The following is a 72,089-nucleotide window of genomic DNA, read 5'->3' as shown; positions in this document are numbered from 1 at the left end:
CTATATATTTGATCTTTATTGTTTAGTGACATGCTAGGGTTTGTTATTAATCTTGTTAGTATCATGCCTAGAATCTTGCTATTTTGCTTTCACATGATTATTATTATTATTATTATTAAGATTATTATGATCATGATTATTATTTTAATTTTTTTTATAATAATTATTGTTCATGATTATTATTATGTTGCTTGATATTTATTGTTATTGCTTGATCACACCTTTTATGCATGTTTAAAGGGAATTTGTACTTGCAATCACGCTTAATAAGATAATTAATAATCTTGTTTAGGGTTAATATGATTATAATTCAAGTGATCTCCAATAATAGAATTATTTGTGCATTTATATTCAACCAACATAAGTATACAGGTTTAGGTTAATCCTAATGATTGCATGTTAGTCAGAAAGCGCACATGAATACGATCAGAATAAAGTAGAGGCCTATTATTAGGGAAGGTTCAATCTCTTTTAGGGATTTATACCTTCATCCCCAAACTACCAGTCATGGTTCCAGACCTATTGGAGTTGACGATCTCCCGGATCATTAAGTGGTGTAACCTTCACCTCGTGAACGGTTTACAAGTTCCTAAAACTTGTTGGCGACTCTTTTGCTCTATCTTCTTTCCCTTTGGACGCCACCGTACTTTAGTGTATGATCATAGTGGGGTTCAAGCTAGGGATAACGCTTGAAATATTCCCTATAGTTTTTGGCCACTCCGCTGGGGAGGATTTCTATTTTTATTCCTGAAATTTATTTCGGCAATGATTTAGAATGAGTGGATGAGATTGGAAAAGTTCTAAGTATTTCATGTGCGTAATTTTGATTAACATTATTGTCATATGCATAAAAAAGATCTCATTGGAAATACCATCTGTAATGAGTTAAAACATAGGATTTTTACACGTAGGAAATTTGAGGAATATCTTTCACAACTAGGGACGAAATAATGCTGCGCGAAACTGAAGATTTTTATCGAGCACAGAAAGCTGTTGAGGCATGTAGGAACTAGCGTTAGTGAATAAAGTCTAGCGCCAACAATTTGACGTTAGCGCCAGGCAAAAGGTGGCGTTGGCCTCTGTTTGCTAGCGCCAAGTTCTTCCAATACCGAGCCAGAAATATGCGTTCTAATTTTGACCAGTTTTTAGCACTGTTTGCTCGATTCTACTTCCTGATTGATTTTTTCTCAATTTTCTGAAACCCATTTGTGTTCTAAATATGGACATAACCCTCTAGGAATTCATGCTCCATCTACCTGATTGAATGATCTGTGCAAAAAAGGGTACATCCGAGAATGTTGAATTCACAAAACCATGGAAGAGAGTTTTTTTAAACACGTGGTGTGCCATCCACTCGCGCCAATCCTTCATGGTTAGGCTTTCGCGCGGTGCATCCGGACAATTAACCATGGACCCTCTTTGACTAACCCATATCCCGAACTTTAGAGAACTAGAGCCATGGTTAGGTTGCAAAATCATTGCATCATAGTGTGACTCCTTGACTAATTGTGAATTATTGCTTGTGCGTACTCTATGTGTTTTTCCTAACCGTTTGTTTGACTTGTGCTAAGATTAAATAAATTAATTTATGACTAAAAGAACTTTGCCTAATTAATTAATTAATTAATTTGAGTAAATAAAGTCTAATAACTTAATCTTAGTTGACTTAGTATGACTTTAGGCATACCCTGTAGAGTAATAATACCGAAAGCAGTTCTAGATCGACGTTCCAGCAATGGCGCCAAGGTTTGAATTGCAGCGCCATTCTGTGGAGCGTAGCGCCTGAAGACAATCTTTTCGTCTGGCGCTACACTGCAAAGAGAGGCGCCAGTCCTGTCGTTTTGGCGACAGTTCAGTTTATTGCTCGAGTCATCACTTTATGTCTAATTGAGCAGTTTTCTAGTCGATTCGGTTAATTTTTACTGGTAGTTATACCTTGTCAAGTCATTAATCGAGTCTAAGCACTAAGTCCCATGGTCTTACACAAGAGTCTTAACATGTCACCTACACTCACTAGTCTTAGCACTCACTTTCTGTATATGTCACCATGACCATGTCTTAGGTTCATGCATGAATTGATTTTTTCGTCATTTGAGTTGGGGGTAAATTATATTCCTAGTTTTCCACATATCTCCATCTACATGCTTTCTCCTTATCACCACCCTCATTTTTCTACCTTTTTCTATCCATTGCATGTTGAATAGAGTTGAGTCAAATAATTAATAATGAATATCCCTAATTTCCCTTTCCACAGTACTTGGTCAAGGAGAGAAGGGAGATTAATCAAGGATAACACCTTTGTTCAAGTCTTACTTTTTGATAAACCGATTCGTCAAAAGAGGAAAGCTAAGAAGATAATGTCAACTCAAGAAGAAGTCAATTAACTTAGGAATCAATTGACTGATGTGACTAAGGCGTTGAAGGTTTTAACCCTCAAGATCGATGATCCTGCGAAGCAACAACAGATGGACCTCATGCAAGAAAGCTTGAGCAAGTTGTCTAGTGAGTAAAGTTTCAAGGCATTAGTTCACAAGGGGTCTCGGTGGACAAGGAGCTTCTCCCGCAGAAGTTCAATGCCAACGACATCCTGAAATTCAAGGCAACTGACAACCCTTATTTTCATCTCAAAGCTTTTGAAACTATAATGAACATTAAGGGTATTGATAAGAAAGTGTTTCCCTCTATATTTTCTCTATCTCTTGAAACTGTTTGCCAACAATGGTTCTTCTCTCTTGACAAAGAGAAAACCTTTACTTGGGAGTCAATAGTGAACGCTTTCATTGATAGGTACAAGTGCAATATTCAAGTCGAAACCGATTATAGACAACTTTAAATGCTAAGACAAAAAGAGAATGAAGGCTTTACTTCTTTCTTCAATAAGTGGAGGGAAACTTCCTCTAAGATGATTGAGGTTTCCTCCGAAAGAGAATCTGTGAGGATGTTTATCAAAAATCTCCAAGAGAAGTATTCGAAGCATTTAAAGTATCAACATAATTTGAATACTTTCAAGGCCATCTATGATATAGGTATTGAAATCGAAGATGACCTCGCAAAGCAAAAAGCTACTAACAATAGTAACCACAGTGGCTGGAAAGGAAAGAAGAACGACAATCCTTCTTCTTCCAAAAACGCCCACTCTAGTAACAATGTTAGTAACTTTGACCATAATGGTGTCTTAGCCATGGACAATCAAGGATCTAAAAGGAAACCCAGGAGAGAGTTCACACCCATTGGAATGACCTACGATGCTGCTTTCGATCATCTCTATGATCGAGGATTAATTAAATCTATTGGCCCTACAGAGGATCCAACGCCAGAAAATTGATCTTTGAGATGGAATCCCAACTCTTATTGCAAGTACCATCGAGGACGTGGTCATACTACTGATGAATGCTATAGGTTTCAAAATCTCATTCAAGATCTCATAGGAGCAAACAAGATCCCATTGCCTCTAGCTAGCGAGAAGACTGGGGGATGAAGAAAACGACACAAGACAAGAGGCGAGCTACAACGACAAGATTTCATGACCTCTTTATTCTATTTCTTTTTCATTTTTTTCCTTTCCCCAATAAGTCTAGCATAGGCACCTTTATTTACCTTTAGATTAATTCTGTAGTTTCTTTCTTTTCCCCTTTTAATTAAATGAGCATTTATTTCCTTGCATATGATCATTGCATACAAAAAAAAAATCATTGTCAAGCTAAGCACAAGGTATACCAATGATTTAAGACGCCCCTTGTAGCCACATCATATTACCTTTCGCCCTTCAAATATGCAATCCTTTCTTCATAAACCACTTTGAGCCTCTTCTAACGATAGACCCTTCATTTTTCAACCCATATCTACCTAACCTTGGGATGGGATGGTGTGCAACTTATGCAATTTTCAATTTCATAAAAAGCTTGAATGACTTTAAAAGATTAAATTAGAAAAAATAAGCAATAAATAAAAGTGTACAAAAGGGAAAGTGTTCCAATGTCTTTGATATGAAAATGTCTTTGATAAGAACACGTCTAGTATTGCGTCTCTTATTGAGTGCTCGGTACCGTGCCTGAGAAACATGAATGCCAAGTGAGTGATAGACCGCATGATCGGGATTGCCCACAATTATAAAAATAAAATAAATGCTAAAACAAAAAGGAGAGCTAAAAAAAGAGTTAAAAGCCTTAACCATAAAAATATAAAGATTCAAAAGCAAGGTTGCACACCTTGGGGGCTTATCAGGGTCTTGATCCTTTATCCCCTTCTTCTATAACCTTTAGCCTCACCACGTTACAACTCTTAAAAAGACCTTTTTTGAGGTATACACACACTTGTGCGAGGTTCGGCTAGAGCTACGTTCGGCCTAATTCCTAACGGATACGTAAGCAACTTCACATTGAGATGCAGCCGTAATAAAAATGCATTCATATTCACATTCACATTCACACACTTACACTATGATCATATCTAGGAATTTCCAATGCTCATCCCTTTTCATTTAGAACTAGACTTGGGGCTTGATCCTTACATCATTAGCTTACCTAGCCTAAGAGTCATTATCATTTGACTCTTTTAAAAAACAATATCTTTCTACACACTTAGCCCTTGTGGCCTAACTTTAGAATCACTTTCACACACTACACAGACACATGACCAAATAGTCTTTCCCTTAGGAACTCTTTGTCGTGAAATCTGAACACAACGCTGAAGCATGCCTTGTCATATCAACATCACTCATCAATCATAATTATCATTGCATCGAAGTATGAAGTGCTTAGCCTTCGTGCCTAAGTTACCCAAATGCTTTCACCATTGAGTCAACAATTGAGATAGCCTAGGATGGGTTAATCCTTGCACCTTGAGAGATAGTATCAAATGACATTTGACTAAGCTCATTCAACATGCATTCGAAATCTTTGATTCTTTTTCGCAACTTTCTTTTTCGGGAGAAAGTCGGTACCCTCCACAAAAATGACGGAAATTTTTTGCTTTTTTGAATTTTCGAGTCCCACGATCACAATACAATGCACACACGAGTCATGTACACGTTGAGTCATGTCATGATATCACCTTGATTTGAGTCTAACACATGTGTCAAACACTTTGAGTCGAGTCAACCTCAAGTTAATCACAGCGAGTCAAGTTGAAACCTTGAGTCACGACAAGTCAATGAGTCAAGCAACACTAAATCTTAGGTCAACCCTAAAGAAAGATAATTAAAGTCCTGTAGTCAAAGATATAAATGCAGGTACATCCCAGCAAGCGAGGACATTCCCAGATTTTTTCGAAAAAACCGCGAATATGACACAGGAAATTCCTCCGAGATAACAAGAATTATGTTGATCGGTAAATTGGAGATGAAGAGCTTTAATTTACAAAATATTTGAGCGGATTTGGTTGAAAGGAAACGACCAAGCTCAAATTTTGGAGCAAAACCAAGCAACAGCGGCAGCAAGAGCAGAATAGGGAATACCCGACCCCAGCACCAGACGACAAGGCTATCATTTGACAACAAAATCTGGCGTCTAGCAACAGAGTTCAGCGCCTGGCGCTAGATCTCAGCGTCTGGTGACAGAGCCAATTCTTGGCGCCAGAGATATATATCAGTAGCGACAGAGCTCAAAGCTTCTCAGAATGGTTATTTTGGCCTCACAGCAATTTCGGGTTCCTTGGTACGCCAGTTAGCCCCTATAAGAAAATAGACATGATTAGTAGTCAGCTCGATTACAATCGTAGTAAGTGATTGACCTGACAAAAAATCGTCTCACTTAGCTTAAGCGCCTAAAACACTGGCTCATTACAAGCACCAAAGTATTGGTTTAAAAGGAAAGCACTTGAACGACAATATTTCCAAATATGGATCGTCGCGCATTCTTCTTAAACGACAATTTTTCCAAAAATTGGATTGTCATCCCCAACTGACAATACTTCCAAAAATGGATTGTCGTGCATCTTCTTCAACGACAATTTTTCCAAGATTGGATTGTCATCTCCGGCAAAGTTTCTAAAGCGTGGATTGTCGTGCTCCTTCTTTGTTTGGCAAGTTTTTCCAAGTTCGGATTGTCATACATTCATGGATCTTTGGCAAGTTTTCCGAGATTGGATTGTCATACACCCAGTTCCCTATGGAAAAATTTCCCAAAGGATTGTCGTAGGTCTCTACTCATCATAAATTTCGGAAAAAAGTTCCTCAACGTGGATTGTCATTCATTTCAGCCTGTGGAAAATTTTCCCGAAGTGGATTGTCGATTGACTCTTTTTTGGCAAATGTTCCAAGACACGGATTGTCAATTGTGGCAATATTTTCCTAAAAGGATTGTCGCATAGCATTGGAAAATTTCCAAGGTGGATTGCTTTTAAGAGTTATATTCCAAGATGTGGATTGTCGATCGTAGCAAAGTTCTTATGACAGATTGTTATGAAGCATTGACAACTTTTCCCAAAATTGGATTTTGGCAAATTTTCCAAGATACGGATTGTCGCTTCATCGTGGCAACATTTCCAAGGATGGATTGTTACGTGGCTTTGACAAATTTCCCTAAATCGGATTGTCACACATCACACAAGAGTTGTGTTGGAAACTATTCCCAAAGAAAAGAGGATTGTCATCACAGCAAAAGCACCGACATACTGGTTCACAAGCAACAAAGCGCCGACATACTGGTTCACAAGCAAAAGCACCGACATACTGGATCAACAAGCAGTGATCTTTTCGAAGACTATCACAGCGGAAATCGGAGGTAGTTACAGGCGTAGCAGTGTTAAGGCGGTATTCTCTAGCTTGTGGAAGATCATCACAACAAATCGGTTACCTTCAGAGACGTGTGCTCGACAGTGCAAGATACGCGTTTCTTAACTCTTTTATCTGATTAACTAATGCTAGTTTGCAGGTATCGGCGTTACATGAGTGGTTTAGGATCGCCGAACGTTCTGAATCATTCTCCGTCCCTATCGATACTTTGACTTTTGTTTTCGAAACTTGCGTTTCTCCAAACTCAGTCAAAGTGGGGGCTCCTGCAGAAACCCATTCGTGTATCCCCAAAACCAAACCCGGTGATGAGTAGCTTTCACGTTGAATCATAATCGAATGAAGTGAAAGTGTGGAAAGTCTATTGTTGCAGATAGTTTTAATTTCTTTTCTTTTCTTTCTATTTTTGAAAACCTATTTTAAGAAAACAGCCAATCCAGTTTTGTTGATCCATAATATGGGTCCAATAAAAGTATAGTTGGATGGGGTTTGAAAAGAGCTTTCCAACGATATATTATAAGCCCAATTCCGATGAATAATGAGGAAGTTATGGCCAAATTACTAAACTAGGCCCGGTTTGAGTCTTATGTGCGGCCCAATGATCTAGAGGAGGGCCTAATATGGATTTATCATTCTTAATGCAATTAGGAATGGTTTTAGTCTTCTAGATTCTTCTAGAAGGTTCTTTTAATTCCTAATTCAATTAGCATTGATAAATTGACTTTTGTTGACTTTTTTGAATTTTAATCAGAATAAAAGATTGTTTTTGAGGAAAATACGATTTTATCCTCCTGTACGGTTAAATTTTATCTGAATTTAGAAAACGCATAAAAATTTTGATTTGCGCCTAACGCCAGCATTAGCGCCTAGCGCTAGCGTTAGCGTCGGGCGCTAATGTCAGCATCTGGCGCTAACTTTGTTTTTTCGCGTCAGAATTCTGGTTTGTTTTTCAATCTTTTTGGCTGATTTTCTCTATAAATAGCCTCCTAAAAACTCTGTTTTGAATCATCTACAATCTATCTACAATCTACAATCATAAAAAATCATCAATTCTCCAACAATTATCATCAATTCTCAAGAATTCTCTAATTCTCTCTCTAAGCTAAAGCTTATTCTCTCTATTTTCTAAACCAGCCTTTATACAAAATTCCGCATTCACAAGACTTAGAAACACCTAGCATAGTTCGAAGTTGTCTTCGCCCTAGACGTGAAAGGTTTGATATTTCTGAGGGTTTGGTCCTAAATCTCTCTTTTAATTATTTAATTTAATTCTTTGATTTTATTATTTTCCTTGAAGTTACTAACGCGTGTATTTTGTTATTAGAAAGAGATACGAGGCATCCACTACAAGTAAGTGCTTTAATTAATTTATTGTTATTATGATATAGAAATCATGTCTAGGTTGTTATTTTGATTCCTAGTATCATGTTAGGATGTTTTTCTTAATTTGATGTTTAGAATGACAACAATAAGTTCCTAAAATCATGTTTAGGGTAATAACTATAATTTCTATTATCAAATATGACAATTGTGTTTTCTACGATGCTTCCTATTTTCTTTCCTAATATTCATGTTAGTATCATTTTAGGGCTATATATTTGATCTTTATTGTTTAGTGACATGTTAGGGTTTGTTATTAATATTGTTAGTATCATGCCTAGAATCTTGCTATTTTGCTTTAACATGATTATTATTATTATTATTATTATTATTATTTATTATTATTATTATTATTATTATTATTTTTTATTATTTTTATAATAATTATTATTCATGATTATTATTATGTTGCTTGATATTTATTGTTATTGCTTGATCACACCTTTTATGCATGTTTAAAGGGAATTTGTACTTGCAATCACGCTTAATAAGATAATTAATAATCTTGTTTAGGGTTAATATGATTATAATTCAAGTGATCTCCAATAATAGATTTATTTGTGCATTAATATTCAACCAACATAGATAAAAATGTTTAGGTTAATCCTAATGATTGCATGTTAGTCAGAAAGCGCACATGAATACGATCAGAATAATGTAGAGGCCTATTATTAGGGCAGGTTCAATCTCTTTTAGGTTGGATTTGTACCTTAGCTTCATCCCCGAACTACCACTCATGGTTCTAGACCTATTGGAGTTGACGATCTCCTGGATCATTAAGGGGTGTAACCTTCACCTCGTGAACGGTTTACAAGTTCCTAAAACTTGTTGGCGACTCTTTTGCTCTATCTTTTTTCCCTTTGGACGCCACCGTACTTTAGTGTATGATCACAGTGGGGTTCAAGCTAGGGATAACGCTTGAAATTTTCCCTATAGAGCCCCATTGTGATCATACACTTAAGTATGGGGGCGTCCAAAGGGAAGGAAGCTAGAGTAAAAGAGTCGCCAACAAGTTTTAGGAACTTGTAAACCGTTCACAAGGAGAAGGTAACGATTCATGAGATCGTTAACTCTAATAGGTCTTGAAACATGACTGGAAGTTCGGGAATGAAGGTACAAATACAACCTAAAAGAGATTGAACTTGCCCTAAAAATAGGCCTCTACTTTATTCTTCTCATATTCATGTGCGCTTTCTCACTAACATACAATCAATAGGTTAACCCTAAACCTATTTAATCTATGTTGGTTGAATATTAATGCACAACAAACCTATTATTGGTGATCACTTGAATTATAATTACATTAGGCTAAACAAGATTATTAATTATCTTATTAAGCGTGATTATAATTACAAATTCCCTTTAATCATGCATAAAAGGCGTGATCAAACAATAACAACAAATAAATATATCAAGCAACATAATAATAATAATCACAATAATATTCAATCTCAATAAAGCATAATGATATTAGCAAGATCCTAGGCAAGATACTAACAAGATTAATAACAAATCCTAGTATGTCACTAAACAATAAAGATTATTGTTTTATTCCTAACATGATACTAACATGATATTAGATAAGAATAGGAAGCATCATATAAACATACATGATATTAGAAATTTTAGTTAACCCTAAACATGATACTTGGAAGCAATAAAAAGATCATAATGTGATACTAGGAATCAACATAATAATCTAAGCATGATTTTTATATCAAAATATCAACAGAGTAATTCAATCACTTACTTCGATGCGTCGTATCTCTTTCTATAACAAAATACACACGTTAGTAACTTCAAGGAAAATAACAAATCAAAACAAATAAATTAAATAATTGAAATAGAGATTTGGGACTAAACCCTCAGAAATTATGAACCTTTCATATCTAGGGCAAAGGCAACTTCGAACTTGGCTAGGTGTGTCTAGAACTAATGTATGCAGAATTTTGTAAGAGGGAAGGTTTAGAAAAAAATAGAGAGAGAGAAAGCTTCTAGATTTTAGAGAGAATAGAGAGAGATGAAGGTTGTGAATGATGAAAAACGGGGAGATACGACCCCTATTTATAGAAAAAATAGCTCGGAATCAAATCATATTTGGAATAAAATACTTCATATCGCAAACGACAGGAGTTAGTGCCAGACGACAGGAGCAGTGCCAGGCGACAGTTGTCAGCGCTAGGCGACAGCCTTGTCGTCTTGCGTTAAGTTAGAATTAAAACGCGCTTTGTACGCTGAATCATCTTTTTAATACGATTAAGCAGATAATTCCGCGATATGCAGATTAAAATCATTTTTGTGACAAATCACATATTTTGTTCAAAATAAAACTCTTTAAAAATATAATTATCAATCCTAATCTTAACAGAATTAAAAGGAACCTTATAGATATTTCTAGAAGATTAAAATCAATCCTAATAACTTTAAGAATAATAAATAATAAGCCCTCCTCTAGATCATTGGGCCATATTTAAAAAATCATTTGGTCCGAATTTAATTTAATCCATAAATTCCTCTTTATTCATCGGAATTAAGCTTATAATATATCGTTGGAAAGCTCTTTCCGAGCCCAATCCAACTACACTATTATTGGACCCTTATCATGGACCAAACTAAATTGGACTAGATATTTTCATAAATAGAGTATAAGAAGAAATATTTTTGAAAACATAAAGAAAGATATTTTAATAAAAACATCCACATCACTAGACTTTTCATACTTTCACTTTGTTCGATAATCAAATGACGTTTAAGGTATTCATCACTGGGTTTGGTTTTGGGGAGACACATTTGGGTTTCTACGGAAGCCCCAACTTTGACTGAGTTTGGAGAAACGTAAGTTTCGAAAACAAAAGTCAAAGTAGCGATAGGGACAGAGAATGATTCATAACGTTCTGCGATCCTAAATCATTCTTTTAATGCCGATACCTGCAAACTAGCGTTGGTTAAACAAATAAAAGAGTTAAGAAATGCGTATCTTGCACCGTCGAGCACACGTCTCTGGAGTAACCGATTTTTGTTGACGATCTTCCTCAAGCTAGGGGATATCGCCTGAAGACTGCTCCGCTTGTAGCTGCCTTCAATTTCTGTTGTTTTATGACCATCTTCCACATCCTAGGGAATATGATCAAAGTTAACTCCGCCTATAGTCAACTTCACTGCTGTTGTGATGCCCTTCCTCGTCTTGGGAATTCCATCGTGAACCACCACGCCTCGAGCGATTCATTGAACGAAAATCTTCCACGCCTTGGGAATTCTACAGAAAACCATTATGTCTTGAGCGATTCACTGAATAACGGTCTTCCACGCCTTAAGGATTTTTATCATGAGCTTCTACGCCTCGAGCAATCATAAATGACATATTTCCTCGCCTCGGGTAACATGTCGTAAACTCCTTCGTATTGAGTAGTCTTCCGAATGATGATTTTCCTCGCCTTGGGAAGTCTAATAGTATAACAGTTTCCACGCCTTGAGAATCTTGTTGTGAGCTCCTACGCCTTGAGTAGCTCTTGAGTGAAGTTTCTCTAAGTACCCACGCCATCGCCAACTTCTACGCCTCGGGAAGTGTGCATCAATCGACAATTTTTGTCCGTCTTGGGAAAACTAGTCCGAAAATTATAGGTCTCTTTACCTTGGGAAACTTGTTGTGCAAGCCGTCCGTGCTTTAGGACATAATCAAGGCTTGTTGAATCAAAGTTGTTTTATTTGACAACCTCCACATCTTGGGGAGCACCGTCCAAGATTGCTTTGCCTTGAGCTATCTTCTCAAATAGGGTGACGTCTTTCACATCCTAGGGAATTTCGTCAGAGACCGCTACGCCTTGAGCCATCTTATTCAAATTTTCTCATCTCCTCGCCTTAGAAGTGATAGCTTTGCATGTCTTTGAAAACTTGTGTCTTTTGCCTCAGATCTTTGTGAAGATCACTTGTCTGTCTGGGACTTAGTGCACCTGTATATATGTTTTGGACTGCAAGACTTTGCTCATGTTTTACTTAAGGTTGACCTAAGGTCTATTGTGCTTGACATTATGATTGCTTTTACTTGAGGTTGACTCAAGGTGATTGACACGCATGTTAGACTCAACTCGATATGACATGACACGATATGACTCAATGTGCATGACTCGACTCGTGTGTGCATTGTATAGTGATGTACTTAAAATTTTCGTTATTTTTGTGGAGGGTACCGACTTTCTCCTGAAAAAGAAAGACGTAAAAAAGAATCGAAGCAAGTGTTTGAGGTGCATGTTGAATGAGCTTAGTCGAATGCATGTGTTAATGTTGTATCTCATAGTGCAAAGGATTAATTAATCCTAGGCTATTTGGATTCTTGACTCGATGATGCAAGTATTTAGGTAACTTAGGCACGGAGGTTAAGCACTTCATACTTTGTGATGCAATGATGAGTGATTTTGATATGAGTGATGAAAGACTCTAAGATGACGAGGAATGCTTCAATGTCGTGTTAAGATTTCATGACAAAAGGTTCCTAAGGGGAGGATTATTTGTCTATTTATCTGTGATGTGTGTGAAAGTGACACTAAAGCTAGGCTGCAAAGACTAAGGTGTGGAAAATATATATATATTTTTAAAAGAGTCAATTAATGGTGACTCTTAGGCTAGGTAAGCTAATAATGTAGGGATCAATCCCCCAAGTCTAGCTCTAAATGGATATGATGAGCATAGGAGATCCCTTAAAATGATCATGCATGAATGTGTATATGAATGAACGCATTTTATTACGGCCACACCTCGATGTGAGGTTGCCTACGTATCCGTTAGGAATCAGGCCCAATGTAGCTCTAGCCGAACCTCGCACAAGTATGTGTATACCTCAAAGAGGTCTTTGAAGGTTTGTAACGTGGTTAGGCTAAAGGTTGAAGAAGAAAGGGATAAAGGCTCAAACCCTAGATAAGCCCCCAAGGTGTGCAACCTTGCTTTTGAAACTTTGTGTTTTGTATGCTTGAGATTTCCTCACTTTGAACTCTTTTTTTGTTTATTATTATTTTTTTTACTCTTTTTTTTTTTTTTTGCTTTATCATTTTTTTTATTTTGATAAGTGTGAGCAATCTCGATCATGCGGTCTATCACTCACTTGGCATTTATGTTTCTCAGGCATGGTACCGAGCACTCAATAAGAGACTCAATCTAAGACGTGTTCTTATCAAAGATATGTTCATTTCAATGACATTGGAACACTTGCCCTTTTGCACACTTTTATTGCTATTTTTTTGCTTTTTTGAATTTTTGAGTTCTATGTAAAATCACTCAAGCTTTCGTCTTTTGAAATTGCATAAGTTGCACACTATCCCATCCCAAGGTCATGTAGTTGTGGGTTGAAATAAGAAAGGTATGTCGTTAGACGAGGCTCAAAGTGGTTTATCAAGAAAGGATTGTATATTTGAAGGGTGAAAGGTGATTTGATGTGGGGACAAGGGGTGCCTTAAATCATTGGTATACCTTGTGCTTAGTTCGACATGGATGTTTTTTTTAATGCAATGTAATGAAATGATCATATGTGTAGACACTCATTTGTGTCTCCCTAAAACCAAACCCGGTGATGAATACCTTTCGCGTCAAAACATAATCGAATGAAGTGAAAGTGTGGATATTCTAATGTTGCAGTTAGTTTTTTATTAAAAATCTCTCTTTCTGTTTTCGAAAACTTATTCAATTTTATGAAAATAGCCAATCCAGCTTAGTTTGGTCCATGACAAGGGTCCAATAATAGTGTATTTGAGAGCTTTCCAACGATATATTATAAGCCCAATTCCAATGAATAATGAGAAAGTTATGGTTAAATTACTAAACTGGGCCGGTTTGATCTTTATATGCGGCCCAATGATCTAGAGGAGGGCCTATTAAGAATTATCATTCCTAATGCAGTTAGGATTGATTATTGTCTTCTAGAATCTTATAGAAGGTTCTTTTGAATCCTAATGGGATTAGGATTGATAATTAAGTTTTATGAGTTTTATTTGGAATAAAAGAAGTATTTTATTTATAATTACGATTTTACCCCTCGTACGGACTTTTACGACTTAATTTTATCAAAAAATAGAGAACATGTGGAAAAATCTCCTGCAGCACCGAACGCCAGGCTGTCGCCTAGCGACAGACCCTGTCGCGCGGCGACAGGAGCTGTTGTGGCGACAATGGTGTGTTTTATTCCTTTTCGAACTCTAATTCATTTTTATCATATCCGGACTATTTTCATTATAAATAACATCCTTAGACCTTCATCAATTCTCACCAACTGTCATCAAGAAATTCTTGATTCTCTCTCTCTCTTTCTAAACCAAATTTTTACAAACAAAATTCCGCATTCACAAGATCTAGATACACCTAGCCAAATTCGAAGTTGCCTTCGCCCTAGACGTGAAAGGTTTGATATTTCTGAGGGTTTGGTCCCGAATCTCTATTCGATATTTTAATTTAATTCTTTGATTTTATATTTTCCTTGAAGTTACTAACGTGTGTATTTTGTTATTAGAAAGAGGTACGAGGCATCCGAGTAAGTATTTTAATTTTTTTTAATTGATATTATGATATAGAAATCATGCTTAGATTGTTATTCCTAGAACCATGTTAGGAGGTTTTATTGCATCCAAGTATCATGTTTAGGGTAACAACTAAAAATTTCTAATATCAAGTATGATTTCTGTGATGCTTCTTATTTATTTCTTAATATCATGTTAGGGCTAAAGCATTGATTTTAATTGTTTAGTGAAATGATAGGATTTGTTAATAATCTTGTTATTATCATGCCTAGGATCTTGTTAATATTATGCTTAATATTTAACATGAACATGATTGTTATAATTATTATTATCATGATTATGATTATTATTATTATGTTGCTTGATTTTTATTATTGTTATTGATTGATCACGCCCTTTATGCATGTTTAAAGAGAATTTGTACTTGTAATCACTCTAAATAATTAATTAATAATCTTGTTTAGGGTTAATATGATTATAATTCAAGTGATCACCAATAATAGATTTGTTTGTGCATTAATATTCAACAAACATAGATTAAACAGGTTTAGGGTAAACCTATTGATTGTATGTTACTCAGAATGCGCACATGAATACGAGAAGAACAAAGTAGAGGCCTATTATTAGGGCAGGTTCTTTCTCTTTTAGATTGAATTTGTACCTTCATCCCCGAACTTCCAATCTTGGTTCCAGACCTATTGGAGTTGACGATCTCTTAGATTGTTAAGGGGTGTAACCTTCACCCCGTGGACGGTTTACAAGTTCCTAAAACTTGTTGGCGACTCTTTTGCTCTAGCTTCCTTCCCATTGGACGCCACCATACTTTAGTGTATGATCACGGTGGGGTTCAAGTTTGGGGTAATGCTTGAAATATTCCCTACAATATGCAAGAAAAGAAATGCTTATTTATTAAAAGGTTAAAAGGGAAAACCTATAAAATAAGATCTAAGGAAAATAAAAGGTGCCTATGCTAGACTTATTGGGGAAAGGGATGAATAATAGAAATAGAAAAAAGAGGTCACGAAATCTTATCATTGAAGCTCGCCCCTTGTCTTGTGCCTTATCATCACTCGTTCTTCTTATCAGCTAGAGGTATGGGAAGCTTGTTATTATCGATAAAATGTTGGATGGCCTCTTTTAGCTTCCAACAACTCTCAGTAGTATGTCCCCTACCTTGGTGGTACTTGCAATGAGTGTCAGCATTCCAATCGGGTGACCTATTTTCTGGTGCTGGATCTTGAAGAGGTCCAATAGGAGCGATGAGTCCTTTGGCATGGAGTCGATCGAAAGCGGTATCGTAGTTCATCCCAATGGGGGTGAACTCTTTCCTTAGCTGTTTCTTATGTCTTTGACTATCCATGGCTAATACTTCATTGAGGTCAAAGTTACTAACGTTGTTACTAGAGTGGGCGTTTTCGGAAGAAGAAGGGTTGTCGTTCTTCTTTCCTTTCCAGCCACTGTTGCTGCTATTGTTAGTACCTTTTGTTTTGCAAATTCATCTTCAATTTCAATACCTATGTCATAGACGGCCTTGAAAGTATTCAAATTATGTTGATATTTCAAATGCTTTGAATACTTGTCTTGAAGGTTCTTAATGAACATCCTTACGGACTCCTTTTTAGTAGGGACTTCAATCATATTAGCGGAAGTTTCCTTCCACTTATTGGAGAAGGAGGTAAACCCTTCGTTTTCTTTTTGCTTTAGCATCTCAAGTTTTTTATGGTCAGTTTCAACTTGAATATTATATTTTTATCTATCAATGAAAGCATTTACAATAGCATCCCAAGTAGAAGTTTTTTCTTTGTGAAGGGAAAATAACCATTGTTGACAAATGGTTTCAAGAGATAAAGAAAACAATGAAAGAAAGACTTTCCTATCAATACTTGTAATACTTATTATGGTCTGGAAAGCCCTTATGTGGAAATAAGGATTGTCCGTCGCCTTGAACCTAGGGATGTTGTTGGCATTGAGCTTCTGCGGAAGAAGCTCCTTGTCCACTAGGACCCCTTGTGAGCTAATGCCCTGGAATTTATAGTCATTGGAGATTTTTCTCAAGCTTTCTTGCATGAGCTCCATTTGTTGTTACTTCACAGGGTCATTGATTTGAAGAGCCATAGCCTTCATTAATTTAGTTAAGTTGGCCACATTCTTCCTAAGTTCGTTGACTTCTTCCTGAGCACCATTATCTTCTTAGCTTTTCTTTTCCGACTAATCGGTTTGTCAAAAATTAGTACTTGAACAAAGGTGTTGTCCTTGATTAAGAGCCCTTCTTTCCTTGACCAAGTGTTGTGGGAAGGAAAATTATGGATACTTTTTGTTAGTTATTTCACTCAAAATCTATTCAACATGTAGTATATAGAATAAGGTAGGAAGAATGAAGGTTGTGATATGGAGAAAGCATGTAGAGAAGGAAAGACAATGTAGATGGAGATATATATGAAAGAATTAGGAATAGAATGTACCCCCAACTCAAATGACCGAAATGACGACTCATGCATTAATCTAAGGCATGGTCATGGTGACATATTCACAAAGTGTGTGCTAAAAATAGTGAGTGTAGGTGACATTTTAAGACTTGTGTCATGACCATGTAACTAGACTATGGGACTAGACTTGAACAAAGACTAAGTTAAGACTTCACGTAGGTGCACTAAACTGGACAGGCTGTAGTATTTTAGTCATAACTATTTATCTGTAACTCCGAATTGATCGAAACTACAACAAATGAAAGATAAAACTCAGGGCTACAGATCCATAAGCTGTAAGACTCATAACTCTTCATAGAACTCCGTATATGACTAAAACAAGTTGACGTTTGTGCAGTATACGGAAATAAAAATCCGGGTTGATTCAAAGGAACTATGACTCGATTTTAGGCATATTTATTCGTTCAAATTAATTAATAAATTAATTAAGAAAAGTCTTTTAGCCGTTGGTAAGTCGGTTAAGACTTTAATTACAAACACAAGTCAAGACAAACGGTTAGCTTAGTCACATAATAAGAATGCACAAGTAAGAGATGCACAAGTAGTCAAGTAGTCACAATATGATGCAATGAAGTTTGCAACCTAACCATGGTTCTAGTTCTCTAAATTTCAAGGATAAGGGTTAGTCAAACAGGGTCCATGGTTATGAGTCCGGATGCACCGCACGAAAGCCTTACCTTTGGAAGGGTTGGCACGAGTGGATTGGACCCCGCAAGTTAAACTCACTTCCACGGTTTGGTGAATTCACAAACTCGGATGTTGAAGACATCTACTTTTGGCCTCCTATCCCGACAGGAAGTGCAGCGACGATAAATAAAACCATCTTCGTGTTGGATTGAAATGAAGAATGCTTATGGATAAATGGTTAAGCTACAAAACACAAAAGACTAGCCCAAATTAAAGAAAAAGCCAAAAAAAGGTCCAATTGACTAAACCCGATCATAATTAGGCTTAAGCCCGTGCTTAAACCCTAATAATGACGGATTTAGGAGCGCCTAGGTTAAAACTTAGTGCTGCCGCAGAAAAAGTCGCTCGAATCTCACAAAGTCGCGCTGGGCTACCGCGCGCAACTAATTCGGTTGCGCACGACACCCAGCACAACTTTCAGAGATGCGCTGCGGAAGATTCAGAATTATTCGGAATTATACAAAAAATATAAATTTGAACCTTACCATAAAGCCGCGCGCAAGACAATTAGTTGCGCTGCGCAAAGCAGCGCAACTCTATAACTTGCGCTAGGATGCCGCGCGCAACTCTATCTGTTGCGCGCGACACCTGCTACTGCAGAATGCTCGAAACCCTATTCCTAATCATTCCCTATAAATACAAGATTAAACCGAGGCTTCAATAGACAGAAATTAACCTAAAAACTCTTGCGAAATAACTTGTGAACTTGTGCAACCTAGCCCTCTTGTCCTAAACACTCACCCTTTCGATATCTTGTTACTATGGTGGAGGTTCCCCAACAAGAAGGAGTCCATAAGTGTTCTAAACAGAGATCTAGCAAAGAGAAGTGGTAAATTCCCGAGCACTTAGTTAAATCACCTTTATTTTCTTGTTTAAAAGGACTTTAATTAATTAATTAGTGTTGTTTGATCACCTTTAAAATAATTAATGAATCAATTCCACATAGTATCTTGCGTTAAATAAAGATTAGAATTGAATTAAATAATTGTTGGTTGATCACTTAAGCCAAGGCGAATCTTGTTTATTTTATTGTTCTTTCACGAATATTATTAAATAAGAATAATGACTTTCATGATGTAATTCCTACGTGAATTAAATGTTTGTAAATAAAATCAACTAACATAGTTTTAGGTATCATGTTGCATATATTGTTTGGTCATGAAATTGTAAAAAAGGAAGAGCTAGTAGTGGTCGTACTAGGGCTAGGATGACGATTCCCCTCTAAAAGGAACGTTATCTTAGTACCCTCGCTCCCGAACTCATTTCTGGTTTATAGACCAATTTGGGAATGGGTAAGATTGTGATTCGTGCTTATTATTCCATGAACTCCATATGGAAGAAAGGCATGAATGAGGTTTATGAGTTTTTCCTAAAACTCATTGGCGACTCCTACTTGTTTCTTACAAAAAATGCGTGATGATAGAATCAATTCTAATTCAAGGTCCCCCAAACAATCAGGAATTCAAATCCTATTACACCCTAACAAGTGTAAGGTCCTAGGATTTTAAGTGGTCAAGGGCATTTAAGGAGAGTACCCCTTACGATGGGATCACCCTCCTTACAGTGGCGACTCTGCTAGGGACTTAGAAGTTACATGATTAATTCGTAGTTATGGTCCAAGGTATCCAACACTAGGTTTCCTATAGGTTGTAACGAGAATTAACTTGGATAATTTCTAGTTAGAGAGCGAGACTTGAACGCATAATATCTTCCTTTTGCACAAGAGTAAAAACCAAACAAGCAACATTGCATCATGCATAAGCATAGCACACTTAAAACATTGGGGATTGGCTCATTGACTAGGGGTCGCCAAAACTAGGCGTCTATCTCAAAATCAATAACAATCATCCCACCCATATCACCAACAAAATGTTAAGAGGGAGATGTCATGGGTCAACACGTTGAGTGATTTATTTATGCGTCGTTTCATAAGGTATGGTACCTTTGGATACCCAAGCCTTTTTTGACCCTAGAACGGCATTGCGTGAATCTTGACTTATGACATGCTTATGTGATTATGTGACTATGTGCAACGTGTTCGAATAGTCTTCTTTTTTTTTCTTTTTTAGTTTGGTCTAGGTTCCCAATTACGAAGTGGTCTCTTCGTTATTTAGCGTCACATTCAAAGGATAACATAAAAAAAAGTCAAGTAAAACAAAACAAAAAAAACACGATGATAAAAAAACGCTCGAATAAAAAAAAATTCACGAGTAGGTGGCGCGCGCAACTCAAGAAGTTGTGCGACCCCTCCCAGCGCAAGTAATTTCGTTGAGCGCGACAGACGCACGCAACTGAGTTACTTGCACACAATCAAATTGACTCGTCCGAACAATATCTTCATTGAAGAATTGTTAAGGGTGATGTTATCCGTTTGAGTATATTTTGCATCTTTTTTTCTTTTTCCTTTTTAAACAAGCGTATCGATTTACTTATCCTCCGGTTTTCAAGCTTGGGAAAGAGGACCCCCGGGCACTCGCATTCTAAGTTTACCACCCAAAGATCAACCCCTTTCAAACCACTTTCCTTCATCAACTAATCCTAGTACAACAACAATGACAACCGTCGAAGAACTTCAACAAGAGATTCTTCGTTTGAGAGAGGAAAATGCTCAAGAGGCCGAGGAAAGAAGAATTAAGAAGATGGAAAATGCTGAAAAGAAAAAAGCCGAAACTTTATCCTTACAAGAAAAGATGGAGCAATTATTCATCAAAGAAAAGTCGTTGGAGAAGCTAGTTCTTCGTTCTATAATGGGGAACAAGTACTTTGACGCAGAAAAGTTTGCTCCTCCCCCAAGACTTGCTTTACCAGAAAAGTTCTTAGCTTCGGACATGCCAATATTTAAGGTGACTAATAATCCACAAAATCATTTAATGTGTTTTACTGGCACTATCGCACTAAAGGAGTTGATCCTAAGCTTTATGCTTTGACTTTCCCTTTATCACTAGACCCAACCGCGAGAGAGTGGTACTATGGGCTAGATCCAAAATTTAAAGAGACATGGGAAGATGTAGTTTCGGCTTTTATCACCCAATATGAGAGTAACGTAGAGTTCAAGTCAACTTTAGGTGAACTTGAGATGCTTAAGCAAGGCGACAACGAAGGATTCCTTGCTTTCTATGGTAGATGGCGAGAAAAGGCGGCCCACCTTGCCCAAAGGCCACCTGAACTCGAGTTAGTACAAAAATTTATTGACAACTGTCATGAAAAGTACAACAAACATCTACGTTACCTTGGTCTAGACACTTTTCAAAAGGTCTATTATGTGGCTACTAAGATTGAAGATGATCTTGCTAAAGAAAAAGCAAACAAACCTCATTATCATCATCAACCTAAGAATAACTACAAGAAGGGGAATGATAATGAATCATCCTTTATTGACGTATTTGCGACTTCCATGCAATAGAATAACATAAATCGATATGATGATCCTAGAAAAAGATGGACAAAAGAGAGAAAATTTACCCCATTTCCTATAAGCTATAAAGAGTTATTAGAAAAATTAAATGAAAAAGGCTTACTTGCGCCAACAGGTCCAACATCACCCACTCCACTAGAATGGAGGTTTCCTCAATGGAATGGTAGTGCTTATTGTGCTTATCATAGAGGCGTTGTACGCGATACTGAACGTTGCTATGTTTTAAAGCACAAAATACAAGATTTAGTATATGATGGGAGAATTCCCACGCCTAAACCTAACAATAACGTATCCCCCTTAGGGGCGTTTCACATCGATGAGGACCATATTGGAAGTGATATGTTCAATCCTTTGGACTATATCACACCTATAGGAGAACCTCTATCCACAATACTCATAGGGGAAACTAATGAAGTATGAGGACTATGGGACGACGATTTTCAAGACTTATATGTCTCTAAGTATGCCGCCGTCCCACCTCCATCTTGTTTACAAAATGAAACAAATAGAGCGCTTTATTGGGCTCATTTCTTGGGGAAATTGCAAGATTTATCGAATCTCTTCTTGGATGAATAATGGAATCAAGCAAAACTCATGGAGCATCTTGAAATGGAGGCACATCCAAAGCCTCTAGAAGAAAGTTGGTTTATGAGTCCTACGACTAACCCAAATGAGATAGATCATTTAACTCGTTCTAGGCAAGTCTACCAAGCACCACCACCAAATGGATCTTCGACTACACAAAATCAAACTCAAGGTCAAACACAAAATACAATACCACCTCTACTTGATTTGGGAACTCCGAAGTACTTCTAAAGAACATAGGAATTCTCTCATGAATTCTCTAACGGCTTTGTCTGTAAGCACAGACACAACCCCTCAGGATCTCGCTAGCTTGCTTACTAGCGAGAAATCCGACAAGTCAATCATTTTCACTAATGATGATTTGCCTTCAAAAGACACTACCCACAACAATGCATTATACTTAATTGTGGGATGCAAGGGATACAATATCCCTATAACTTTGGTAGACAATGGGTCGTCTGTGAACGTATGCCTATCACGAACGGCAAAATACTTAGGCCTACATCCAGAAAAAATATTTCCAATCAACAAAACAAAGCATTAGGGCCTATGACAATTCGAGAAGATCGGTGTGTGGAACTGTTAAGCTACCAATTACCACAGGCCCAATTCAAAAGATGGTTGAATTCCATGTTATGGACATAAAACCTACATTCAACCTCTTACTTGGACGTCCTTGGATACATGAGCTTGGTGCAATACCATCCTCACTTCATCAAATGATTAGGTTGAACTATCAAGGGCTTCCTATGACTATACATGCTTCTCCACTCAAAATGGCAATAAAGGATCAATCACTCTTAGAAATAAACCATGATAATGATGAAGAGGACATGTGGGGATTTTCCGTGGAGTCAATCTTCACAATTAAAATGGAAGAAGACTTGGAAGAACCATTCAAGCTTGATCCATATTCCACTCGGATAGTAAACAACATCTTACTCAAGAGTAGTTAATTTCTTGGGATGCCTTTGAGAATAGGAATGAAGAAATCTCTCTTACTTCCTATCCCAAAGAAAAGCTTCTCCTTTGGATTGGGATATAAACCAACCAAAGAAGAATTAGAGTCTCACGATGCAACAAACAAAGCACCTAGAGACAATAATAAGAAAAGGATAATCACTTTACTCCCATCCTATCAACAAACCCTTAATGGACAATTCATTAGGGAGGGAGAAGATTACCCATGCTACGACTTTCCGGAACCCTTAGTTTTGGAAGGAATCAAGAATCCTGGATTTGAAATATTTCATGATTGCTACTTCTTGGATGACGATCTTAGTATCGTTAAATCAAAACACCCAACTTTAGGGTGCTATGATGGGCAAGCATTTAATTTGCTATTTGGACTAGAGCAAAATCATGTCGCAACAATGACCAATCAAAACGCCATTCAAGATGAAGCTTTTGACCCAAAATCGTTGATCACCCCTTCAAACGAAACTTTTGAACAAAGGCGATAAACTCGAAATCGTCATGGGCGAAGGGAAGATGTTCGAAAAATCGAACGATGAATCTATTATAGACTCTAGGGAAGCTGAAAATTTAGGCCTTGTGGCCATAACTGAGTCTTTATTTTCTAGTTCTAAGGACGAAGATCCCAAAAGGATTCTTCTCTTGATGTACTCTCTTTTGATTTTAATAATATGAGCTCTATTTCCGAGTATATGCCTTCTCTTGAATCTTTTGAATGTTATAACAATCAATCTAATAAAGATGATAACATTAATAAATTGGTTGAACTAATGAATGAACGAGAACAAAAGAACCCTATTGTTGAAGAAACTGAAATAGTTAATATAGGAACTAACGAAAATAAGAGAGAAGTAAAAATTGGCTTAACTCTAAATCCGGAAGAGCGATCGACCCTTATATCGACGCTCAAAGAATTCGAAGACGTGTTTGCTTGGTCATACAAGGACACGCCTGGAATAGATAGGGAAATTGCGGAACATACCATTCCCTTGAACCCTACTTCTAAACCAGTAAAACAAAAACTTCGACGAATGAAACCTGATGTCGCATTAAAAAAAAAAGAAGTACAAAAACAGTTGGACACCGGTTTTCATTCGCGTATGTAATTACCCAGAAATGGGTAGCGAACATCGTTCCAGTCCCTAAAAAGGATGGACGAGTTCGCATGTGTGTCGACTTTAGGGATCTTAATAAAGCTATCCCTAAAGACGATTTTCCTCTACCACATATTGATATATTGGTAGATAACACGGCTGAACATGCGATGTTATCCCTTACGAATGGATACGCAGGTTACAACCAAATTTTAATGGCAAAAGAAGATGAAGAAAAGACATGCTTTATTACCCCTTGGGGTACAAATTGCTACACAGTCATGCCATTTGGTTTAAAAAATGCAGGAGCTACGTACCAAAGAACGGCTACGACTCTCTTACATGATATGATGCATAAAGAAATAGAAGTGTATGTGGATGATATGATCGTAAAGTCCTAAGATAGAATGGGTCATATAAAAGCTTTACGCAAATTTTTCACTCGCATAAAGGAATATAAAATGCGATTGAATCCACAAAAATGCGCCTTCGGAGTCACTTCTAGTAAGTTACTCGGATACGTAGTAAGCACACGTGGCATCGAGATTGATCCCTCTAAAATAAAGGCAATTGTTGACATGCCTCGGCCTCAAACGAAAAAGAAATTAGGGGATTCCTTGGCAAATTACTATACGTTAGTCGGTTTATCAACAAATTGACTATGACTTGTGAGCCAATATTTAAAAAATTGAAAAAGAGGAGAAACATGAATGGGACGATCAATGCCAAAAGGCCTTTGAGAAAATCAAAGATTATCTCAAAAGTCCACCAATTTTAGCACCACCAGTACCCAAACTACCTCTTAGGCTATACATTACAGTTACAGACACAGCCAAAGGCACCATGTTAGCACAAGAGGTAGAAAAAGTCGAACGTGCAATATATTACATAAGTAAAAAATTCATCCAATACAAAACAAAATGTAGCACCTTGGAAAAGACAAGCCTAGCATTAGTGTGGGCAACCAAAAAGCTACGACATTATATGTTACCACAGACTACTCATGTGATTTCTCAACAAATCCGATAATGTATTTGTTTGAACAACCACCCATATAAGGAAGGATATCTAAGTGGTTGGTGATGTTGGCTGAATTTGAGCTAAAATATATTCCTGAAAAATCAATGAAAGGAAAAGTAATTTCTGACTTTCTGGCACAACATCCAATTCAAACAATTCGTGCAGAAACTACTCATCTTCCGGATGAAGAGATTCTCATGACACAAGATGACAAATGGGTAATGTACTTCGATGGTGCGTCCAAACAAAAAGGATGTGGCGTAGGAGTGTTACTCATAAGTCCAGAGGGAGCACATACTCCAATCTCTGTTAAATTAGACTTTGAGGTTACTAATAATGTCGCAGAATGTAAAGCATGCATTATTGGATTAGAAGCAGCGGCTAGCATAGGTGTGCAAAAATTAGAGGTATATGGAGACTCCAGTTTGATTATAAATCATATATTAAAAAAAATGGAAAATAAAGAACTCCACAATGATATTATACAAAGCACACCTAGAGCAACTCATCGAGTATTTTGAACATATTGATTTCAAATATCTCCCAAGGGATAACAATCAATTTGCCGATGCACTAGCAAAATTAGCCTCAATGATCAACATTCTAGATCACTTAATTATGATGCCATTATGCGTTGATAGAAGAGAAGAACCAGCGTATCGCAACGCAATAGAGGAAATTAATGACATTGAAGGAGACAATCCTTGGTATGATCATATCCTCCAATATATTACTCATGGCACATATCCCGAAAATACTTCATCGAAAGACCAATGAGCCATACGAACACTTGCGGCCCAATATGGTCTAATAAATGGTCAATTATGCAAAAAAGAACCTAATGGTTAAAGCTTATTATGTATAGGCCAACCGGAAGCCACACGCCTTATGGAAAATACTCACAAAGGTGTTTGTGGACCTCACATGAATGGTAAAATGCTTTCAAAAATAATTTCACGACAAGGGTACTATTGGTCCACTATGGAACATGATTGCACACAATATGTTAAAAAAATTTCGCAGTGCTAAATGTTCGCTAATTTACAACACCTTTCACCATCCGAACTATACAGTCTCACTTCCCCTTGGCCTTTTTCGACTTGGGGAATTGACATAATTGGAAAAGTCTCTCCAACAGGATCAGGAGGGCAAGATTACGTATTAGTTGCCATTGATTACTTTACTAAGTGGATCGAGGTTGCTTCTTACGTGAATATCACTTCTAAACATGTCTCAAAGTTTCTCTAACGAAACATATTTTGTAGATATGGAGTTCCACATAAACTAATTAGTGATCAGGGATCTTAATTCAAAGCTGAAGTTGAGACCCTCTTAACTCGTTATAAAGTAAAACATCATCACTCAACCCCATACAGACCACAAATGAATGGAGCTGTAGAGTCGAAAATAAAAATATAATAGTCATCATTAAGAAAATGGCGGAAAATTATAAAGACTGGCCGAATAAACTACTGATGATTTACATTCATGTCACTCTTAAGGAGTAGTTTTAGAGTTATTTTCGTGTTTATTTTCCCTTATTTTCCCTTTTATTCTCTTGTTTTCTTTTTAATAAAGTTTCTAGTTTATTTCTTAGTTTTAGTATGTTTTAATTTAATTTCTTTATTTAATTAGTTTCTAGTTTATTTTCATATTTTATTTGCTTTCGATTTATTTTATTTCGTTCCTTTTCTTTGTTACTTTCATAGTGTTTATTAGTTTTATGTTTATTTTGTTATTTATTTGATTTTATTTACTTGTATAGTTTTATTTAATTTTTATTTGTCAAGCGTGATTTCTTTTATTTTCTATTTTATTTATTTTATTTTATTCTTTGTCCCAATCCCTTTCCTCGGTTTAGTGTGTAGGTGTTCGGGTTTTAAGTCAAGTGAGTTTGGTTTCCGAATTCATGTCAAAAGTCAAACTCCAGCCACAACAAAACACCAACGTGAGCTGCAACCACCACCACCATCACCCACCAATTTCACCCACCTAACAACTCCCCTGCTTCAGCAATAACAGCTGCCACCAAAACCCACACCAACGACCACCACAGCCACCCAATTTACAGCCATCCCGCAAACACCACTCACCTCCAATACACCAAGCAGCAACAGTCGTTGCTGCCCCTCTCACGACCACAACCAGACCCCCACATTTACAGCCACCACCACCTCCAATCAACCCAATTACCAACCACAGTAGCCGCACCGCAACCACCAGCACCACCTACAACCAGAGCAGCACCGCGCAGCAACCACAAAAACAACCAGCCATGCGACCCCTGTTCCAATTCGAACAGCAGCAACCTCACCAAACCACGACTCCAACCACCTTAACGCACCAATTCCAGCCCACATCACCCCACGCAATTCACCCGCATCTTCGCTCAACCACTAGCCCTTCACCCACAATCAACCACCAAACTCCAACCCAATTACCAACCACTTTCAGCCACGCACCTGAACCACCAATCACCACCTGCAACAATCAGTCATCAAACCACCAATTCGCATAAGCAACGGCAAAAATCAGAGCCATCGCAAATTAATCAAGTTCGAGCAAACCGTTGAGGGTTCGGTCGAAATGCAAAAAAGTGCCAAAACAGTCAAAAACTTTCAAAGTTCTGTAAATTGAAGAGGTGTGCCCGAACACACCTATGGTTCAACCAAACCAACCCCATAGTTCGGCCGCACTAACCCTTGGTTTGACCGAACCATTTCACGGGCTATGCACGTGATAATTAATGAGATCAAACAATGGAAGCTTGGTGATTGCCGTTGATTTTCGATTTGTGATGATGATGTGCGCTGATGATGGTGTGCAATGGTGATGAAGTTTAGAGCAGCCAAATGCGACGAAGAAAGCTGGAGTTGTTGGTTTTGTGGGAATTGTTTTTTGGTTTTATTTTCTTTTTCTTTTATTTTTATTTCTTTCTTTTATTTTTATAATTAGTTTTCTTATTTTATTTTTCCTTTTTCCTTTTTACTTTCTTTTCTTTTCTTTTATTTACTTAGTATTTTATTAGCTTGGTATATATACCCATTTTTTAGGGTAAATAAAGAGGAGGAAAACAATTACCATTTTTATTCTGTTCTCTAATTAGTTTTTAGGAGATCTTCTCTCTCTAGGTTTAGGTTAGGATTAGGGTAGTTTAGAGAGAGAAAGTGAGAGTTTCACCATTGATGAACTTGGATATTGAAGAAGAAATTGATCATCTTTTCTATAGACTTTCATCTTCAATCAATTAGAATTTCTAACTCTCTCTCCTCTATTTTTATTTGATTTATTTTGATTATTATTTTAGTTGTTGGTATTGCTTGTTAATCATGTTTATTCTTGATTATTTGTTAATTAATCTTGTTATTAGCATGATTAGTGAGTAATCTCCCCATTAAGGGGATGGTTGTGGTGTAGTTGGATCTTGAGCATGTTCTAGGGTTTAGAATTGATTTTTTGTGATTAAAGTCTTTATATGCTTGACATTCTTTAATCTTCTTGCAAGTGCACATTGTTGGTTGATTAAAGGTGAATCTTTGCTAACAAGGAACGGAAGTTGACTTAGTTAAGGTTCATTACTATCGATTGTTATTTAATAGTACCTTCTAGTATATGGTTCTAATGTGGAAACATAGAAGCCGACTATGTTAGGAGAAGCCAATTGACCCCGGAAGGCGGCTAGATTGGATCCTTTACTTCGATATTCGAGCATGTTTAGTTCATAATTAATTCAATTTCTATGCCTTTGTTTATGTTCATGTGAATGCTATACCTAAACTATTTTCCTTAGTGTTTTATTTCTTATTTTAGCATCTTTAGACTTTACTTTATTTATCTCTTATTCCGAACTAGCTTAATTGTCGATAACATTTGGTGGTGTTTATCCGTTCTCTATGGTTCAACCCCTATGCTTTCCTTATACTCGTATTAGGTTTGTTTAGGTTGTATAAATTGTATTTGATCTAGGGATAGACAATTGACGACGCGTTTATTCCCTTGTCAACTACACTTCGCATTATGGGGTTATAGAACGTCTATACGAACATCAATAGGAGTAACTCCATACTCTTTAGTTTTCGGAATGGACGCAGTTCAACCAGTCGAACTGGAAATACCATCCCTATGCATCGTACTTGAAAGTAAGCTACCGGAAGCTGAATGGGTAAGAGCGAGGTATGAAGAGCTTTTATTCCTCGATGAACGACGATTAACAGCTTTGCATCACGTACAAGTCTACCAAAGGCGCATTGCGCGCCATTTCAATAAAAGAGTTAAACCTAGAAATATAAAAGAAGGTGACTTTGTACTAAAAGAGGTTAGGGGTCCACCAACCGATCCAAGAGGGAAATTCAAACCTAATTGGATAGGTCCCTACCGCGTAATTGAAATCCTATCAGGAGGAGCCGTCAGATTAATGGATATTTGAGGAGATGAAATTCGCCAATTAATAAACATTGATCGCCTTAAGAAATATTACATATGAAATCTGGATAAAACTTGTTCACTCATACAACTTTTTTTTAATTAGCATTCAATTGAAAGATTCTAAGTGTTATGCATTTTACCGAATAACACAGTAAAATACATAACACTTGGGGGGGTAATTTAGAAATAAGAAACCGTTCAAAGTGTTTGAATTTTTTCTAACATCAAGAAAAAATCTTCACACTTGGGGGGGGGTAATAATACAGAATTTGAAAAATAATTATTTTCGAGACATTTGTAGCACAAGTGTCGCGCGCAACTGGAAGAGTTGCGCGAGGATGTTACGCGCAACTTTTTTGTTGCGCGCGACAGGTTTGCGCAACTCCAGACGTTGCGCGCGCCACCTGATGATGAACTGCGGACCCGAATTTTTGCGTTTGAATGAAGTTGTGATTTCTACTTACGGTAAAAAAAGGGGTGTTTCTTAAATATAACATATACTCGGAAAATAACATTAAACTTTGATTTAATGCTTTTAAACAAGGTTTGATTAATTTTTCATTTAATTTCTATCTAAGATATTAAAGAAAAAATAAAAAAAATACATAATAATAAAAAATTAGAACTACGCAAAGACCTGATTTCGTAATGCGAATACGTAGGAAATCTTTATGATTCGGTCATATAAAAATATAAAAATATAAAGCTCATTTTATTTCATTCAAAAGAGAGGCATTATTGGACTTGATAGTAAACGGAAAAAAATAGTAGTGATTACACTTTATTCAAAAAAAAAAAAACTAATGATAAAATTTTGTAACACTCTAAGGTTTTACTATGTCCTCGATTGTCACAGATGATGGAGGAGTAGTTTCCATCGCAGCATTTTTAGAGACCTTGGAGCTTTCCCCTACACTCTTCTTCTTCACCCAAACATTGTATTTCAATTTAGGGATTGGGGCCATTGCAACCGGTTTTCCTTTCCCTTTGACTATTGGAGCTTTCTTACGAGTATTTGGTGAAGGTGCTTTGATCTTCACACCTTGTTGCGCAGGTTTTGAGGGAGCTTTCCTTTTTATTTCCTTCGAATGAGCCTTAGGAGATGAGAAGTCTAATTTTCTTCTCACTCCTTTGTTTTGGCCACTAGGAGGAGTAGTAGTGGTTGAATGCATCAAAGGTTTAGGTGGATTGCGAGCGGTGGCGGCTTGAAGTTGAGAACTAGCCTTGTTTAATTCACCCTTATCTGCCGCATTCATCCAAGTCTTGTAAAAGGAAGATAATTGATAAGCCGTCTTATCAAGGGTTGAGAGAAGAGTTTTAGGGTGTGTTTTGATGTTGTGCATGAGTTTTTAATAGCTTTTGTGAGTTTCGGGCAGTGATCTCACCTGTGTGCAAAAGCCGGGATTTATAGGTGTTAGTGAGTGAGTTCGGGAACTAATGAGGAGGATTATAGAGTATGGACCTTAGCTCGTGATTTGAGAAGCGTGATGGAGCTTGGAAGAGCAAGGGAGAAAGCTTGAGTAAAGGTGAAGCAAAGCTAGAAGAAAGAGCAAAGAAGACAGCAGAACCGCTGCCAGGGCCGCTGGCAGCTGGCCAGAGCCGCTGGCAGCGGGTCAGCCAGAGAGGACGAAGTGTTTTGCTGCTTTAGCCGCTGCCAGCGGGTCCCGAGCAGCTGGCAGCGGGTCTTCCAGATTTCGGGGCCTGTTTTGGTTATTTTTCAGCAGTTTGCTTTGTCTTGGCTCGTGTTTTGTATTTATTTATTATTTTTATTATTGTTTTATATTATTTAAGTATGGAAACATATATATAGTCTATTTTTATGAAGAGTTAAAGGAGATTAATTAGTGAGAATTAAGTTAGAGAGAAGTAAAAGTTTTCTAGGGTTCTTGGCAAATTTCAGAAATCTTTGTTTTTGAATTAGAATCCATGGAAGCGTAATCTTCCGGATTCTTGGTTAAAGATTGAAGCTTTTGGCTACGAATTGTGAGATTTCGCTTCTCTTTATTATTATCTATTGAATGTTTATTATTCCTTTGAATTATTTCATGATTTGCTTTAATCAATTGCTAGGTTAGAATTGTTAGATTCGCTTGCATCTAATTAATCTTTCCAAAGTAGCAACTTTGGGTTATGAATGCATGCTTTTGATTGATAACTTAAAGAGGGAATAATATTATTGAAGAAATTAGACCGCTTGTGTTAATTTATTCAATCCTTGTTGATTTCTCCGTTTATGTTCTTCTTGTGGATGATTTAGAGCGCTTGTCTTAAATTATACATTAGAAAGGGTTAGAAAGGAGCGCTTTGCTATTTCTAACTAGCTTATGAGAATTTAGAATTTAGAATTCTACAACAAGGTGTTCAATAGTGTTTGATTGAAGAAGCTTCTATGATCAATTTGTATGTTCAATTGTGGATTTCGCATAACCAAGACCGTTATTCTCATTGATTGCATACTATTTACGTTCATTGTTCTGATTTAGTTTAATTGTCACCATTGCTTGTCAAAACCCCCTTGTTACTTAGATTACTACGTTCCTAGAGTAATTCCACTTAGGTTTGCAGTTATTAGTCCCTTTTTCCCTGTGGATTCGAACTCGACTCCCCTAACTACGTTTATTTGCAGTTAGCTTAGTTGTGATATTTTTGGTTGCATACGACTGAGGCACACCAAATTTTGGCGCCGTTGCCGGGGAATTAAGGCATTACTTTTTAATTGTTTATCTTAGTAGAATTTATTTTAGGACTGTTCTTAGCTATCTTTCTTTGTTTGTTCGCTAGGGTATGATAAGTACCCGTTCTGCTAACAAAGAAGTTTTGCAGTTTGATCCAGAAATTGAAAGGAATATTTCCAGGTTGCGAAAAGAGGCAAGAACAACCCCCAGTGAATCAACATACTCCTTCAATATTCAAGAAGAAGAACAGATGGCTGACAATCGAACTCTAAGGGAACTCACAACTCCCAACTTGAACCAACAACCGTTGTGCATTGCATACCAGCAGTTGGAGGAAGGTACTAATGTTGAGATCAAATCCGGTCTAATTCATCTATTGCCGGCATTCCATGGCATGAAAGGCGAAGATCCGAATAAACATCTGGCAGAATTTCATGTGGTTTGCACTAGCATGAAACCGATTGGGATGACTGATGAACAAATTCAGTTGAGAGCATTTCCTTTTTCTCTCAAAGATGCAGCAAAGGATTGGTTTTACTATCTTCCCCCAGGTAGCATAACAACTTGGGCAGATTTAAAGAAGTGTTTCCTTGAGAAGTACTACCCAGCCACTATTTCTGCAAGCCTTAAGAAAGCTATCAGCAATGTGGATCAGAAGGAAGATGAATCCTTGTATGAGTATTGGGAGAGATTTAAGAGATTGTGTGCTAGTTGTCCTTACCATGGGTATTCCGATCAAGACCTCATCCTATACTTCTATGGAGGTCTAACTGATGATGACTTGAGGATGGTGAATGCAGCAAGTGGTGGAGGGCTAGTGAATAAGACTCCAGGAGATGCAACTAGGTTGATTGCAGAGCTAGCAAAAAATTCTAGGCAATTCAGTCAGAGAACTCCCACGCGCCGGGTGAATTTAGCAAATTCGAATACAACTGAGTTAGAGAGTCAAGTAGCTGATTTGACTTCTATGATGCGTGAGTTCATGGTGAACTCAAGGAATCCACAGCAACTGAATGCTTGTGGTTTATGCACCTCCATGGGACATCCCACTGATGCATGTCCTCAATTACAAGAGGAGCATAATGAGCAGGCCAACGCCTTAGGTTTTCAAGGGCAAGGTCCGCAGAGAAGATATGATCCCTTTTCAAATACCTACAACCCAGGATGGAGAGATCATCCAAATTTGAGATATGGGAATTCCCAAGGAAACCAACAACATCAGCATGCTCAAGGTCAACAACAGTTTCAGCAATATAGGGCACCGTTCCTAACACCTCAAGGCCAAAGCTCTAATTCAGGTAATATGTCAACTGAAGAAATGATTAGATCACTAACTTCTAATGTTTCTACCATGCAGCAGAATATGATGCAGTTTCAACAAGAAACCAGATCAAGTATTCAAAACCTGGAGAATCAAGTCAGTCAAATCTCAAGTGCAGTAAGCCGACTTGAAGCTAAGGACTCTGGAAAGCTTCCATCCCAAACGGAGCTGAACCCTAAGCAACAAGTTAATTCAATAACATTGAGAAGTGGCAAAAAGTTGCAAGAAACTGTAGTTGCACCTAAGAAGGCTAAAGACTTGATTGGAGTTGAGGAGGAGGAAGTAGAACAAGAAACTAAGGCGAATCCGCCAACCTTTACCTCTTATGAGCCTGTGCCACCTTTCCCAGAAGCCTTGCAAGATACTCGAAGGTATGAGAAAGACAAGGATATTTATGAGACTTTGAGCAAATGTGAGGTAAATATGCCCCTCTTGAATGTGATTAAAAGTGTTCCTCGTTTTGCTAAGTTTATGAAGGAACTGTGTACGATCAAGAGAAAGCACAGGTTGGGAGGAAAAGAAAAAGTGAAGGTGAGTGCTCGTGTTTCTGCAGTTTTCCAAAAGAAACTCCCAGAAAAATGTGGTGATCCTGGTATGTTTACTATTCCTGTTACAATAGGAGACACCACATTACACCGAGCCATGTTGGACCTAGGTGCATCAATCAATGTCATTCCCTACTCCCTGTTTAAATCTTTAGAACTTGGGCCTTTGCATGAAACTGGGGTAGTAATTCAGTTAGCTGATAGGTCCAATGTATATCCTAAGGGGGTAGTAGAAGATGTACTTGTTAAGGTTGATGGATTGATCTTTCCTGCTGACTTTTACGTCCTTGACATGGAACATGACAAACAAGCAGCCCCCATCCTGTTAGGAAGACCTTTCTTAAAGACTGCTAAGACAAAAATCGATGTGTCTACCGGTTCTTTGACTATGGAGGTTGATGGGAAAGCAATTGTGTATAACATTTATGATACCATAAAGTATCCTGTTGATACTCATTCTTTATATTCTATAAATGTTGTCGATCCAATATTGCATGATGTTTCTAACATTGATCATGGGGATGAGCTCCTCACACCTATTACTAATGTTGTGTCTGGTGATTGCTTGGATTCTTCTATACCTACTAATGTGCAGGTGAAGGTGGCGGAATTGAATGAACAGTCCAAGCTTCCACCTATACCACTAGGGGCAACACCCACCCCGTCATCATTTCCGGGCAAGAAATTATCCCAGGTATACCACAAAGCAAAGAATAAGGTGTGGCATGACAAGATGAGATCCCGTTGGAAGGGTCCAATTCAAGTTGACAAGGTCTATCCGCATGGAGCGGTAGAAATTCGGAGTTTAGAGACCAACAAAGTGAATGGAAAAAGGCTCAAACCATACTACGAAGGGATCAAGGTCGAGAATTTGGAGAACATCGATCTCTACGAGCCATCAATTGATTAACGAAGTTTCATGAGTTGTGTCGAGCCAACGACGTAAAACAAAGGCGCTAATCGGGAGGCAACCCGATCGAAAACTCTTCCCCATTTCTTTTCGTAGTTTATTTTTTTTTAATTTTTCTTGTGATGTGAAGAGTGTTTTTGTTGTTTCTATGTAGGTGGAGGCCTCGGGAGCATCTTTTATGACCGAAACACAGCAAAAACAAGCTGAAACAGAGCCAAAGGGGACATTCCCTGCTGAAGCCGCTGGCAGCTGCTCTGCAGCCGCTACCAGCGGGTCTTCAGGCAGCCCAAAAACCCTAGGCTCTGTCCCAGCCGCTGGTAGCTGCTGCAGAGCCGCTACCAGCGGCACCCCCCCCCCCCAAAAAAAAAAAAAAAAAAAAAAAAAAAAAAAAAAAAATCAGTATCAGCCGCTGCCAGCGGGCCTCAAGCCGCTACCAGCGGCTCCACCAGCCTCCCCGATTTTTTTTTTCCCCCTTATTTCCCCCTTTCCAACTCCTACCTTCATTACTCCTTTCGTAAACCCCAATTCCCACAAACCCTTACTCCTTTTCTCCTCCTTCTCTCTATTCTTTCATCCCCTTACTCCAATTGCACCAATCTCCCTTTCCCAAGTCCTTGCCTTTCATCCACTCCTCAATTCCCATCACAATTACAACCTAGATTTTCCATTTTCTCTTGATTTCAAGTTTGACATTGAGTTGGTTGTGTAGTTGTGCAAGTTGAATTTCTCGTAATTGAAAGTGAAGGTAAAGGTACAAGCATACAATTAGAGTCATGGGTGGGGATAACAAGAGGTCTAAGGCATCCTCTCCATCAAGACCCCCAAGGGGCAAGAAGCAAGGTGCTTCTTCTAGTCAAGGTGAGGCACCTCCATTGCCTCGAGGGGATGGATTCATGGGTGTGCGGTTGAATTCCAAGGAGAAGGGGATATGGACTAAGCTTCAACAACCACGACGAACGGTGCAATGCACCAAGTTTTTTGACTTAGAAGCTTTGCAAGAGCTAGGCATGGAGGAAGTAGTGCGGCTCTTGCTACGGAAAGTGGGTCTGGAGAATTTCATGACCAAATGCGCCCCCACCTATGTCAGGTATACCTATGAATTCCTTTCAACTCTTACTAAAGGACGTGATCAAATATCCTTTAATTTGAATAATAGGAATTATGTTATGTCTTATGATGATATGCGAATGGCATTTGGTTGGGATGCACCCCCATTGGTGAACCATTGGGGTGATTATACCACGTACTCGTCCCGAACATTTTGGAGGGCTATAACTGGTTGTGAAGTTGACCCTCATGGTGATCATAGCTTCAAGATCACTCACCCATGCCTTAGACTCGTTCATAGGTTTATTTCGTCCACCATACTATGTCAAGGAGAAGCTACTAAGGTTCCCAAGGCTACATTATCTTATTTGTGGGCGATGACCCCTGAGGGTGTCGGCACCCCCAATTGGGTCGATATTTTTGTAGATAGCTGTGTGAAAGTGCGGTCAAATTCAAGTGGCCACATTAGCATGGGTGGTATGGTCTCCCTGCTCACTTGTTATTTAAATGTTCCACCCCCCGCAGATCTTGTGCCAGTAGATTCGACGTACCTAACTTATAACATCATGACTCTGGTCAAGATTGGTTTGTTATCGCGTTCCCCCGTCGTCGGTAGTTATTTCTGGCGATACGGACCACAGGGTTTGAACTATTTAAGAATTCCTCGTCCCGAGGGACGAGCATTACCTTTTGGCACTGCTACCGCAGACTTTTTCCTTGCGCCCGACCCGGATGTTGCCCCCTATTTGGGAGATGCCGAAGTGATAGTTGAGAACATGGGGGAGGAAAATCCCGATGTTCAAATGGGCGGGGAGTATGTGGATGAAGAAGGGGGTGAGGATGCTGCTGAAGTGCGGCATGATGATTGGCCTCACTGGAGGGCTGATGTAGATGATAGACTAGAGGAGGTGTGCGATGGGATGCAAGAGCTGCTTGCATATCAGAGAAGCATGAGTCGGTTTTATACCGCTCAATATCCACAGTATGAGCCCCCAACTGAGGCGTTCATGGATCACCTGGCATCCCGTGCTTTGCGTCGTTCCGAGAGGCGTGCTTCTCGGGGTGATGCCGGCTCTTCTGGCTCTGGAGGTCCCTCTCATTGAGATGGTAACGATTTTCTTCCTTTTCCCTTACTTTTGGTTTCATTGTAGTTGTTCTTTCATCGAGGACAATGCCTCATTTAAGTAGGGGGGGAAGCTTTTCATTGCATATTTTTTGAAATTTTGTATAGTTATCTTGATTTCATGTTTTGTATAACTATCTTAATTGTGGTTCAATGAAAAAAAAATGCAAAAAGAAAAAGAAAAACGAAAAAAATTGAAAAAAAAAAGAAAGAAAAAGAAAAAGAAACCCGCTAAGCCGAAAACCTGAAAAGGCGGCTTAGGCAAAAATGGGGACCCGGTTAGGTTGAAAACCCGAAAGGGCGACCTAAGCAAAAAAGTGGCTAATGAGTGGGTGAGAAAGTGAGATTTGGAAAAAGATGAGAGGCTAGGATGAAAACCCGAAAGGGCTCCTAGGCAAAATGAGAGAAGAGAGAGAAAAATTCGTGAATTTGCGCATCCATTTGCCGGAGTCGGTGTCATAAGGGGAGGAGAAATATGGAGGTGTCGGGTAGGTCTCATCTTGATGTTTTCGGGAGATAGTTGAAGTTCGGGAGAAGTGTTGATCATGCTTAGAAAGCTAGAGTTATTTTTCTTGACTTTTGAGTGTGGAAGTGTTTTCTTTTGTGGACTTCTGGTTTAGTTGAGTCTTGTTTGCCCAATTTTATCAAAAGTTCCGTGTGGTATGATAGTTGAGAATATCTATGCTCTTGGCTATGTGCTTGTTGTTCTAGGTTGGTTTTAGGGGATGAGTTGAATGTAAAAAAAAATGAAAAAGGGAGTTTGTGAAGTGAGAAGGCGGTTAGTTGGTGGTTGCTAGGATGTCTTCTTGAGTTTGAATGCGTAGAGCTTGTTCGGTTCCGCCATCTTCTGTTTTGAACCTTAATGGGGAGATGTGTTCTATTCTCTAAGTTTACTCGAGGGCGAGTAAAGGTTCAAGTATGGGGGAATTTGATAAGCCGTCTTATCAAGGGTTGAGAGAAGAGTTTTAGGGTGTGTTTTGATGTTGTGCATGAGTTTTTAATAGCTTTTGTGAGTTTCGGGCAGTGATCTCACCTGTGTGCAAAAGCCGGGATTTATAGGTGTTAGTGAGTGAGTTCGGGAACTAATGAGGAGGATTATAGAGTATGGACCTTAGCTCGTGATTTGAGAAGCGTGATGGAGCTTGGAAGAGCAAGGGAGAAAGCTTGAGTAAAGGTGAAGCAAAGCTAGAAGAAAGAGCAAAGAAGACAGCAGAAGACAGCAGAACCGCTGCTAGGGCCGCTGGCAGCTGGCCAGAGCCGCTGGCAGCGGGTCAGCCAGAGAGGACGAAGTGTTTTGCTGCTTTAGCCGCTGCCAGCGGGTCCCGAGCAGCTGGCAGCGGGTCTTCCAGATTTCGGGGCCTGTTTTGGTTATTTTTCAGCAGTTTGCTTTGTCTTGGCTCGTGTTTTGTATTTATTTATTATTTTTATTATTGTTTTATATTATTTAAGTATGGAAACATATATATAGTCTATTTTTATGAAGAGTTAAAGGAGATTAATTAGTGAGAATTAAGTTAGAGAGAAGTAAAAGTTTTCTAGGGTTCTTGGCAAATTTCAGAAATCTTTGTTTTTGAATTAGAATCCATGGAAGCTTAATCTTCCGGATTCTTGGTTAAAGATTGAAGCTTTTGGCTACGAATTGTGAGATTTCTCTTCTCTTTATTATTATCTTTTGAATGTTTATTATTCCTTTGAATTATTTCATGATTTGCTTTAATCAATTGCTAGGTTAGAATTGTTAGATTCGCTTGCATCTAATTAATCTTTCCAAAGTAGCAACTTTGGGTTATGAATGCATGCTTTTGATTGATAACTTAAAGAGGGAATAATATTATTGAAGAAATTAGACCGCTTGTGTTAATTTATTCAATCCTTGTTGATTTCTCCGTTTATGTTCTTCTTGTGGATGATTTAGAGCGCTTGTCTTAAATTATACATTAGAAAGGGTTAGAAAGGAGCGCTTTGCTATTTCTAACTAGCTTATGAGAATTTAGAATTTAGAATTCTACAACAAGGTGTTCAATAGTGTTTGATTGAAGAAGCTTCTATGATCAATTTGTATGTTCAATTGTGGATTTCGCATAACCAAGACCGTTATTCTCATTGATTGCATACTATTTACGTTCATTGTTCTGATTTAGTTTAATTGTCACCATTGCTTGTCAAAACCCCCTTGTTACTTAGATTACTACGTTCCTAGAGTAATTCCACTTAGGTTTGCAGTTATTAGTCCCTTTTTCCCTGTGGATTCGAACTCGACTCCCCTAACTACGTTTATTTGCAGTTAGCTTAGTTGTGATATTTTTGGTTGCATACGACTGAGGCACACCAATAATGTAATACTCGTGGGAGGATTTAGTATTACCCACTTAGGAAGACTCGACCAATATTCCATCCAACAAGCAATCCTTTCGGGTTTAAAGGTCACATCTTTAGGGGCATCACAATTTTGCGGAGGAATAAATTTCCTCATCCCGTATTGTCTCATCACCCTACAAAGAAAGATATAAGTAGTACTAGATAGGCCTAAAAGCCTAATGTAAGGGCAATTGAGACTATTCCCAATCATACTATTTATGTTCCACCAAGGAATCACAAACCGTATGTTAGGAACCCCATGACAGAAAAACGACGTCCATTCCTCTTCGTTCTTATGCTTATAAAGGATTTGACGTTCAGGGAATGTCTTTACTCCATTAGCTTCAAGGTTTTGAGGCTGATCAACAATTCGCAAACACTCCATGAGCCAAATCTGGAAAAAAAAAAAAAATTAGTTTGCGATTTTTTACACAAGCAGGTGGCATTCTTGACTTGCGCTGGTAAACGACAAAAAAAAACGTACGTGTAATAGGAGTGAACTTCCGTGAAACCGTTTTCGTTAGGATCTCCTCTAAGGCAATTCAAGCACAGAACGGTTTCCCCCAAAACCAAAGGAGCGGGTGAATGACATCCCTCTATTTGCTTTACTATGGACACCATTGAATAATCTCCGTATTCTTTGCCTATCCTAAGTAAACAATTAACAACAAGACAATAACATAAAGCAAGAATTTTAAAGTGTTGTTTAGTCATGTTGTCACGAGGGGCGACGAAGTTTTCAATAAATTGAATTAAGTTCACGCCTTCTTCAGTTCCTAGGTTGGTCATATCATTGTCGGACAAACCAAAAAACCTTTGGAATATAGGTTTGGAATCTGACAAGGTAGGCAAATAAGTCACATGGAGAGTGTTTGTAGGGAAACCTAGCAAGGCCTCGAACTCACCAGGAAGGGGGACAATTTCATCCCCTCTAAACAAGAAAAGATGGTGGTTAGCGTCCCAATGGTTGACTGCGGCATGAAGAAAATCAAAGTTAACCACTAGTTGCATATAATTCAATAAAGGGTCTAAGTGGTAAATTTTGAAAGCTAGTTTGTCCTTGGTTGAAAGGGAAGTGACCCATTGTTTCAAACGTTGTTCAAAGGTCTTTACCATTGTTAAAAAAAAAGAGAGAATAAGAAATTAGAGAGATGAATTCTTTTTAATTTCTTATGTTACTAAGCGAATGAATGCGAGATGATCAAAAGCCTGCACAAAACCACGTTTAAATAGACCCAAGAGGGGCAAATTTTCGGCAAACATTGTCTCCCCTGACGCGGCATGTAAGTTGGGTTTATTTCCGTATTTTGGCTCATATAATAACGGAATCTTCACGAGATCTTAAGATGAATCATACGCTTGCCTTCTAACACTTTGTGTCCCTTTTCTTGCCTACTTTCTTATTTTCTTTTGTTTTCTTATTTTCTTTTTATTTTCTTTTTATTTCTTTTTTCCTTAGTATTTTCCTACTTTCTTTTTTCTTTTTATTTCTCTTTATTGCTTTCCTACTTCTTTATTTTCTTTTTTATTTTCTTTTCTCTCTTTCCTTCTTCTTTTTCGAGTTTGTTTATTTTTTCGAGGGGGGTAAGTCGGGAACCCTTTTCCTCCCTCGAAAATTTTTCGCATTAATGTAAACATGGAAACGAAATAATAATAATAATAATAATAATAATAATAATAATAATAATAATAATAATAATAATAATAATAATAATAATAATAATAATAATAATAATAATAATAATAATAATAATAATAATAATAATAATAATGACATATATACAAATGTGTCATATATACAAAAAATGCAAAAAATATATATACATCAGTTTCCTAAAAAATATAGTAAAATGTGTACAGGAGGAATCAGGGTGCTCGGCGACTACTAGACGGTTGCTGCACATCCTAAAAAATCCAAAACGAAGATTAATACATGAAATGTAATAAATTTGTTGCAAAGAAAAATAAATAAAAATTACCGCGATCATCCGATGATCACGGTATGATAAAGTCACGAGGGCTCCCTGATAAGCAGCTCGGAAAGCACGTAAAGTCCTCACCATGTCATTTACGGTCTCCCGCGGAACATGTTCCAAGAATACAAGGAAAGTTAGTAAACAAATGTATATGAAACAAAAAAATTAATAGAAATATTTAAGTACATATACATAAAGACATATCGACTCAACCGTCTCAGGTACGAACGGTATCCCCTTGTCATCCTCGGCCGCTGGAAGGGTCTCACGAATTACCGATCCGACAGCATCGGTATACGTGATCTCCGCTGTAGGAGGCACCCAACCACGTAGCTCGACCCGCTAAAAATACATGTGACAAACAACGATTAAAGGGTCAAAATTCCGGAAAATAAATAGAAACATGAAAAAAAAAGAGAGCTAGAATACTAACCGGAACAAAGGCCGAAAAAGGAGTCAGCCTGGATGCTATAAAAGCCGGATAAGAAGCATCCGTTAGCACCAGCTGCTCCGCTGGATAACCAAGGATCGCCTGAGCTTGATCCTCGGTGGACAGCAGTTCCGGACGCAGCATCCGGATCGGGGGATCCGCAGGAACCAAAGGCTCCTCGGACGAAAGCTGCCAGAGAACACGCTTGCCTAAAAACCAAGCGTTGGTCCTCTGTAACACCGAGAGTCCCGTATAGAGGGCCCGGAAACGGCAACAAACCATGCCAGACCGGATAGCCTTAGGGACTCCGACGATCAAACTCCAATGACGAAGATCGATCTATAAACACAACCACATGAAAAATCGTTAGAAAATACATAAAATCATAAAACAAAAAGAGAACATGTAGTTGGAATACTCACCGACGCACGATTCGCCGAAAGAATCCTCTGACGAAAGTCGTTGGCAGAAGTAGCTTGTCTCCTCTTAATCGCGACCAATCGATGGCCAATAGGAAAACGAGTAGCCCAAGTACCCTGGGGGCTAAGAAAGGTAGGTACGAGCTGAGTATCCCCAAGCCTGAAATCAAGAAAAGATAATCCTAAAGAAAAAACGAAAGTAATAACCGAAAAAAGCTTAAAACACGTACCTCAAGGATACGACTATGCCATGTAAGCGAGATCCGAGGAATCCATGACCCGGGTCGCTTTGCCCATAGTTGTAAGCATACGGTCACACGACACCTCCGCCCAACTCAGGTCACCTACTTGCCCTAAATCGCTGAGGCAAATAAGTAACCCAATGGAGAAACGTTCTCCTCAATCACTCAAGATGGTGACGGAAAGAACGTGGGCAATGTATATCCGAGCCAGCTGCTCAGGTGTACACTGCCGGTCAAGCTCGTTAGCCAACAACTCGTCGATAAGAACCGAGTACGGACAAGATTGTGCGTACACGTGAAGGGCCGACGCAAGATGGTCCCCCACAAGGTCGCGCAATCTCTCGTCTGACCCCTTAACGAGCTCTATAACTACAAGCTCGCCTCCGAAAGGAAAACCCATAATCATAGAGAAATCGAAAGGGGTAACCGTCATCTCTCCCCATGGAAAGTGGAAAGTGTTGGTGGAATCCCATCAAAACTCTAGAAATCCACGGAGGAAAGTTGACGATGCAGATTGGCTCGATAAATCCCGAAGAGTCGCCAACTGGGAGTCAATCCCAGAAAGTGCTACAATCTCCTTTGCCACCTCGGGAAAACTCTCGAAACGGGCTCTCAGGTCACCAAAGACGTACAAACGCATGCTAGGCTCACTCTAAAAAAAAAAAAGAAACGGTTATGGTTTAAAAAGGAGAAGAAACAAGGGAAAAGAGAAAGAAACGAAACCGCGGAAAACTCACGATGCCGCGCCACCCTCTGATCGAAACGTGGTGGTCTGGGTACCACTTGAGGAGCCTCCCTAACCACCTCCACCTGGCGACGTCGATCAGCCGCGACGCGTCGCTCTCGAACCTCCTCTCGAGGACGGGTCACCCTTTTTCGAGGGCGAACCGCCTCGTCCGGACCAATGAGAACCTCCTCGGCATTGACAAACGGAGGCGAATCCATGCTATGACGGATAAAATTTTTTAATTAGTTTATTTTATTTCTAAACTAAACTAATATACGTATTCTAGACCCATTTCGACAGCATAACGGCTACCGGTAGGGCAAAAAACAAAAATCGAATGCCACCCATGCTGGGGGCTATGATACCTGCAATTAAACTCAGTAAATGGGGGCTTTTAACACCCACAAAAGCCATCCTATACAAGTTTCAACTAAGCATTCAAGGGATTATATTCCTAAATCTCAAAGAATCGACTAATTCTAGACGAATAATAGTATTATCAACATAATTATTGTTTACCAAACAATTTTGGAGTTCGAATATGGTAAAAATAGGCTAAGTATACACTTCGCGCCAATTTTTTCGGATTTAAAATTTTCAAAATATTAATTATGGAGGCAAATCTAGTTCCAATACTACAATTGTTGCATAATTAACAAGTATAACCAAAATGGGCAAACAAAATAACGGAAAATCAAGCCAAATTCAAGTAGAATTGCAAAGAACGAACTTGAACAAAGAAATATAATGCTCATACAAGGTTCAATACTTAACCCTTTTTCATGAAATTTGTTGCAAAACACTCCTTAAACATAGCATAACAACATGGAGCAAACAATTTCAAGAAAAATAAACCGAATAAAAAAACCTCCAAATTTGAAATTTGGGGATTAATGATTCAAAAATCATTCGAATTAAGCCCAAAAAGAGCAAATTTTAGCAAAAACTTACATCAGATTACGGCAAATATGAATTGAGGACAAAATTTGCTTCCTTTAGCTTCGAAAAACTATGCTTTCTAGAGAGAGAAAGAGTCGAAAATGGCCAAGGAAGGAGAAATGGTGAAGTGAAAAATTGCATCTGCGATTTTCACTTTACTGACATAAATGTCCCGCGCAACTTAAGATGTTGCGCGTGACATACCAGCGCAACCCAGAAAGATGTGCGCGCCTGGCTAGCGCGACCTTCTGAGTTGCGCGCGGATACTGGTCACTAAAAGAACGAGATTTTGATTTTGATCTGTTTGATCATTTGTTGAACGGTTTTTGCTCGTTATTAGACGTAATGGCGCGTAAATTATCAAAATCTTTTTAATTGCTTTGCATATTGTAGTTTGTTTTCTTTTTTGTTAGTTTTTTGCATCATATTACATGCACACCATGCTTTGTGCCTTCCCCAAGCATACGTTTTGAACGTTTTTCAGCCTTAAGACGTCCGTGGTGGTGCTTTACGTAAAAGCGCCCATAGACAGGTTTGTCATTTTACTTTACTGACGTTACAAATGTCCGGGTTTTTTTTCTTTTTTCACGTCCGAAGCAAAAAGGAAGGCGTTTTCATGCAGCGTAAAAATGCAAATGGCATATCGTATAGCGCAAAATTGTACGGCGTAGGTGTTGTGTAAAATTTCACTCAGCCCAAGCATTGCGAAATCTACCTTTCGGGACTAAAAGGTAGAGAATTACTGTAGGCGTTAGCTCAACAAGTCGACAGGCGCGCCGAACCTTCAGGAACAGGCACTTCTTGAATGGATACGGTAGTTAGTGCGCTTACTAACTTACCGGACAGTTAGGGTGTCGAATCCACCCCATGTATAAAGAAGCGACGAGACGATGTCGCACCTATGTAGTCACGTGCCCCCAGTCCTGAGATACGTGTACTCATCTTGTGGACAAAACTGAGGAGAAAGTTGCTGACTTTCTTCCCTCTCACTGAACTTGGATATATGCCTCCATTCCTGAGACATGTATTTCTATCTTGTGGACTTCCGGCTTGAATACCGGACCCGGCTCGAATACCGGACCATTTCGGCTCGAATACCGAAAACCCCTTTTTTCATCTTTTACTTTGTTAAAGTCAGGCTAAAGTTTCAATGACATATCGAGGGACTTTAGACCAATGATGACACGATTGAGAGGAAATCCTCCCCTTTTATCCTTTTAAAACCGATCTCTTCTCATGACCTGGCATCACCCAGAATACTTTTACTTATAAGAGCGTTCTACAATTGCAAAGGATCAATCTAGATTCTTTAGCGCGTTAAGACTAGGAAGGACTTTTTCTAGCCTTAATAGCTACTTGTTTCAAACACTTAGCGAACCAAGGATTGTTTCGACATCCTTAAACATTACTGAAAGATTCTTTATCCTTAGAGAACTTCGCGGAATGAGTCTCAGATTTATTTCCTTGACTACTTTGATCATCGTCTATTCTAGATTCGATCAAAGTGGGGGCTAACTGTAGACATCTACTTTTGGCCTTCTGTCCCGACAGGAAGTGCAATGATGATAAATAAAACCATCTTCATGTTGGATTAAAGTGAAGAATGCTTATGCACAACTAGTTAAGCCACAAAACACAAAATACTAGCCCAAATTAAAGAAAAAGCCAAAACAAGGTCCAATTAACTAAACTCGATCATAATTAGGCTTAAGCCCGTGCTTAAACCCTAATAATGACGGATTTAGGAGAGTCTAGGTTAAAACTTAGTGCTGCCGCAGAAAAAGCCGCGCGCATCTCACAAAGTCGCGCTGGGCTGCCGCGCGCAACTAATTCGGTTGCGCGCGACACCCAGCGCAACTTTCAGAGATGCGCTCCGGAAGATTCAGAATTATTCAGAAATATATGGAAAATATAAAATCGAATCTTACCATAAAAACCGCGCGTAAGACAATTAGTTGCGCTGCACAAAGTAGTGTAACTCTATAACTTGCGCTAGGATGCCGCACGCAACTCTTTCTGTTGCGCGCGACACCTGCTGCGACAGAATGCTGGAAACCCTAAAGCTAATCATTCCCTATAAATACAAGCTTAAAACGAGGCTTCAATAGCCAGAAATTAACCAAAAAAGTCTGGCGAAATAACTTGTGAGCTTGTGCAACCTAGCCATCTTGTCCTAAACACTCACCCTTTCGATATCTTGTTACTACGGCGGAGGTTCCCCAAAAAAAAAGGAGTCCATAAGGGTTCTAAACAGAGATCTAGCAAAGAGAAGTGGTAAATTCCCGAGCACTTAGTTAAATCACCTTTATTTTCTTGGTTAAAAGGACTTTAATTAATTAATTAGTGTTGTTTGATCACCTTTAAAATAATTAATTAATCAATTCCACATAGTATCTTGCGTTAAATAAAGATTAGAATTGAATTAAATAATTGTTGGTTGATCACTTAAGCCAAGGCGAATCTTGTTTATTTTATTGTTCTTTCACGAATATTATTAAATAAGAATAACGACTTGCACGATGTAATTCCTACGTGAATCAATGTTTGTAAAAAAAATCAACTAACATAGTTTTAGGTATCACGTTGCATATATTGTTTGGTGATAAAATTGTAAAAAAGGAAGAGCTAGTAGAGGTTGTACTAGGGCTAGGATGATGATTTCCCTCTAAGAGGAACGTTATCTTAGTACCCTCGCTCCCGAAATCATTTTGGTTTATAGACCAATTTGGGCATGGGTAAACTTATGATTCGTGCTAATTATTCCATGAACTCCACATGGAAGAAAGGCATGAACGAAGTTTATGAGTTTTTCTTAATTAAAACTCGTTGGCGACTCCTACTTGTTTCTTACAAAAAAAGCGTGATGATAGAATCAATTCAAATTCAAGGTCCCCCAAACAGTCAGGAATTCAAATCCTACTACTCCCTAAAAAGTGTAAAGTCCCACTACAAAAAAAATTACTTATAGAAGCAAGTAAAAAATGCCTCTAATAATAATGATATTGCCTCTAATACCTTTCAGAGATAACTATTCAAGTGCCTCTAAAAATTCCGTCGCTAATTGATGGTTGCCCCTAATGCCTCTTTTAGAGGCAATACAATGCATTTTCTAAAGACCCATATATTTAGAGGCAACCGTATAACCTTGTCCCTAAATATAATTAGAGGCAACCATATAATCTTGACCCTAAATATATTTAGAGGTATTATGTAAATTTGCTTCTAAATACCATATATATTTAGGGGCAGCCATATTATTTTGCCTCAAAATATAATTAGAGGCATTATACATGTTTGCTTTTATATATCATATACATTTACAGGCAATTATGTAATTTTGTCTCAAAATATAATTAGATGCAATCTTGTATATTAATGCTAATGCTATTTAGATGCAAATCAGAAGTTTGACATGAAAGGTTCTTAGAGGCAGAATGCATGATATATGCCTCTGATGTATTGATTCTAAATGAACAGAAATATATATTACAACAATATTACATTTTATGATATAATTTGTGTACATTAATAGACAAAATCATTTTAAAGAATTAACTATGTCAGTATAACATTATAAAGCAAGTTGATTTCATTGAATCAAACAACAATGATATTATTAATAATTTAGTAGTCATTACATAATTGATCCCAAAAAAATTTATGGAGTTACTAAACTACTTAATTTCAAAACAGGCATATGAATAAATAAATAAAAATTAATAATAAAAATAATTGGATAATGTATTTATGTGAATAAGAGGGAGTTTTCATCTAAAACTATAAGCTTGAAAACAACATTATTTTCTTCAATTTCTTCTAATTCGATCTCTAGCCATCTTCATTATATAATTTCCTGTCATTAAAAAGTATGAAATTAATATTTGTCATAATGACGAAAAATTAAATTAAAATAATTATAAATCACTAATCCATAAAATTAAAAAAAAAACTATAAATTATTATTAATAAAAATTATAAAATCCAAAGAAATATTAAAAAATTTATTTCACTAAATTTGTCCTCGGCAATGGATAGAAATCCTTCGGACAAGCCTTATTTAGGTCCGTGAAGTCAACGCACATCCTCCAGGTACCATTGGCCTTCTGAACCATCACCACATTTTCCAGCCATTCTGGATATTGGCAAGGTTCGATGAAGCCTGCCTCCAGCAATTTTTTGACCTCGGCTGCGATGTCTCGGTTCTTATTAGCGGAGTAATTTCGCTTCTTTTGCTTAACTGGTCGACACGTTGGGTCAACATTAAGCTTATGGGAGATGAGGTCTGGACTTATCCTGGGCATATCAGCTGCCGAGAAAGCAAACACATCTCTGTTGTCCCGAAGGAGCTGAATAAGTTCACAACGGGTGTTCGGATCAAGGTCCATCCCGATTGTTACACATTTCTCAACGTCTCCTTCGGCCAACTCAACTGTTTCAGTCTGTTGGTCCATGTCCATTGCTGATGGACTGGACTCTTCATAATCTGGCCTGCTGCCTATGTCAGCAGGTGTCCCAGTCTTTTTGTTCTTCGGCTGGCTCTCTGAGTCCTGCTGTTCAGCTGAAGAGCTAGCCTTTTCCCTTTCGAGCCCTTTACCTCTAGGTACAGATCCTTGGGCCGAAGCACTTAGGCATTTCGGTTTTTTTGTGCTTGGCTCTTTTTCTTTTTCTTTCTCCTCCTCATCCTTGTCGTCATCTGGGCGACTACTGGATAGCTTGAGGTAGTTGCATCTTCGGGCGTCCTTTTGGTTGCCCTGTATCCTTTCGGGAAAGCCGGCGTCTGAGACGTAAATCATCAGCTGATGATAAGTTGAGACGACCCCTTGGATCTCATGAATTATGGGTCTCCCCAAAATCACGTTGTACACTAAAGGAGCGTCAATGACCAAAAATTCAATCATGACATTCCTGGCTGCCTCATCGCAGCCGATGGTGATAGGAAGTGTCACCTTCCCATCTGGATAAGTTGAAGCCCCGTTGAACCCGGATACCGGGTAGGGTACCAGCGTAAGGTGCTTGGGCTTCAGCTTGATTTGATTGTAGGCCTTTCGGAACAGAATGTTTGCTCCGCTGCCATCGTCAACAAGGACCTTACTGACGTCGTGGTTGGCCACCGTGGCGATGATCACCAACGGATCCTCGTGAGGGAACGTTATCCCCCGGCAGTCGGCGGCTGTAAACGTCATGTTCGGCACCGACGATTGGGGAGACTGAATGTCAGCGTTGTTCACCTGGTGAGTCAAAGCCCTAAGGTGTCGCTTGTGCTCCCTTCGAGAGCATATTCCTCTCGAGATAACATTGATCAGAGAGAATTTCCCCTCCGGCTTTTTACTGTTCTTCCGGGGGAAATCGAGGTCTTGCCGAGAGTCCCTCGCGGTGATCCGCGATGTATTTTTTCAAGTATCCCTTCCGGACCATGTCCTCTATCTGGTCCTTCAGTTGGATACACTCCTCAGTGTTGTGTCCCGGAGACTCGTGGAACTCGCACCACTGATTTTTATTTTTTCGCTGATACCACTCTGGGAGTGGTCTCGGCTTTCGGTAACTCTGCTCTTCCTTCGTCACGCTGTAAATTTTGGCGCGTGGAAGAGAGAGCGGAGTGTAGGACTCGTATCTGCCTGTGTATGAGGCAGATTTTTCCTTCTTTGGGTCGCTGACCGAATATTGCTCCGAGGCCTTTGACTTTCCCTTTGCCTTATGGCCTTGGCCTTCAGACAAGGGTATTTGTCTTTGTTTCCCTCCCCCGAATTGAGGTTGGGTTTTCGCTTTGTTCCATTCTTCGGCTCGGATGAACTTATCCGAGGCATTCAGAGCTTCCTCCAAGGTCTGCGGGGTATGCATGACCATGAAGTCTAGGAGCTTCCCGGGCTGCAGGCCATTCTGCATTGCAAAAACGGCTAGCCCCTAGTCCAGCTGAGAGACGCTGGATGACTCGTTACTGAAACGGGTCAGATAGTCTCGGAGGCTTTCGGTTTCCCCCTGTTGCAGACTCATGAGTTAGGGCACCCACGGACCCGGGCCACCCTTGCGTCTTCAGCGCTCCCCGGTACCTTGCTGAGCCTGATCCCGACATGGGAAGTTTAGGTCCCCCCGCAGATAACGGCCCAAATCCAAACCTTAATCAACAGAATATCTTCGGCAAGCTGCCGAACCGGGGGGGCAGCGGCCGAATGCAGCATATCCTGGAGACTTGGCTCCCCGATACGCATTATGTTTTCCAAGAGAACATGCTAGCAGCTGTCGGCCTCATCCGAAAGTTTAAGGATGGTAAGCTTCTTCGGCTGGGGCCGAGGCTTTTTAATTATCTCTTTTTCTCCTCTCACTTCGCTTTTTTATGCTGTGCCAACCTAACTGAACTGACCTTTCCCCTCTTCTTCTTCAGGGGTGAGGACGAAAGCCTCAACCTCTCTTGCAATGTCTGCCGTGAAACCCTCAGCACTGGGCATCACGGCATCCTCATTCTTGTGCTCAGCAGCACTCTCTTGAACTTCATCTTGGACCCCTCCCTTAGGTTCGGGAGTTTTCTGATCCACCTCCATCTCGGGAGGTGGCAGAGGGGTCTTTGGAGGTGATTGAGGTGGTGGCCGGGGAACCCTCGACGATCCATTGCCTTCCTCGGGTTCCCTTATTTCGACGCCGATGGTCATCGGCCTCCGCTGAAAGTCATGGGGGCCGATGATGGCCATTCTTCGGCGCCTTTTCTGAAGCGGCTGCTCGTCCATGTCTGAGTCTGAGGACTCTTCTTGTATCTGGTCTTCGGGACGAATAGGGGCTTTCCCTTCTCTGTGTCTATTACTCTCTTCAGACTGTAAAAGACAAGGGGGGAGGAAGAATGTGAGTAAAAACAAAACAACAAACAGAAATAGACAAAATTAAGTCTGAAAGCTCACCGAGGTCTTCAGCAAAGCCTCGTCTTCTTCAGCTGCCCTAGCTGCAGCTTCTTCTTCAGCAGCCCTGGAGGACCCTTCTCCTCCTTCACAAGCTTCAATAACCCGTGCAACCTCTTCGGCCGTACGGGCAGCTTCAGCTTCTTCGTCCAGCAGCTGAAACCAGGGATCTCTCTTCTTCCACCAAGGCTTCTGCCTTTGATACAGAGCAACAGCTTCAATTTGGAAGTGGGAAGAGTCTAGATGAACCTCTCTATGCCGCGGTTCAGTGATAGAGGGGGCCCGGTCAGTTACAACTCGTTCTCGGTTGACGTCAAGACGAGCGTAGTTAATGCCGACGTTGGTCTCGTCCCGCTCTGAAAAAGAAAAGGGGAAAGGTCAGTTCAGTTAGGTTTGCACAGCATAAAAAAGCGAAGTGAGAGGAGAAAAAGAGATAATTAAAAAGTCTCGGCCCCAGCCGAAGAAGCTTACCATCCTTAAACTTTCGGCTGAGGCCGACAGCTGCTAGCATGTTCTCTTGGAAAACATAATGCGTATCGGGGAGCCAAGTCTCCGGGATATGCTGCATTCGGCCGCTGCCCCCCCGGTTCGGCAGCTTGCCGAAGATATTCTGTTGATTAAGGTTTGGATCTGGGCCGTTATCTGCGGGGGGACCTAAACTTCCCATGTCGGGATCAGGCTCAGCAAGGTACCGGGGAGCGCTGAAGACGCAAGGGTGGCCCGGGTCCGTGGGTGCCCTAACCCAAATCCATTGACCTCTCCAGTCCTTGTCTGAAGAGTCGTTCGGCCACATGGTTAGGTACTGGGGCCGAGACTCAATCCGGTACCACCCAGAACCATGACTTCCGTGCCCACTTTGAATATTTGGCACTAGCCGATGAAGCTTTTTGAAGCAGTGCAGGTTCGGCACATACCTGAAGAACTTGCAGACCCATAAGTATGTCATCACCCTTCGGATGCTAGTAGGAGTTAGCTGACATAGGGAAATATTGTAATGGATCAGCAAGTCTCGGACGAATACGTCCAAAGGGAACCTCAGCCCATACTGAAGTTGTCTTGTGTACACCCCCACATACCCCGGGGGTGGACGATGGATTCTATCGGATGCCACGGGCATTCGGCACCAATACCCATCAGCTTCAAGGATGTCGTAATGCAACTCAATTTGTTCGGCAAACCGATATTGTTCGGCATTCTCCACCCACCATGAGTAGGGGCGGTTCTTTATCATGGCCGAAGCTACTTCGGCATCCTCCCACTCTGAAAACCCGGGAAGGATATCCCAAAGGACAGCGGGAACTCCATCGTCCCGCCCAGAAGCGCTCAGCCCCTCCGTTCTCTGAGGAGGAGCCGAGGAAACTGGAGTCGCCCTGATCCCTTCAGCAGGGTCAGACTCTGCTCTTCGTCCATTCCAGGTCCCAATCCTGTTCCTGGGATTGGGAATTGGCCTTGCTCTTCTTGGAGCACGGGCTCTACCCCTAACTCCTCTTGCCATTGATAATTTCGAAGAAAAAAGTCGAAATAAAAGGGAAGGAGTTCAAATTCGAAGGAAAATAAACTAAAATCAAAGGAATTTACCTTAATCTGAAGCGAAAGTTGCCGATTTACGAATTAGTAGTGGCAAGTCTCAGTTTCTAAGCTTAATGCTCGGGGAATTTGCGAAGTTTTGATGCGGGTTCTTGGGTTCTCTCGAGGATTCTGGGTTTGTGTTGGTGAATAAGTGAGAAGAGATGACGCGCCTCTGATTATATCTCCAGAAATGGGAATACGGGGAGTCCGCGTTTCAATTTCTCTTAAATACCCCACTAAGTAACCGTTAAACACACGACCTTGCGATTAAATTGCCCATTATCCGTCCAACTTCCACAATTATCCGCCTTAACTGTTGTTATCTCATTAATTACGGTTTAATTACAGTTTAAATTCAAATTTTTGGATTAATTAAATCATTCACTTCCCTCCTTTTCTGATTAAATCAAACCCGACCCGTCATCCTTCCAAATCGGGTCTGGGGGGCAAGTTGTTTGGGTCCAATTTAGTCCAATTGGGCTTAGGCATTAAATGATCCAATTAAAAGCCCAAGGTCAAGGTTCATCTCTCCAATTGTGCTAAAGTCAAAGATCAGTCCTCAAGGTTAGCCAATTGGGCTAAGGCCCAACTTCTCCATGTATGCAGAGCTATAAAATCCATCAATATTACATTTGTACAATGGGACCTTGTTGAAGGTCCGATGAAGTGGAGAAGACTAGATTCGATCCAAGTAATGTTGGGCCGAAGGTTTCCTGCACAGTAAACACACGTAAACTAGCCTCGGGGGTGTTGCCGAGGAAGGTCCCTCCGATGCTAAAGTCAGTACAGTGCGTAGAAAGAGAACACTATGCAAGAGAATTAGTTGCTTGAGGCTTTGCTTGAATTCATGTACAAATGTAATATTGATGGCTTTTATACCTCTGCATACATGGAGAAGTTGGGCGTTAGCCCAATTGGCTAACCTTGAGGACTGATCTTTGACTTTAGCACAATTGGAGAGATGAACCTTGACCTTGGGCTTTTAATTGGATCATTTAATGCCTAAGCCCAATTGGACTAAATTGGACCCAAACAGCAATGATCAGAACCATAAAGGGTGGGAAGTCAACCTTCCATATGAGAGCCAGTAGCATGAACCCCTAACTGGGAAAAGATCCAAAGAGATTACATAAGAAATAGATAAACATGCAGACCAAAAAAAAGCTGATTTAGTACTACTATCAAAGGAAAGATAAAGAAAATAAATCCTCGCTCTGCATACTTATCAATCACTGCATGAACTCTGCGCTCTATCTCCGGTTTATTATAAGCAAGATTTAAGATCTAGCAATAAGCCAAATTGTGAATATAAACACGACAAACTTATTGAATATTGAGAAAAAGGGTAATATTGGATAATACGTGTTCTGGTGCACCTTTGCTAACCCTATGCATTTTCCCATCACTGTCAATGTACGTCAGAGCTGTACGCTTATCAGTTGGATTAAAAGGGAGGAAGTGAACTTCTTGAATGCCTAGGCGAGCCTTTTCATTGTATCTTGGTTTTCCATTCGAGAGACTCGAGCAGACATCAATACCATTGTATCTGCATCAATTCCCTTGACGAAAACCTACAGGAATATCCAAGTTTAAATGGTGCTACAGCCTAATATTGTGTTTAATGAGGGGGAAAAACTAAAAAAAAAAAAGCAAACCAAACCTCAACAAGGTTCTTGTCAACATACAACTTTTTTAATGTCAGAGTTCCAGTTTTGTCACTGCAAAGTACATCCATGCCTGCCCATTTCCTCTATAGATGTCATTCTCTTTGTTATTGCACCCTAAAGGGTATAGCTCAAAGTCTAGAATTTATAAACAAATAATCCGTAATTTACAAGCATAATGCAAACAGTGAATATAAGTCATCCGAGTTCCTACAAAGTCTCATACCATGTTTCTTCCAAGCAATCATTAGGTAGTACTTATTTTTTTATTACTATAAAAATTACTTATTAATAATATTTACTAAATTATTAGAAGTTTGTATTTGCTTTTCTTCATTACAATTTTGTCTCTTCATTTAAATAAGTTTGCAGGGTTTGTCATCACCGAAAAGGAGAATATTGTTGACCTCGATTAGTTTTGGTGATGACAAGCAAACTCATCACCAAAAAGGGGCATATTGTTGCCTCTATTAGTTTTGGTGATGACAAGAAAACTCAATTTGATAAAGGTGTATTAAGTGTGCAGGTTATTTAGGCAAATTCTTATTAAGAACAAAGTTCCGGGGTAAGACCAAAGTTCCGGGGTTGGAACAAAAGAGGTAAGAACAAAGTTCCGAGGTTGGAACAAAGAGAAGTCCTTAATCTACATATGGCATACACAGCAATTTGAAGTGAAGGAAGCAAAGAAGGTTTTATACTTGGATGTTCTATTTGGCAAGATAGAGTTATCAAAGGTCCATTTGGAATATCATAAAAAGCATAGAGTATTACATGCATTGGCGGATCTACATAGTAACAAGGGGCTACCCCTACAAATTTGGATAAATGTTTTTTAACTGCCTAATTATATTACATGTTAACTATTGCTGCAGTGGTAGAAGGAGAATATCTCAAATTAAGTTTTGAGGCAAGCCCATAAGGGGTTCGATCCCCATTGTGTTTATTTTTTCACTTTTTTCTTTTCTAAGTATTTTTACCCATCTTTCTAAGTACTTTAATAGTTTAATCTATCCTTGCTCCTATAATTTATTTCTTTAACTACGTACAGGAATAAGAAAGCAAAGATTAAAAGTAATTTAAAATTTTCCATTATTCTTAATTATAAAGATTTTTTAGATTTTTTTTTAAAAAAAATTTACAAGTTATTTACGCAGTATATATGGAGTATTGTATTAGCCATAATGATAATTTAGATATGAATTGGAGTATAAAATTACTAGTACTTAATTACTAATTAACATAAAAAGTTTATTATTATTATTATTTTAAATTATTATTATTATTATTATTATATTTCAAAAATAGACAATGTCATACAACCTATAAAAAATTAGTGGGAAGCCAAGATACAATATGAGGGGCCCACTCCTCTAAGTATAACAATTATTTTTTATACGTCTAATATATCTTAGTAATTGTTTTTTTTGAATAAGTTCTCAGTCAAATGTATGTATGTATGTTCAAAATCAAATCGTTAATTAATTTGGAGCACGAAAATGTACTAACGCGTTGCATCGCATCAAAAAAATCATTCGGCTTATTAATTTGATAATCGTTTTTGGAGAATTTTTCAATATATATGAATCCCTAAAATAAAATTCGATTTTAATTTGAGTTTAAATGTTCTTAAACAACTACACACGACTGCGCTACCCCTAATCGAAATCCTGGATCCGCCACTGATTACATGAAGACTACAAAGTATGAGTTATTATTTTTAGGCTTTATGTAAGTGTTTGATATTTTATGATTGGTTGGAACATTAATTGGAAATATAAATAATTTTCGGGTTTGTTAATTGAGTTAAGTTAAAATTTCTTGAGACTCTCCTATTTAGTAGTGTCATATGTAAAGAACATCATTCTAGAGTAAAGGTCATCAACGTTGAACTGTTGCAGATATTTTGATTCAACTCATTGAATGTTACGACTCAAATAACTAGTATGTGTCCTGTTATTGTGCGAAAGAATGTCATTCATTTTTATTATAAATTCATCTCATTTTTATTTTTCTCTTAAATTTGTTAAATATCTCATTTGATTATCAGTTGACAAAATCTATTTATTAACTTTTTCAAATTATCTTCAAATGATGACGAATTTGAAAATTGCTTTACTCTATAATGATGTACGGATCTTTAAAAATGCATATGGCACTAGTGTTATCATAATAAATAGGAACACATTCTAAAATAATACCAAAATCTTTTACCCTCGTTATCTTTTTATTATAGTCTATAATACCAAAATCTCTGTAATAAAAAGACAGTGAGAGTAAAGAGAAAATAATGGTAAGTTCCACTAAACCTTTGGAACTCATTCACATGAACTCCTCAACACACAATGTCTAAAATAATACCAAAATCTCTGTACCCTCATTGGACCACACAAGTCTATGTGAATGAGTTCCAAAGGTTTAGTGGAACTTACCATTTCTTACTTTTAAATGAGGATCTTACTTGTTTCCCTCTCACACATGCATTGCAAACTTTCCCACTTAGAAACTTTATTGAGGGAAGCCTTGCAACAACCTCTTGTGTTCTAAGCTTGTCGATGAGAGGAATACTAGCATGTCCAAAGCGACTATGCCATAAAAGTGAGTCATCTTCAATTCAATGACACTGAGGTAAGTTAGGTTGTTCCTAGGATTGTGTTGAGATCCATAATGTATGAGTTCCCTTTACGAATTCCTTCGAAGATAACCTCCTCATTGTCATAGTTAAGAATTCTACGGGAGTTAGTAGTGAAACTTACAAGAGTTGCCTTTATCACAAATTGTGAAATGCTTAACAAGTTATGTTTAAGACCCTCGACTAAAAATACATTGTCAATTGCATGGGAACTTGACTTTCCTACTTTTCTAATTATGATTATTTCGCCTTTCTTGTTGTTACCAAAGGTTTTCAGTGAGAGAAATTTATATTTGTCTCCTGTCATGTAGTTGGAACATCCACTGTCGAGGTACCAAGTGTTGTTCCCCCTCACTGCGACCTGAAAGAAAACTAATTGTTAGTTTCAGGAACTTGGGTTTCCTCGAGTCCCTTTTCATCACCACTAGTTTTCTTAACCCACGTCATTCTAACAGTATTTTCACTAGGTTAGGTTCCGTGCAATAATGCACGATTGTTAAAGTTCTAATATATGTCATATTATTATAAAATAAACTCTTGCTATATTGATTTAGTACAATTAAGGCAATTTAGGTTTTAGCCAATCTATAAATACCTTATTAAAAATTTACATTAAATAAATTTTAACAAAAAAAAATAAAAAATCAAAACTAAAAAGACACACCAGGAGATGACATGTGTCATTGCTGGTGTCTTTTAGTATATAATTATTGATTTTTGAGCATTTTCTTACTCCTTCTGGAACAAGCTTCTTTCAAATGACCTGTATTACCACAAAAGGAGCACAACTTGCTACTCGGTAAATCTACATATTTATTCTTCTTAGGGCTCTGCTTATTATCGGAAAAACCTAATCTTTCTCTTTTTCTAACTTGAGCATCAAGGATATAGTTAGGAGTAACTTTAGGAACTTCCTTCCTACTGGCATTAAGAAGTTCCTTTTCAAGTTTTTCCTTTTGTTCCTTAACAGTAACAAGGTCATTATTCAGTTTCTCAAAATCAGCATTGAAAATACGCATATGTGTCTCAATAGAACTAAAAGAATCTAGACTAGCATTAAATAATTTATATTGAGCAAGTTCTACCTTAAGAGTAATATTCTCATGCTTGGTACGTTCAAAAGAATCTTTTAGCAAAGTGTTCTAATCCAAAAGATCAAAGAACCTACTTTGAAGGTCTTATCTAGTACTGTTCAAATAAATGATGTGGTCCTTACTAATTTTGAGAGCTTTATCACTTTGTTCCTTTACTATACTAAGCTTTTTAAAATCATCCAATGTTTGTAACGGCAATTCAATTAACTTTTCCTTACATAAGACACAAAGGGTTTTGGAACATACCACATTTGATGGAACATCTTTCTTTTCTTTAATTTTAGCCATTAGACATAGATTGGCCATCTCTTCATTTTGTGGCTCCTCATCATCTTCTAATTGAGTCACTACCCGAAGCTGCAATCATTGTCTTGCGATAGACGGATTTTCCAAAGGTTCGTTTGTCGTATCTTTCTTTTGTCGCTCCTTTGCTTTGGCTTCACCTTGATTAGTTTCCCACAGAGAACACTCACGAATAAGGTGTTCCAAACTTCCACACTTCAAGCATCCGAGATCAAGTTAAGAATTGGATATTCCATTGCTCTGATTTTTACCCTTTTGGTTTCCAATTTTAAACTTTTTATAGAATCTCCTAAACTTATTAACCGTCATGGCAACTCCTTCATCAGGTATCTTCTTGTTCCTCAAGAGCGCAAGTCCATGGTTTTTGGAACTCTCTGTGTTACTAGCTCCAAGGTGCAGCTCATGAGTCATGAGAGATCCGTCAGTTGCTCAATATTGATTTTTGTGAAATCCTTTGTTTCTTGCAACGCAGTAACCTTGACTCTCCATCTCTCATCTTATGGAAGGCTTCTAAGGATCTATCGTACCTGTTCATCAATTGATATAGTTCTTCCAAGAGAGACTAACTCATTAGTTATGTTAGTAAAACAAGTAATATTTCTTGAATGGATTCTTTTGGATTCATTTCAAATCGTTCATATTTAGACATCAAAAGGTCTATTTTGGAACGCTTAACTTCGTTTGTTCCTTCGTGAGTGAATTGTAACAAATCCAAATCTGCTTTGCATTCTTGCACCCCATGACTCTCTTATGTTCATAAGGTCCAAGACCACAATGAAGCAATTTTACAGCTCTAGCATTAACCTCCATTTTATCAAAATCATCTTTATCATACTCGGAGATTGGTTTAGGGATTACCTCGTTCTCGGCATTGTTAGTTGTTACCTCAAAGTCGCTCACTTCAATAACTCGCCACACTATAGTTTTCTGCTTTAATGAAGATTTCCATGCGGTTCTTCCAATAGGAAAAGAATTTGTCATTGAACATCATAGGCCTCTAAGTAGAGTAACCTTCTTCAAGTTTCTCGTGTGTGTTCATTTTGTTTGGATCACACAACTCAACATACCCGTTATGATACCACTTGTTAACTTAGATAGAACACACAAGAGGGGGTGAATTGTGTAGGAACTAGACTAGTGTTCCCAAATTTTGCGGAAATTAAAAACGTAGAACGAAATAAAGAGATGCAAAGAGATTTTACGTGGAAACTCCTTGTGCCCAACAAGGAGAAAAACCCCAACCACTTAGGATTTTCGAACAAGACTTCACTAAATAGGGCAACTACTCCGTTGAAACCTATAAGAAACTCGACAAAATTTAAGTTCCAATAAGAACCTAAGCCGACCCCAAATGCTCACTCTAGCTTCTACTCCGAAGCCTACACTCAAGACTTAGCACTAAGTCTTTACAAAGATCACTCAACCCTTTCCCAAATTACAACTCAGTAATTTAAACTCTACGTGTTTAGATGATCTTACAATAGCTGGAATAAAGAAATACTCTCACTTACACAAAATATATTTTTCACTCAAATATTGTACGATTGTCAGGATGTCGCAATTCCCTTTTTATACTGTTTCATCAACCCAACCACCTTCTCCACATTCTCCACTACTTGAGGTGGTGTTCCTAAACTTTAGAAACTAACTCAAGCAATGTAGAGAAGTCAAGAAGGTTGTTCAATATAGAACGTGGGAAGAGGTTTGAATAAATCTTTTCCTTGGAGAGTAATTTAAGGAATCAGTTAAAATCTTTTTACAAAAGATATTTATTTTGTTAAAAAGAAAATATCAAAGAAATATCTTTTTATAATTTTAAACAAAACCGAAAATAAGATAAAATCCAATTTTATAAAACTGATCGTTTCAATTTTAATTCCAATTAACTCTTATATTCCTTATGTTCCAACCAATCATAAAATATCAAACACATTTTTTTTTAACAACAGAAATATCAAACACTTACATAAGGCTTAAAAATGATAACTCATACTTTTTAGTCTTCATGTAATACTTGATGCTTTTTATGATATTCCAATTGGACCTTTGATAACTCTATCTTGCCAAATGGAACATCCAAGCATAAAACCTTCTTTGCTTCCTTCACTTCAAATTGCTGTGTATGCCATATGTAGATTAAGGACTTCTCTTTGTTCTAACCCCGGAACTTTGTTCTTAATAAGAACTTGCCTAAATAACCTGCACACTTAATACACCTTGATCAAATTGAGTTTGCTTGTCATCACCAAAACTAATCGAGGTCAACAAAGCATAACCTTTGAACTAAAATGTTACTGCTACTTGTTACCAACCTGCTCAGCTAAACGATGGGAACCTATAGCCATGGTAACAGATAAAACTGTTGGCATAGCAATAGGAATTCCACCAATGAGAAGCACCAATAAGTTATCAATTCCAACACAATATTGAAAGTGTAGAATTGGGTACATAACTATGATCTCCACCAGCATTCCCACAGCAATAGAACAAATACGACTAAGATACCCATCCTATTATGGTATCTGGGTGGCTTCAACCCTCAATTGATAGAAAGGCATACAAAAAATCATCAAAAAAAAAAATGTTAAACACAATGTATAACATGTACAGTCTAATCAAGCATAAGAAAGAAACTTTAAACTCAAGAATCTAATGCACAAGACAGAAACTGACCAATAAACCATAACCTGATATCAGAACTGGTACCCATACTTGTAGCCTTGTAGGACCTGAGCAACTGATATCCTTAATGAAACTCCAACTAAGTTCTTCAATCTAGCCTCTTATCTCAACAAACTTATGAGAGTTGCCACATAGAAAGGGCATAACTGAATTCGATTGTAATAAAACTTTACCAACTAGATTATCAATACTTCTAAGACCTTGAATCTCAATAATACAAGCCAGCTCTTGAGAAATTTTTGTGTTACTCTGGCCCTTATACGTATTATAAAATGATTGTCATGGTTTAAGATATTTGAAGCATGCATCATGTGCAGTCCTAGTACATTAAAATCTGGGAGTAAAGTAAAAGGCATGTAAACATCTAAAACTGCATTAAAGTTATTCGCTTATTCACACTTTTGAAACTCTCATATCTCCGCCAACAAAATACAGGTTTGAAGAACATATGTGGAATTGTGGAGACATAAAACCAAGTAAATAACGGATAAAAACACTGACCAAAAATATGCAATAATTACTATGAGTAATTTTATCAACATTCAACAATAAAGCTTATGATATCTCCTTCTTTAAGCAGAAATCATTTTACCAAATATATATCTAAATTAAGTGAATAATACAAGATATGGGTATAAAAACAAAAATATCCCATCAATTAAAGATGATTTCAGCTAGTTAAAGAAATCTTTGTCCTATACCCTACTGTAGATTAAGTTTTTCTACGTATTACTTTACACGTCAATCATGTAAAAGCAATGGATCTCCAGAACTGTCCTATTTACCATCAGGAACCTCCTGCATAAACATCTCAGACATAGACCTCAATACATGTTCAGATAAGAAAGAAGGCAGGAAAAAGAAAAAAAAAAAAAAAAAAAAAAAAAAAAAAAGAGGAAAGAGAAGAAGACATAAAGAAAGGAAATACATATAGGCAGAGAACAATGGTTACCTGGTATGCCACAGCAAGAGACCTTAACCCTCGTTCTGCATACTTATCCATCACTGCATGAACTCTGATCTATCTCCGATTTATTATAAGCAGTTTTAAGATCTACCAATAAGCCAAATTATGAACATAAACATGTCAGACTTGTCAAAAATTGAGAAAACGGGTAAAATTAAAAAATACCTGTTCTGGTGCACCTTTGCTAACACTATGCATTTTCCCATCACTGTCAATGTACATCAGAGCTGTATGCTTATCAGTTGGATTAAAAGGAAGGAAGTGAACTTCTTGAATGCCTAGGCGAGCCTTTTCATTGAGGAAAGAGTATAATGAGAGCAGGACAAAATAAGGTGAAAAACCATGTTTCCTAATATTACGTAGATAATTAGATTACCTCCTTTGGATCAGCTAATGTCCCAACTATAGCAGCATCAATTGCATCTTGGTTTTCCATTCGAGAGGCTCGAGCAGCCATCAATACCATTGTATCTGCATCAATTCCCTTGACGAAAACCTGCAGGAATATTCATTTTGTGCTTAATGAAGGGAAAAAACTAAATAAAGCAATTAAAAAGCAAACCAAACCTCAACAAGGTTCTTGTCAACAGACAACTTATTTAATGTCAGAGTTCCTGTTTTGTCACTGCAAAGTACATCCATGCCTGCCATTTCCTTTATAGCTGTCATTCTCTTCGTTATTGTACCCTAACGGGTACAGATATATAGCTCAGAGTCTAGAATCTATTTATAAAAAAAAAAAATTGAAAAAAAAAAAAACAACCATAACCTTTTAACTAAAATGTTACTGCTACTTGTTACCAACCTGCTCAGCTAAACGATGGGAACCTGTAGCCATGGTAACAGATAAAACTGTTGGCATAGCAATAGGAATTGCACCACTGAGAAGTGACAATATTTAAACAATCAAGTACCAAGAATAACAGCAAAATAAGATCCTGAATTCAATTTCCAAGTTTCAATAACTGTCTACAAGAACAACAAAACTGATAAGTATAAAATACACAACCGGTCTCCTCCAGTATTATTTCACCCTGATAATGAAGAGGGAGATCAAAAACCAGCTTTAATTCTACCAACCGGAAAAAAAGAAAGTTTAAAATAAATTAGGAATATTAAGATGCTACTAACTTTTGCTTCTTTCCTTTCTTAGTACTATCACCTATTTCACCATTCAGCATTCTTGATAAAACATCAGCTTGCTTCGAGTTTCCCTCCTCATTCAGGGTTTTGATTAAACTCTCGTAGCTGCTCTTATCAGTCACGCCGCCCTTTAGTGATATTTTGCACAATATTGAGTATGCGTTTAGAGTCTTACCAGCACCTATAAGGGCATCCAGCACCTTGTCATAGCTCGAAAAGTCCAATGTAAAATCTCTCTCCAAAGCAAAATCTAAAAGTTTCAGAGCAGCTATTGTCTTTCCCTTATCACTCATAACTGATAAAAGATTATCGATATCTGGTGCACAACCACTGTGCATCAATAGCTCAATTCTTCCAAGAGCTTCCTCAACATGACCTCTCATGAACAGAGCCTCTAAAATCTTTGCAGATAAGTCCATGTTATCCGTCAACCCCTTCTCCAACATCATCTTCATGACACGGCTAGCTGTTTGCACCCTTTCATCATTGAAAAGACCCTCCATGACTGCTCTGAACACAGCTGAGTCAGGCAAGTGGTCATTCTCAATCATACTATCAAGAACGGTTTTGGCATCAGCTGGTTCCCCTTTCTCCAAGAAACTATGGATAAGTAACTTGTAGGCATCTGCTTTTGATGAGACCCCTCTCCTGATCATGATGTTCAGCAATTCAAATGCAGCTTCAGGATTCTTCTCTTTAGAATGCCCACGGATCAAATTATTGAAAGCTTTAGGATCCTGGACACCCTTTTTCATCAGCTGCCTGAAAAGGGTTTCTGCTCTTTTAGTGTCACCATTGTTGCATAGATATTCAATAATTGCATTATAAGAAGTTGGCTCCATATCCAAGGTACTCTGTGGCCTCAGTACTATATCTTTCTCAATAAGCTTGTCTAGTAAATTCACTGCCTGATCATAGGCCTTAGCCTTACATGAGTTTTCAATCAAGATCCCATAATGTCCAGCCTCAGTCGGAATGCTCAATCTAATCATTGCTTTAAGCACATCCACAGCAGCATTCAAGTTACCTGACTCGCACTGGCAGTTCAACAACTTTACAAAGATCGAATTATCCTTGGGAGCAGCATGTCTCTCTACCATTTCCCTCAAGACTATCTGAGCTTCAGATGGTTTCTTAGCATCACAAAGCCCAGGCAACAGCGTCGAATATGTAACTGAATTTGGCCTGATACCAAAATCCTTCATCTCCTGAAACATTCTAAGTGCATCATCTACCTTTCCCATGGCAACATAACCTTTAATCATAGTAGTATAGCTTATAACAGTAGGGGCTATATTCTTTCCCTTCATCTCCACGAAAAACTTCTCCGCTTCTTCTATATTCTTCAACCGATAAAACCCATTAATCATTGTATTATACGTAACCACATCAGGCATAATCCCTCGGTTCCTCATATCCTCGTAAAACCTATTGGCAGTCTCAGCCTTTTGACACAGAAAGAATCCCCACAACAAGATATTGAACGTATGCTTAGTAGGTGCAATCCCCTCCTCCAACATCTTATTATAGTACCGTTTCGCCATCATATACCTCCCTTGCCGCAATATCACTTTAAACAAAGCATCATATGATTTCCCTGTCCTCTCCACACCCAACTCCTTCATCTGCTGAAATATCTTCACAGACTCCTGAACAATCTCATTCTTACCATAACTCTCAATCAACACAACAAACATATCTTCATCAAAATGAACACCCTTTTTCGGCATATCCATTAGGATTTCCCGGGCATGATTGAGCTTCAATGATCGGCCTAATCTCTCAATAATTTTCATATGGGTCTCTCTATCATGTTTAAATAAACCCGACCGTTCGATCCACCGGAAGAACTGGAGCGCGTGCTCCGTCTTCCGGGAACTATCCAACACATTCAATACAAGAGATTGATCAAATTGAGGCACTAAATTACGAATTGAATTCTGTAAACGAGTTGTCCAAGCTCTATTAGCCATCATTCTAGCAATAATATCCTCAGTTTTTTCTGGGTTTCGATTCTTACCTCTTGGAGTCCTCTGTTTCTGCTCTGTTCCACCTTCAACCAAAGTACCACCTTCATATTTTTCACTTTCATTGCTTGTTTCTTGGATTGGATCAATGGAGGGAAAAGATTCAGGTAATGGGTCATCAACAGAAGTGGTAGAACAAAATTGTTTGATGAGATTTAAAGGGGATTTACCCGAGATCCCATAAAACCCAGGATAAACCCTAGGTGGTCGTAAATGTTGCAATTTTGAGCAAGAAAGTTTCGCCATTTTCAGAATAACTTAGAGAAATCAATGGAAATGAGGTTATTCGAGTGAGAAACTTTGGAAGTGTTGAAGAAATCACAGTGATTCAGCCATTTTCAGGCGTATGAGTGGTTTAGGGTTTATTTGCAGCGCTTTAGGCAGAGGTCAAATGTTTGGTTTTAGTTTGGGCTTTCTCTTACTAGCCCGCTTTAGACATGGCAATCCTATCCCAACCCGAATGACTTGACCAGTAACCCAAAATCATTGACTCGAAAATGACCTGAATCTGAATTAATTCGACCTGATCCGACTCGAATACAACCCGAAATGAAGTTGAATCGAATGTGACCCGATGCTCGAAATGATATGACCCAAATGACCTGACTCGAAAGTGACTTAAAACCCGAAATTGACCTGACTCGATGTGACCTAATTGACTCAAACCGACACGACCCGAAATGACACGAATCAAAATGACCCGACCCAAAGTGACCCAATAGGTACTCAATTTTTTTTTTTTTTTTTTTAAGGAAATATACTTTAGTTTCTAATATTATTATATAAAAGTTATTCTTAGGCTTTGTTATTTAGAGCTGCTCTGTTATGCTATTCTGAAATTTGCTCTACTGTGCTTCAATATGCTCTTTTCTGCCCGGCTATGCTCTACTTAAAAATAATACTTAATATTGAATTATTATTAATAACTAATATTTAACAATAATAATAAATAATTAATCTTTAATAATAATAATAATAATAAATATTTAATATTTAATAATTATAATAATAATTAATATTGAATTATAATAATAATAATAAATAATTAATATTTAATAATAATAACAATAATAATAATAATGATAATAATAGTAATAATAATAATAATAATTTTTAATAATTATAATAATTGAATTTTTATAATAAAAATTAATATTTAAAGATGATAACTAATATTTAAAGATAAAAATAATTATTATTTTTTAATAATAATAAATAAATAATATTTAATAATTATTATTATTATTACTATAATTATAATATTTAATATTAATATTTAATAATAATAATAATAATAATAATAATAATAATAATAATAATAATAATAATCATCTAGTAGTAGTAGTAGGAGGAGGAGGAGGAAGAGTAGTAGTAGTAGTAGTAGTAGGAGGTGGAGGAGGAGTAGGAGTAGGAGGAGTAGGAGTAGTAGTAGAAGTAGGAGTAGGAGTAGTAGCAGCATGGGTAGGAGTAGTAGCAGCAGCAGTAGTAATTATAATAATGAAATATGCTCTACTCTTCTCTGTTGACTCCTACTCTACTAGAAGCTCAAAAGAACATGGACTTTCTTAAAAAAAAGTTATTCTTATTATTGAAATAAGAGGGAATTTTCCCACAAAATTGTTAAGTGGATTTATTTTTGGCGACTCGGCCCTAACTTGACCCGATCCGAAGTGGGCCCGAAAATAGTCTTGAAAATGACTTAACCAAACTTATCCAAACCCGAATTGACACAACTCGAACAGACTTGACCCGACCCAAACTCAAACTAAAGTATTGACCCGAAACCTAAACTAACCCGATTCGACTCGAACTCGACCCAAATATTAGTCGACTAGACCCGAACGACCTGTTTGACAGGTCTAGTCTGTTTAAGAGGAATCGATTTTAACGTTCCGTTATATAAAAATACGCCCTCTATTTTTTTTTTAACGAATGAAAAATTATAAAAGTAAAAGAGAACGAAATATGAATAGGGGGCCTTCGGTTTTAGAGATTTGAAACAACATGAATCTGAAACTACTAAACTAAAGCCACATCTATAGTGATTCCAACATTAAAAAAAGGAAAAATTGATTCTAATAATCCCACTTTTGATCGGTTCGCTATTAATAATCCCACCTTTTGATTATTATCTAATAATCCCACCTTTGAAGCACATTCTCTTCTAATGGACCTTTATGACTGGTGACCTATTCTTTGGGTAAATTTTTTTTTTTTTTTTAATTCCTTGGTTACGCTCCAGCCTCCTTTCCCTCATCACCAGGCAATCCCCCTACATTTCCGACCACCAGACACCACCACCAACAACAATAAAATACATTCAGCCCCCATACACCACGCAATGACGCAATCCCTTTGCCCTCAGTTGCTCAATCATCAGCAGTCACGACACCATCACGCACAACTCTTTTCCAGCCACCGTCACTCAACAATGCAGCAGCAACCAACAATCACCAGAATACAGCAACAACCACCTCATCACAGATATAGTGAATATACAAGTGGAGAGTTGTATGGAGCATATAATAATTGAATTTGAAGCCGCCATTAGCAATACAAAGTACACCAAGTTCTGTTTCAAATTGCAATTTAGGAAGAAAAAGAAACGTAAAACAACCTCTTTTGGGGTGCTTTGCAGTTTGCACCTCTATATTTAATTACCTTTTAATTTAATTTAATTAATTTTTTATATAATTATTTATTTTCATTTCTGCCACCAAGCGACAACAATTCTACCTCACCACCCACAATCATACTTCCAACCTCTAATCAAGCAATTTGACACCAATAATTTCAATAGATGCTCCAATTTGAACACCGAAGACGCACCATTGTTGGGGTGGTGTTTTTAAAGGGTTAAGGAAGGTTGGGGTAGGGTGTTTTGGTGTGTGGGAGGGCTGAAATAAAGCGTTTTAGTATGGGGATAGGTTGGGTTAGGGTGTTTCGGGTGTGAGAGTGGTTGTGATGGGCTGTTTCAAGGGTGGGCAAGGATGGGATCTGGTGTTTGGGGTCGTGGGTACCGGTGTGGGTGGCTGATTGCAGGGGTGAGAGATATTTTGCCTAACCGGGAAGTATGGAGGATTGAGGTGAAAAGGACAAGGAAGAAGGAAAGGAAAAAAATGGAAAAAAAATATTTCAACGAATTACAAAGTGCCACATGACATATTAACCCATTCTACCGGTTACCAACAGGTCAGGGACCATTAGAAGTGAATGCACCCCAAAGGTAGAATTATTAGATAATAATCAAAAGGTGGGATTATTTGCAACGAATCGGATAAAGGTGGGATTATTAGATTCAATTTTTCCTTAAAAAAATTAAACCTAATGATGTGGTATCAATAAATCCAATATCATAATATAATTAATCAAGCTAATTAGCTATACATATAGGTTTAGGGCATGTTCTCTTCGTCTTAATTTCAATTCAGTTTAGTTCATCGCCAATTTGTTCAGTTTAGTTTAGTTCAATTCAGTTCTTAATTTGCTTCTCTTTAAATGGCCCCTAAAACCTTAACCGACTGATTTTCGACACGTAAACTGATGATAAATTTGAATCGGGTTGCAATATACAATTTATAAGAACTTTTGGGCTGCAATTTGCAATTTTTTTAAAAGACTGCAATTTTCAAAATACTAGCTTTAAATGGCTGCAATTTGCAAATTTTCCTTCGATTTATTATGTATGAATTTTGTTAATAAATTTCGTTCTTCATTTTTTTTGTTCGTAATTCTTATGTATGAATTTCGATTTATTATGTGGTGATTTTGTGCTTAATCTCGATTGATTAGGTTTTTTATCTGATTTTTTGAATTCCTATGAATTGGATTGTGTTAGCTTCGATCAATTTGATTTGTGTATGAATTTCGATTAAAAATATGAACATGCATTAAAAATATGAATATGCATTAAAAATATGAACATGAATTAAAAATATGAATACATGCATTTTAGAAATGAACATACGCATTCAAAATATGAACATATGCATTGGTATATTTTTTGAATGCGTATAAACACAAGCATTTTAGAAGGTGAACATATACATACAAAAACATGAACATATGGATTTCAGAAAGTGAACATATACATTTCTGAAAGTTTACAAAAGCATTTTAGAAAATTTACCTAAGCATTTAAAATATGAACATAAGCATTTAAGAAAGTGAACATATGCATAAAAATATATGAACATATGCAATCCAGAAAGTGAACATAATCAAGCAAAATATGTATATGAACACAAGCATAAAAAATATGAACACATGCATTTCAGAATAGAATATATGAACATAAGCATAAAATATATGAACATATGCTGAGGTTCCCTAAGTGAACATAACCATAAAATATATGAACACATGCATTTCATAATAGATATATGAACATATAGGCATGCTTTTTAGAAAGTGAACATAGGTATTAAATATATGAACACATGCATTTCAAAAAGTGAACATAACCATTTAAAATATGAACATATTAATTGTTTTCCTTAGTGAATGCATAAAAAATATGAACTAAAAAAATTTCACTAGTTAACAAATAATTTCCGAAGAATAGAGTTTCAAAAAATTCAGATAAAAATTCACATAAATTCGGACAAATATCAGTGAAAATTTACCTTTACTTGGGATAACCCTGTTGATTTTGCATCTCTTCTCATACATCCATTGTTAATTTTTCAGTTTTTAGTGAAGTAAACTCATGTAGAGGAGAGAGAATGAAGTTTTGAGATAGAAAATTAGAGAAACTAATCGCATAAATTTTTGAAAATTTAATGAGACAGAAGTAAAATGGTTTTAAAAAAAATTAATAAATTGAAAGCCAAAATATGGCGGTTGGGAAGTGGGTCGCGTTTTTGTTTGGGCGAGTTTTACAACTGGGCTTATTTATTAGGCCAGTGTTGCATCTATCCCATGAGCATAAGGATGCATGTAAGACCAATTGCTTCAAACAAGCCTTAGCTTGTAATTCCTCTGAATATCTATTTGACATTAATACACTAATGGCCATTTAGAGGGGCAAATGGTGGTCTGTCATATTTTGGGCAAAAGAACATCTGGGAATTTATTTATTTATTTTTTTTTTTACATGGGGTCCGAAATTCTCTGGAAATTTCTAGAGTGTTCAGAAAATATTTAGGATGTTTTTATGTGAAGTATTCTAAAGGGGATGTCGAAGTACTCTATAATATTCAAGGATGTTCTTGAACATAATAGGATATCTAGAATCTTCCTTATGTAGTATGTACATATGGCTGAGTAGTGTGTACTGTAGAATGTTTTAGATAGGAGGTTAGTTACCATAACCCTCCAATTAATAAGCTTAGGATTTTTCTAGAATTAGGGGTTAGGAAGGATGGATGCTTATAAATAGATTATCCCAGACCGTTCATTTCATTTGTACATTTCAGCCAGCAGACCCAAGCCCAACACACTAGTAGAAAATTATAAAAGAGCATCGGTTCAAAACCACTCTATAACACCGGTTTTGAACCGGTGTTCATTTGAGAGATCCCAAAACGTGAGATTTTTTGCACCGGTTCAGATTCGATGGCAAAAAAAGGGTTTTTGGCACCGGTTTCAGTTCAAAATCAGTGCCAAAAATGGCCTAAAAAGTTTTTTTTAAAAAAAATTGCATTTTTTTTTAAAAAATTGCATTTTTTTCACTTAAATTGATATATAAACTTACATATTTTCATTAAAAAAAAGCATATAATATTACAATTTTGGTCCAAAATAAAATACAACTTATACATAAAGAGCATACTACTATGTCCAAACCATATTATGTGTTTGTGCCTTATCTTGGCTTCCAATAAAATTTATTGTCATGGTGCAAAGTCTAGTGTTCCATGATTCTTCTCAGAATCTAGTGGGATTTCGTGATCATTCTGATCTCTTACAGCAAGGTTTACAGAGTTCATAAGCTGTGAAATTGGATTTTTGTACTAATCTAATCGTATTAATAAACCACAAGACTACCCTTATAATGTATAAGCATGAGAGCAAAGTCATTGGTGGCAAAGAGCACTGTAAGAATCAATTGTCCGGTATGGATTTTCATGAATCGAATTCAAACAGATTTTGTTCTAATGCTGCCTAAGAAACATCCATGTACAATATCTTCACAAATTGACTCCAAGGCCTTTAATAATTAATGATCAATTGACCGAGCATAACAATACAATCACACAAATCAGCAAAAGCTGAGCAATTAACACTTATCAAAGATATACAACAAAACATTAACTTAATGAATACTTAAAAATTGTAGCATGTTCATTACAAATTTTCACACATAACCAATAAGGAGATATAAAATAGTGTTTTATAATTGTTAAAAAATAGAAAATTGACACATTAGCTTTACAAAATATTTTGAGCAAACCAATAACATTATCATTATTAAGAAATATGGGCTATTTTACCAAATAACATTTGTTTGGGTACTAAAATTAGCTTCAGAGTTAGGATATTCACCATCCTGAATCCCCCCTTAACATTCAAACAAGAAGTTATAAAAAGATGAATACAAACTTCTTAGAAATTGAAGCTCCACTTCCACTGGACAAGGTTGTTATAAACCTACTATCATAGCACATATAACAGTTTACCTCTTTAAAAAGCTAAAACACACTTCTAATTTTTCTACTTGTTTCTTGGGTACAAATAATTCATCAACAAAAATACGCTATATGAATAAATTGCTGAACTCAGGATTACCTTATGAGTCGGAAAAGGTAGAGGGACTGTACATATCCTTAAAGTCTGACCTTCCCTCAAAATAAGTATCAAGTGTATGTCATTGAAATCAACATCCACAAATGACCATATTAGGGTCATCATCAACGAATATACTTTGCATTGAATCGTAAATAAAAAGGGTGTCAATTTCTAAGTTTTGAGTTCAGAATATTAACATAATTCTTAGACATATATCATTATTAGCAATAGTAAAACATGATATCCCTTAAGACCAAATGCCGCATTATCTTTCAGCCAATGCTAGAGACTTATGTTTGATTGAATTCAGAATTAGAGGCTTAGACTAAGGGTCTGTTCACATTTACTTAATTTCAGTTCAGTTCAATTCAATTCAGCTCCAATCAGTT

The 72,089-nt window shown here is 37.8% G+C and overlaps 3 protein-coding genes and 1 pseudogene across 3 annotated transcripts; 1 reads left to right on the top strand and 3 right to left on the bottom strand.

Annotated features, from left to right (window-relative positions):
* Positions 1-32,759: 32,759 nt before the first annotated feature.
* Positions 32,760-34,748, top strand: LOC110682925. The gene has a single exon (XM_021859276.1). The coding sequence runs from the start codon at positions 32,760-32,762 to the stop codon at positions 34,746-34,748; it is 1,989 nt and encodes a 662-aa protein (XP_021714968.1).
* An 18,795-nt stretch (positions 34,749-53,543) lies between these two features.
* LOC110683089 lies at positions 53,544-62,619 on the bottom strand (annotated as a pseudogene).
* LOC110682924 (plasma membrane ATPase 2-like) lies at positions 61,612-62,663 on the bottom strand. Its single transcript, XM_021859275.1, has 6 exons — positions 62,607-62,663; positions 62,369-62,488; positions 62,178-62,297; positions 61,967-62,089; positions 61,787-61,855; positions 61,612-61,632 (listed from the first exon to the last, which is right to left on the bottom strand). Exons 1-6 carry the CDS (start codon positions 62,661-62,663, stop codon positions 61,612-61,614), a joined length of 510 nt encoding a protein of 169 aa, XP_021714967.1.
* A 58-nt stretch (positions 62,664-62,721) lies between these two features.
* On the bottom strand, positions 62,722-65,377 carry LOC110683088 (pentatricopeptide repeat-containing protein At2g37230-like). The gene has a single exon (XM_021859438.1). It carries the CDS (start codon positions 65,215-65,217, stop codon positions 62,917-62,919), a length of 2,301 nt encoding a protein of 766 aa, XP_021715130.1. The 5' UTR covers positions 65,218-65,377; the 3' UTR covers positions 62,722-62,916.
* Positions 65,378-72,089: the final 6,712 nt, after the last annotated feature.

Source organism: Chenopodium quinoa, unplaced genomic scaffold (genome assembly GCF_001683475.1).
Source record: "Chenopodium quinoa cultivar QQ74 unplaced genomic scaffold, ASM168347v1, whole genome shotgun sequence".
Lineage (NCBI taxonomy): Eukaryota > Viridiplantae > Streptophyta > Magnoliopsida > Caryophyllales > Amaranthaceae > Chenopodium > Chenopodium quinoa.
Note: the sequence above shows the minus strand (reverse complement) of the source record. Positions and strands in the feature narration are given on the sequence as shown.

Coding starts and splice junctions, on each gene's coding strand:
- LOC110682925 (XM_021859276.1), top strand. CDS start 32,760: ATGGTGAATGCAGCAAGTGGTGGAGGGCTAGTGAATAAGACTCCAGGA.
- LOC110682924 (XM_021859275.1), bottom strand. CDS start 62,663: ATGCCAACAGTTTTATCTGTTACCATGGCTACAGGTTCCCATCGTTTA. Junction 62,090..62,177: donor CATTAGCTGATCCAAAGGAG/GTAATCTAATTA, acceptor CTCAATGAAAAG/GCTCGCCTAGGCATTCAAGA. Junction 61,856..61,966: donor GCAAAGGTGCACCAGAACAG/GTATTTTTTAAT, acceptor AATCGGAGATAG/ATCAGAGTTCATGCAGTGAT.
- LOC110683088 (XM_021859438.1), bottom strand. CDS start 65,217: ATGGCGAAACTTTCTTGCTCAAAATTGCAACATTTACGACCACCTAGG.